General features: G+C 52.5%; 4 protein-coding genes across 4 annotated transcripts in view; all 4 read left to right on the plus strand.

Annotated features, from left to right (window-relative positions):
• LOC101390234 (keratin, type II cytoskeletal 73-like) overlaps nt 1-12,813 on the plus strand; it is a 13,928-nt gene extending 1,115 nt beyond the window's left edge. Inside the window, exons 2-9 of the mRNA XM_087442003.1 lie at nt 2,400-2,864; nt 4,337-4,551; nt 5,380-5,440; nt 6,125-6,193; nt 6,928-7,092; nt 9,719-9,844; nt 10,225-10,432; nt 12,554-12,813. Of these exons, the coding sequence (XP_087298129.1) occupies nt 2,400-2,864; nt 4,337-4,551; nt 5,380-5,440; nt 6,125-6,193; nt 6,928-7,092; nt 9,719-9,844; nt 10,225-10,432; nt 12,554-12,813 (1,569 nt within the window). The remainder of the gene's footprint in view (nt 1-2,399; nt 2,865-4,336; nt 4,552-5,379; nt 5,441-6,124; nt 6,194-6,927; nt 7,093-9,718; nt 9,845-10,224; nt 10,433-12,553) is intronic.
• Nucleotides 12,814-18,876: 6,063 nt separating this feature from the next.
• KRT72 (keratin 72) lies at nt 18,877-32,859 on the plus strand. Its single transcript, XM_087442354.1, has 9 exons — nt 18,877-19,338; nt 20,910-21,124; nt 26,135-26,195; nt 26,501-26,596; nt 27,327-27,491; nt 28,116-28,241; nt 30,628-30,848; nt 31,496-31,530; nt 32,286-32,859. The coding sequence occupies exons 1-9, from the start codon at nt 18,877-18,879 to the stop codon at nt 32,474-32,476; spliced, it is 1,572 nt and encodes a 523-aa protein (XP_087298480.1). The 3' UTR covers nt 32,477-32,859.
• Nucleotides 32,860-43,806: 10,947 nt separating this feature from the next.
• KRT74 (keratin 74) lies at nt 43,807-51,039 on the plus strand. Its single transcript, XM_004429074.2, is given in 10 exon segments — nt 43,807-44,277; nt 44,887-45,101; nt 45,537-45,597; nt 46,108-46,203; nt 46,700-46,864; nt 48,073-48,198; nt 49,651-49,692; nt 49,694-49,872; nt 50,336-50,370; nt 50,834-51,039. Coding segments are annotated over 10 exon segments (1,596 nt in total).
• Nucleotides 51,040-63,129: 12,090 nt separating this feature from the next.
• KRT71 (keratin 71) overlaps nt 63,130-69,181 on the plus strand; it is a 9,129-nt gene continuing 3,077 nt past the window's right edge. The window contains exons 1-6 of the mRNA XM_004429073.3: nt 63,130-63,576; nt 65,915-66,129; nt 66,835-66,895; nt 67,403-67,498; nt 67,866-68,030; nt 68,227-68,352. Coding sequence (XP_004429130.2) covers nt 63,130-63,576; nt 65,915-66,129; nt 66,835-66,895; nt 67,403-67,498; nt 67,866-68,030; nt 68,227-68,352 — 1,110 coding nt within the window. The remainder of the gene's footprint in view (nt 63,577-65,914; nt 66,130-66,834; nt 66,896-67,402; nt 67,499-67,865; nt 68,031-68,226; nt 68,353-69,181) is intronic.

The following is a 69,181-nucleotide window of genomic DNA, read 5'->3' on the forward strand; positions in this document are numbered from 1 at the left end:
AAATTTGCATCTCCTTAATGGCTAGTGACGTTGAAAATCTCTTCACATGCTTAGTTGCCATCTGTAGATCCTCTTCAAGAAAATCTCTCTTCATGCCTTTCACCCATTTTCCAATGCGATTTCTTGTTCTTTTATTGTTGAGTTTTGAGAGTTCATTATATATTCCAGATCCTAGTCCTTTGCTGGATATTTGCTTTGCAAATAATTTCTCCCAGTCTGTAAGCTTGTCTTTTTATCCTCTTAACAAGCTCTTTTGCTTCCTCTCTGACTTCCTGAGAATCTGTCACCCCCACGGTTCTGGCAGTGAGTAAAGAGGACTAGACGAATGATGGGATCTGGGTCTTGCCCTCAGGAAACTTTCTGGCTGTCGGAGAAGATTGGTACACATCTGGAACACAGGTGGAGATACTGAATTAGAGCAGAGAAGTGGTACAGTTTGGGGAGGTTGGCCAGATAGGAGCGGTTGGATTGAGACAAGTGACAAGAGAAGGTTTCCCAGGTGCTCCTGTGGCAGGCTCACGGGGTGGAAAGGCCGGGGTGGGAGAGGGGAAGTGGAGGCCATGTGGGGTGAGGGGCTGGCTGCTCATTTGCACTCACACACCACAGACAGAGATGGCGTTCACAGCATGAACACTTGCTTTCAGCCCTTAGGGAGTGATCTCCAGGCCTGTGATGGCAGTTGGCAGTTCTGCTGAGACACGGGTCTGAATCCCGTCTACCCTGACTCTGGTGCTGAAAGGAGTCAATTTGGGGGTCGTGCTGGCTGGAACACTCAGCATCCTTGTCACAGCACAGCTCTGGTCTTTACCCATCGTGCCTTATGAAGAAACTGCAAAGGGCTAAAACCTTTGTGCCTAGTGAAAAAGACGGAAAAGATGGCCAAATGCCATTGCTGGTGGTGAAACTGAGACCATCTAAGAAAATGGTTTTTCTCAACTAGAAAATAGCTGTTTCGTATAAAAAAAATGAGGGAGGTTGAATTTGGCAATTGCTTGATACAATAGTATTAGAGGCATAACACTGTGTGTTATAATACATAATACGGAATAGGGCCATAATCCCTCTGCGCACAAATAGAAAAAAAGGATTGGCAAGCCGTTCATTCAAGCACTCAGCTAGTGAAATGATTGCATTTTTATGGAGGAAGTTACACACTATGAGTGTATTTGGGATTTGGGAATTGTGAAACTCTTGGGTCACATTCTTTGGTAACACCAAGGGTCTAACAAAATTCAAGTGTCTGCCCTCCCCCCTAGAATAATGAACTAGGCTTCTGTCTTATTAATTTATGACCCCAGAGCCTAGCACAGTACCTGGGGCAGAGGCAGCCCTCGACAGAAGATTGTTACATGAATGGATAGATGAATGAACAAGTAGGTGAAGGGCTGGCTGGCTGGCTGGCTGCTGGATAAACAAATAAGGCCAGCATAACTCTGAGTGTGGGGTCTGAAGACCAGCCGAGGGGGTCCTCAAAGCTGGGTCCTGTGTTTTGTTGGGTGTTTGCATGCTCTGGGATTCATACAAAGAAAGGGCTCATGAAATGTTTGCTATCCTCGACTATCTGAGCTGTGGTGTTCGCATTTGTAAAACGTGGATCATCACAGCTCCTCCCCAGGTTAACTGGATTAAATGAGCCTCTGTGTGCAAGGAGCTCTTTCAATGCTGTAAAGCTGTACACCAGTGCCAGCCATCTTGAATGGTGGCAATGTCATTAAGTCAAGGTCAAGGGTGGGGGCGGTGGGAGGATACAGGAACAAAGTCAGTGTGTGCAGGGCAGCCTGGCTGGCACAGAGGAGCAAGAGATCTGCCTGGGAGGGCACAGCAGGGACTGGCAGCCAGAGGGCTGGGCCTGGATTCCGAGTGGGCTTGTCTCCTGTGGCCCTGGCCAGCCATGAGAACAGTCTCCGGAAACCCTGGGAAGCCGGGCTGGGGAGTCTCTTCCTAAGCACAGAAAAGCAGCTCAGCCAGCGTCCCTGAGGAAGCCTATCTGACGCGGGGACAGTTGTGACATCTCTCCCTTTTGACGCTGTCAATTAAACGTCTCCCCCCTGCACCCCCGCGATCCAGTCCCTCCATTCCCCGGGGAAGGGCAATTGAGGCTTTGACAAACCTTCCAGCCAAGATCTTTCTGGGGATCATTTGGCCAGGATAATGAGCCCATGTAATCAGATAAGACTCAGATTACATGAGCAAGGTTTGCCTTTGCCAGCTCAGCAATTTGGGGGTTTTCAAGTTATTTACCCCTCTCTGATTTTGCTGGGAGAAAATGATTTCTTGCCCCCAGGCAAACTAAAGCCACAAATTAGGGCAGCGGCTCCCTCCTGAGCCCTATAAAGGGGGAGCCTGAGATCGCAGGCTGGTGAATTGCATCTCAGCTAAGAGTTAGCATCTTATTCCAGCTCTCTGGCCTCCTCAGCGTGAGCCGCCAATACACCTACAAGTCGGGAGCTGCCGCCAAGGGGGGCTTCAGTGGCTGCTCAGCAGGGCTCTCAGGGGGCAGCTTGTCCTCCTACCGCAGAGGGAACAAAGGACTCAGTGGGGGCTTCAGCAGTCGAAGCCTCTACAGCGTGGGGGACGCCCGGAGCATCTCTTTCAACGTGGCCAGTGGTAGCGGGCGGGAAGGGGGTTACGGGTTTGGCTGCAGCCGGGCCAGTGGCTTTGCTGGCAGCATGTTTGGCAGTGTGGCCCTGGGTCCTGCGTGTCCATCCGTGTGCCCACATGAGGGCATCCACCAGGTCACCGTCAATAAGAGCATCCTGGCCCCCCTCAATGTGGAGCTGGACCCCGAGATCCAGAAAGTGTGCACCCAAGAGCGGGAGCAGATAAAGGCTCTGAACAACAAGTTTGCCTCCTTCATCGACAAGGTGGGACTTTCTGGAGAAAGCCTAGCCTAGAACCCCTCCTTCTTCCACCTTCACTGCCCTTGGGGGTCTCCCCATCTGGGGCAGAGGAAGGCAGGCCACCCCCCCACCCCCGCAGGATGCAGACACAGCTGAGGACAGAGCAGGGAGGAACTGGACCAACCCTGGACATCAGTGGTGAGGGTAGGGGGTAGGGGTGGTCAGAGTAGTGGCCACTTCAGAGGCTCAGGGAAGGTGGCCTCAGAGCTGAAAAGTAGGAGGGCGACAGCACGTGAAACAGAAGCCAGACCAAGGAGGGGCTACGGCAGCCTGGGGTTCAGACTCTGGTTGAAAGACAGACTCGTAGCCTGTAATACACCCAAACTATAAGGCGAGGCAGATGGGGACCAGCGGTGCGCTGGAGGCGAGGTTCTCAAAAGTGGTCCCTGCACCAGCAGCTGCAGCATCACCCAAGCCCTTGTTAGAAATGCACACTCTCAGGCCCCACCTCCTACCTACTGAATCACACACTCAGAGCAGGGCCCAGCGCCCGTGTTTGAACAAGCCCCCAGCTGATGCTGATCCCGATCCCCACTCGAGTTAGAACCACTGAGGAACCAAGGAGTAGGAGGGTCTTGGGAAGCAGAGACTTCCTGAGCCTAGGGGAGCAGGGGAAGCTCACCAGGGGTAAGATAGGGTGATGAAGCATGAGTAGGAGTTTGCCAGACAGAGGTGGGGAAAGGCAGCCTAAGGAGAGGGAGCAGTCACATGCTGCATGATGGGACTTGTCTGGAGAGTGCGGAGAGCCTGGGTTTGCGTGGGTGCTGGGTGAATGGTGGAAGGGGGCTGAGCACATTGTGAAGAGCACAAGAAGGAATTTAGACTTGATCCTGTAGGTGATGTGGAATCACTAGAGGGTTTTAAGCAGGGGAATGGCCTGGTATTTGCAGGCTGCAACTTTAGAATGCTGATTCTCCCCCTGGAGAGATGCTCTGAGACCACAGAGAGTCGGACATGAAAGCAGCATGGGAGGCCTGAGACCTCAGATTGGCCGAGCACCTGCCTCTGGCTGGGCTGGGAGAGCCAGGAGCGAGGAGACAGAGTAGGCAGAGCACAGGCCAGGCCACTAGGCCCTGAGCAGAGACGCCCAAGAGCGTGAAGGCCAGTGCAGGCCCATTTGCATGTCTAAGCACTTGCCTTAGAGAGGTGGCCCAGGCTGACCATCGACATTGGTCCGGGCAAGTTAGACAGGTGCAGAGGAGAGAGATCTTGACTAGAAAGAAATGAAGATATTGAGGCCCCTCCTGATCTTAGGGGGCTGTCCCCAGAAAGAGAACCTCAGTCAGACAAAGGGCCCTGGGTGGGGAAGGGCATGACTGACATTTTCTAAGGGCTGAAGCTTACCCTTGAAGCTAATGTAGCATTAGCTACTGCCCAGGAAAGGAGACTCCACAGCCTCCCTCCACTGGCTGAGTGTCTGTTGATTTGGGTTCCAGGTGCGGTTCCTGGAGCAGCAGAACCAGGTGCTGGAGACCAAGTGGGAGCTGCTGCAGCAGCTGGACCTGAACAACTGCGAGAACAATCTGGAGCCCACCCTTGAGGGCTACATCAGCAACCTGCGGAAGCAGCTGGAGACGCTGTCTGGGGACAGGGTGAGGCTGGACTCGGAGCTGAGGAGTGTGCGGGACGTGGTGGAGGACTACAAGAAGAGGTGAGCAGGGGCCCTGTGCCCAGGCTGACCCCCTCCTGACTGGGCTTTCCCAGCAGGCATTGGGACATTTGCCTCTGGCCTCAAGGGCACTGAGCTCAGGTGAGAGTCACCCATCCTGAGCTCCTCTGCCTGGGCAAGATGAAGGTCTTCTCTAGGCTGCTCGGTGGGCTGGACAGGGGATAGCCAGCCTCTCAGGCAGCGGCAGGGCTGTCCTGGTAGGCAGCTACCTCCTCGACATGCTCCCTCCTGCTCCCCACTCGAGAAAGCCTGAGTGTGTGTACCCCACAGCCTCTCGGTTCCAAGCTTGCTCAGTTTCCCCCAAGTTCCAAGGAAAGCCCCCCAGCATGGCAGGGAGTTGGGATTTGTGTTGGGCTTCCTCTCTCATTTCCCTCAGGTCCCAGACATTTGGGCCATACCCCTTCCTCCTGTCCCAGGGGACAGTTCTGGCTTCCTTGGGACTCATGCTTGGGGGTGGGGTGGAGTTATTGGTTGGGGTGTCAGGCAGCTGGGCGACACAAGAGTCGTGGCTGAAAGGGGCAGTGGCATGTGCCTGTGACTTGGACACTGAGTGGGAGGAGGAAGAATCTACTCACTCTCCAGGCGTCAAAGGAAATCCAGACCCCAAACCATCCAGTCGCCTGGCCTGGGAGGGGGTTGCTTCAAACCCTGCCCACAACGCTGGCCAAATAGTCCTAGTGAGTTGGACAGATCTGCAAAGATGTAGAACGATACCTATTAAAAGATACATAATATGGGCATCTCTTTTCTTTTTCACAATGAGAACACACACACACACACACACTGCTCACTGTGACGCTTTCCCTACAGGTACGAGGAGGAGATAAACAAGCGCACAACAGCCGAGAATGAATTTGTGGTGCTTAAGAAGGTGAGGAGGGGGCGCGTGTCCCTCCGTCACTCAGGGAGCAGAGTATGGAGGGCAGGAGGAGGCGACATCAGAGAGGAGACTGAGGTCTGTGCTCCCTGCAGAAGGGCCTGGGGCTGAAGAAGAAGATGGAGGAATCTGCTGCTTGGGACACCCTGGGACTCCTTGATGTTTCTCTAGCACATATCACTTTGTCAGTTTCTATATTTTGTGTAAATGGGCAGGAGCCCAGATGTGGATAATCAACCCCCAGGTCATGCCCACTTTGGCTCGGGGAACAGGACATGCTTTTAGAGGGGCTTCCACCTCTGCCTGACTCTGGCAAATCGCCGTGGCTGCCCTCGGCTCTGACTGCCGGATGACTGACCATGCGACCAGTGGTCTCTCACAGGGCTCTCTCCCATACCCTCTCTTTGACAAATAGAGGCAGTGAAAATATTCCGTTTTTGGATGGGGCATAAGAAGTTCCAGAGGCAGGAGGAACTTGCTCAAGTTCCAGCAGTGAGTCCTGGGAGGAAGTCAGGTTCCTGCCCCCTGGGTCTTGACTCCATTCCCTGGGGCAGCTAGCCACAGAGCTGGGCGCTGGGGCGCCAGTTCCCAGGAGAACTCCGTCTGGGCTTGAAGAAGGGTGATGTCAGGAGGGTCTCTGGATTCCCTTAAGACGTGGATGCGGCTTACATGAGCAAGGTGGAGCTGCAGGCCAAGGTGGACGCCCTGCACGGAGAAATCAACTTCCTCAAGTGTCTGTACGAGCGGGTAAGGCTCCCCCAGCCCCACCCCCAGATCCGTGTTCTGGAAGGACAAACATGTGAATGAGCGGTTACTTACTCATCAGTAACTTCAAGGCACAGGGATCTCCAGCATTTGGTTGCTGAGAGCTTTGTAGATCAAAGGCGAGAGTGACATCTACCCTGGTGTTCCCAAATGATGTGTGTCAGTCCCAGCCTGGCCTCCTGATGTCCTGCTCTCACATCCTTCAGGAAGCCAGGGGTCCTTAAAGGGTTCCCACTGACCTTCAGCAAAGCATATTCCCATTTCTGCCTATCTTCTCTCTGCCGCCAGGAGTATTTCCTTGGATCTTGGGCAGGAATCCCCAGGGATGGAGGTGGGGAGTCCTCGCACCCTTTCTACACTTCTGTGACCATCTGGCTTCCAGCTTCAACCTGTTAGCCAAGCACCCATGGGCTCCCGTGTCCTTAGTGTCTCTTGTGTGGTGGCCAGGCTGTTTCCCCTCCACCTTCTCCACTCCTGACCTGTCTCAGCTGACAGATATATGGGCTGTTTTCTTCTTGGGCTGCTTCAAACCCATTCAGCAGTTTTTAGATGTGGTGTTGAACCCTGGGGGCTGGTGAGTTCCATTCTTATAAGCTTTGGGGAATACAGCTTGCATCTGTTTGGGAGGGTTTAGGGGCTCCCCTGCCGGGACAGGGCCACCATCTTGGTACCTTGCTCTGCTCACAAAAGGCATTTCATGCTTGTGTCCTATGCAGGAGATCGCTCAGATCCAGTCCCACATCAGTCACATGTCTGTCATCCTGTCCATGGACAACAACCGGGACCTGGACCTGGACAGCATCATTGCTGAGGTCCGGGCCCAGTATGAGGAGATCGCCCTGAAGAGCAAGGCTGAGGCTGAGGCGCTGTACCAGTGCAAGGTGAGGCTGTGCACCTCCCGGAGTCACGTGTTCCTGGCCTCTGGTCCAGTCCCATGGCCCACAATGGCCCACACGCTTGCTGGGAGCACGGCTCTGTCCCGGGCACTGGGAGAAACCCGAAGGGAGGAGAAGACGGCTCTGTCCTTAGGATCCACCTGGACTGAGGCAGCCATCAGAAGACACACATAACTGAGTGCAGATGAATGCGGCCCCAACAGAGTCGTGAATGCTGGGGAGACAGAGGTTAGGTAACTAGGATAAGGAGGGGTAGGTCAGGAATGACTTTCTGGAGGCAGAAAGTTTTGAACTGGGTATGGGAAGGAGGGAAACATGGGTAGTTAGCACCTCAACTCTCTAGTTAATTACAATAAACCGGGGGAGTCTCTTCAGTGTTATCTGAGATCAGGTGACTCCTATCTTTTCATTCAAGTCCAATTCCAAGAATAAAGGGGGAGTCTGAGTCCCTTAGATCTTAACTTCTCTAATGCGTGGTGGGTGGGGAAATGATTCTATATAATTTGGTCTCTCAGATCAAGACGGCAACTTCCTAATGGTTCCTTGCTGCTTATCAGGCTCCTTCTCAAGGGGAATCCACACTCTTGAGACCTGATCTTGTCCATCCCCCTGCCTCCCTGCTCCCCTAGGGTCAGGAAGATTTGGCCCGCAGGGGTGGGAGGAAGGGAGGCTTTCAAGGCCTAGGAGACAACATAGGCTTCTTAATAAAGGTTCAAACTCAAGTCTTCAGCCGCCGGATCCCTCCACGTTACTGCTGCAAGCCAGGGGCAGGATGGCTGTGTGGCCTAATCACTCTGGATCACCAGTGGCCAGTGCTTAACCCCAAGCTCCTTCCAGAAGAATTAGGCAGGTCTGCACAGACATGATTTTTGGATCATCTGCTGTTTGGGGTTATCCACACTGGCACCTTTCCAGTAAGCACGCACTGAACAGAATTTCACTGGTGCGGTCCCAGCGACAGTGTTGTGAGGGCTCGTTAGTATCATCCCCCTTTTGAAGATGAAGAAGCCGGGGCTCAGGGCATTTGAGTAACTTGCCAAGGTCATTTAGCTGGTCAGTGATGGAGCTGGATCTGAATCTCCATAGCTGACTGCCAATTCCGTGGTGTTTAGACACGAAATCAGGGGATGACTCTGGTTAAGAAACATTTATGAGCGGGACTTGGTGGGGGCAGAGAGCTGAGTGGCAGGAGTTTGCTCTCGCATTTGCCTCAGAAGGAGACTGCTGTTGTGTCAGTCCGGGGGAGCCAGTGCCTCCGTCCCAGCCAGTGTGGGGAGGGCCCTTGTAGAGAAGCAGGAGAAGGCCACCTGTCCTGCCCTGGTCTTTATTGTCCTGAGGTTAGCACCAAAGATAAAACACAGGAGCAGAGAGAGAAGCCCCCATCCCTTCCAGGGCACTTGGCATCTTTAAGAGGAATCCTGAGCCTAGGGTCTTGCTGGGGCCAGATATGAGATGACTAGCAGGGCCAACCACCCAGGGAGAGAGACAGGCACTGACAGCCACCAGAGTTCTGAAGGTCACATGTGTTTTGTGTTCCCCTTAAGCCAAATTCTGGGGTAGAAACGGAGTACCCTCTGTTGACTATTCAATGGATGACATCAAAGGCGGGAATAATCCCACAGTAGCAGATGACCAAAAATTCGTGGTTTGTCGTGGGGTTGGGGTACAGCCGAATCTGCCCCCACCACGCACACATAAATGCTCCTCCATGCCCAGCAAGACTGCCCACAGCCTGGGGCCTAGCTGAGCTATGAGGGGAAGAAGTCACAGAAAACGCAGATGGGCAGCTCGTCAGCTCCCTCCTCGGTTCATTCATTCATTTGTTCATTCACTCTCTTTTGAGCATCAGCTAGGCACTGTGCTAGGTACTGGGAATTCAGAAATAAAAGAACAGGTCCCTGCCATCCAGTCATTCTAAGTCTGATGGGGAAGATGTAGAAACGTGTGATCACAGCACAGCGTGGTAAGACCTTTGGGCTGGTGTGCGGGAAGCTATGGGAACAGAAGTGCACCCAACCAGGGGATCAGGGAAGGCCTCCTGGAGGAAGTGAGTCTGCACCGGCTGAGTTGGAGCTAGCTAGGGAAAAACGGAGGATGGGTGGGGAAGGGTTTTCCAGCTGGAGGGAGAGGCTCAGGCAAAGACTGAGAGACTTGAGAGCACAGGGGACATAACATGAAACTGTTTGGCACAGGTAGAGAGCCAGGTAGGTGATGGGCAGTGGCAGTGAGAAATGGGGCTGGAGAGGCTGGTGGACGCCAGACCTCAAAGCACCTTGACGCCACGGTAGGAGTTTGGATTTGACCTTGACTTTGAAGGGCTATAGGCAGAGGAGTGTCATGATTGAAGTTGTGTTATAAAGTTGCAGTGTGGAGAGTATGGGGCTTTCAACAGTCCTTATGGCCAAACATAACCAACAGTGAGGTCAACTGTGTTTAAGGCAAACAAATAAGTCCAATGATCAGATGTTTGAGTGGGAGGCTGTTGGTAGGCTGGTGAAGTTGGGGACCCCGCCACACCTCCGCCGCACTCCCCAGGCGAAGGCACAGTCTGCCAGGGGGAGCTCAGCCAGGCCCCAAGTCAAGGTTCCCGCTTCGGCCCCTTTCCTCCTAGTTCCAGGAGCTGCAGCTGGCAGCCGGCCAGCACGGGGATGACCTCAAACACACCAAGAACGATATCTCGGAGCTGACCCAGCTCATCCAGAGGCTGTACTCGGAGATCAAGAGTGTGAAGAAACATGTGAAGGGGCTTTGGGAGTTCCTGGCTCCCTCCCAAGGGAGGGGCGAGCTGCCTATCACACACACCCTTCCGGGCCCCTCTCCTTCTCTTGGTCCTCCATCTCAGAACCCCCTTCCTCAAGTGGAGCCCCTGCTCTCCTCCCCTACACTTAGCTCCCCTCTGAAGTCTGGAACAATTGGAAGGATCTTTTCAGAAAGCCGAGGGGCTGAGAATACCAAGCCTTCCAGGCTCAGGTTGGCAGGACTCCATCACCGTGGGTCTTTGCTGTGGGAAGTAGGGCAGGACAGAGAAGGCTCCAGCCACAGGGAGCACATGGGGAGGGTTAAGTGAGGCTCAGGGTGCCTGAGAACTCAGGGGAAATCCTGCCTCCTGGCCCTCAGTGCTCCAACCTGGAGACAGCCATTGCCGATGCCGAGCAGCGTGGTGATTGTGCCCTGAAGGACACCCAAGCCAAGCTGGACGAACGGGAGGCTGCCCTGCACCAGGCCAAGGAGGAGCTGGCCCGCATGCTGCTCCAGTACCAGGAGCTGATGAGCACAAAGCTGGCCCTGGACCTGGAGATCGCCACCTACAGGAAGCTGCTGGAGGGTGAGGAGTGCAGGTCGGTGGTGGGAGGGGTATTAGAACATTAGAGCTGGAAGAACGTTTGGAATCCTCTGACTCAGTTTCCCAGAGTATGGGGGGGCAGCCTGCTGGAGGGGCTGAAGATGCTTTTCAGGTCACCCACAACATAGCCTTAAACAGCATCCAGTCAGATAACGACACAGCGATTTCCTTTACATTTCTCCTCCTTCGACTCTCCGGATTACGACGGGAGAGAAAGTCTCAGCTTGGTGCTGCTGTGTCTTTAACACCTCTCTGACACTTGCAAATATCCTTATTAATAAAGAGACAGTAGATCCCAGGATCAGAGTCTCTTGGCAGACAATATCTAGCCAAAAGTTTTTAAATTGATTTATTTTCATTACATTTATTTTTACTGCTGCCTTTTTGTTCTTTTGTTAGTCAGGCAGTACTGGTTTTCTATTTACCATGGTGACATCAAACTTCCTTTTAAAAGAAATACATTGTTGTTATAAAAGCCAGAGTTAGTGAAGGCTGGCCTGGTGGTGTACTGGTTGTGTTCGCATGCTCCACTTCTGCGTCCAAAGGTTCGCGGGTTTGGATCCCAGGCGCGGACCTACGCACTGCTCATCAAGCCATGCTGTGGTGGCATCTCACATACAAAACAGAGGAAGATGGGCATGGATGTTAGCTCAGGGCTAATCTTCCTCAGCAAAAAGAGGAGGATCGGCAACGGATGTTGGCTCAGAGCAATTCTTCCTCAACCCCCCCCCCAAAAAAAAGTCAGAGTTAATGAAAAATGCTAAATATATAACAGTATGAGTTGTGCATGGTCATAGCAACAATTAGAAGGGTGGTAAACAAAACACTGACATTTGAAAAACACTGTTCTAACCTAGCATCATTGCATTGCTGAGACCCGGAGAGAAGTTACTGGTCCTAAAATCATACAGTTGATTCCTTAGTGGCAACTCCTGATGATAATATTTCCACACATGTATTTATTCAGGCAGCAGCCTCACAGGAATGAAGGGATGGACTAAAGAGAAACCCTGTGGTGGGGGAGGACCCTGGGAGGTGGTGTTGCTGTTGGGGGCTCCAAGATTGCCAGTTCGCACATCTCTGCAGTGGGAAGAGTAGATGGAGGAGGGAGAGGGCGGTGTGTAGAGATAGGCAGGCGCAGTTAACAGCATCTGGCCAGCTGGAGCACTTGTGGAGGCTGAGCTAGTCCGGCTGATGATTTTTGATGACGTGGTGAGGGCAACTCGGATTCCATGTGATGGAGACGCGTCTGTGCTTTTCTCACCATGCAGGATGTCTGGAGAATACACCAACTCTGTGAGCATTTGTGAGTATTTCAGTCCTCTGAGGGGATATTTGTAGTCCATCAGCGAACACAAAGTAAGTGGGTGCCTACCACTGGGCCCCCTGTGGGACAGCCTGGGGTCCGCCCAGTAGAGCGCCATTGTTATAATCGCCTCCTTTGCTGAGACCTGCTGCCTCTTCCCCATGGAGTCAGCTCCCCACCACATTCTGACATTTCACATTGACCCTTCCCAAGAAATCTCACCCATGCTGGGAAGAAACTCTCAGCCCCACCCCTCTTCTGTCACCCCCAACCCGGCTTTCCTGCATGAAGGAAGACCCCAGCAGAAGAGTCGCACCTCCTCGCTGAGAGTGGAGGCCTGTGCACAGACATGCCATGCACAACCAGTTTTAGTGCTGGCCCCACAGGATTCAGCTCAGTCTCTTTCTAAGACAGGCTGGCAAAAACTCCTCTAAATCAAGAAATCAGGAAATTCTTTGAAAAATGTTAAGAACGTGTTCTGAAGTTAAATGCAAGACTTGTTGGCTTATGTGAGCTTGGGCATCATCTGTTCTTTAGAGGAGCCCTCACTACTCTTGTTTGTTCATAGAATGAGGAGGTGCCTGGTCTGGGGGTCCTGTGGGATCTGGGCTGTTTCACCCGGTGCTTGAGCTGCTCAGGGATTGAGCGCGTGTCCCTGAACTCAAGTCCACGGTGGATGGGAAGTGTTTGCTTAAGAGGGAGACATTTAAGCTAGTTGGGGCTAGGAGGCTGGAGGAGACTTAGGGTCATCCCTGTCCAGGATCCACACATATCATTCCTCCCTCCATCCTCCACAGCGGTCATCAGTAGCTCCACAGCTGGGACCCTGGGCGCAGGAACCGGCTTTGGGTTCAGTGGCGCCGGCACCTATGGCTACTGGCCCAGCTCTGTCGGCCGGGGCTACAGCATGCTGTCTGGGGGCTGCATCACTGGCAGTGGGAACTGCAGCCCCCGGGGAGGCCAAGACCAGGCTGGTGAGTGCAAGTCAATTCAAGGACCTCCCAGGGAAGACCGCAGCTCTGAGCTCGCCCACCAGGAAGACCACGAGATAAAGTGAAAGACAGCTGTCCACCTTGCCCTGGTTTCCTCTGGACATTCTTCTCTAAGAAATTCCTCTGTCACATTTGTCATCATCTCCTTCTTGCTTTTCTTTGCCACTGACTTCTCCTCCTCTCTTCCATGTCTCTGTCTTAGTCTTTCTTACTCTAGAATCAGGATTCTAGCCCATCCTGCTGCCTCCATACCAAGAGACCTCTGAACTCAGCCTCCCTTTCCTGAAGCATTGCCAAACTGACCCTTCTCTGGCCTGCAGGCCCCTCTGCCGAGGGAGGTCTTTCTCAAGCGTGACGGCCATCCTCCTGCTGCGCCTCCCATGCCCTGGTGCAGGCAGTTACTTTCCCTGTGCTCCATGGGTACATGAGATTACAGGGGCTCTATAGACCCACAAGAACTGTCTCCTGTTAGAGCAACACCAGCTCAGGTAAAACACCTGGCTGTATGTTGTATCTTTCATGGTCCCTGCAGACTCCACAGCTGGGAGCACCCCTGCAGGCTGGTCCTATCAACGAAGAGATCTGTGTCCTCCATACGTGAGCTCTTGTCCTCATTCAGCCCTCACCTCCCTGCTTCCCCCGTCTCAGCAACAAACTTATAAAACTCACCCAGGACCGGCCTGCTTCTCTCTCCTAAGGGAATCCTTATCTCAGGCCCCGTCTCTTCTATGTGTAGAGGTCAATGACCTGGAACCTGGGGCATTGGAGGTCCAGTATGCTCCACAGAGCCCCAAAGTACCTTTGGATGTGAGTGAAAGAGACCCTTGCACAGATTGCAGGGTCCCACCATCTCCTCCACTGATTTTGTGACACTCAGGATTCAGCTCTGTCCCCGCCCTCAGCAGATGCACCTTCTAGATCATTCTTTTCTCAGGCCAATGCTCCAGTGAATGGGCCATCTTTAAGAATATTCAGATTATCAGCAGGGAGAGGAGCCAACACTTGTCTTGTGGCAAGATTTAAACTGGTCAAGAGGCAGAAGAAGACCAGTTCCTAAAAGGCCGGGGTTTGAGTTATGACTGTTCCCTGTTCTCTGGGAAGAGAGCAAAAATGGATTTTAAAGTAATGACCCATGTTCTCTGGGGCCTTGGTGAAGTTTCACTGGGTGAGTATGGATGTGAATGTGCACATGTACGAGTTGTGTTTAAGCATGAGGCCATCTCTGTACTCACACCACTCAGCTTCCAAAACACTCTCATGCTCAGAGATTTCCCATAGGTCCCCAGGCCATGATGATGCTGACAGGATGCAACAGGATGCAAAGAGCAAGTGTGAGGCTGGCACACACGCAGGCTGGGGCTCACAGGTGCATCTGAACAGGGTCACTGTGGGTCCAGAGAGAGTCCTGGAGTTCAAGTCTATAGCTTTGAATTCAGACTCAGACTCTGCAACCAACTGCTGATCACGAGAAAAGCTCTCAACCCTTTAGAGCCTCATTTCTTTAGCCATAAAATAGGCAGAATAACACCCCTGCATTGTTGTTAGGCTAAAATGATACAACATGAGGATGTCCTGTGTAATTCCTAGTACAAAGTTCATGCTTAATAAATGTTAGTGGAAACAGAATCTCGTCCTGATTCTTTTTGCTTCAACAACTTGACTTAATTAGCTCACTAAAAGAGGTATTTAGCTGCTGGCAAAGCAATTCACAAAATCCAAACTTTAAAGAGACCATTGTATAAACTATATGCCAGTTTATTTATTGCCCAAGGAAGAGCTGGCTGGCAGAATAACTAGTCCCAGAGAATACACTTTTAGGGCCAGTAAAGAAATTGTGGTCAGTTCAACGAATATTTATTAAGTATCTATCATGCACCTAGCACGCGTTAGTGTTGGGGATGCGGGGATATATAAACCTGGTCCATGCCCTTGATGGAGACACAACTGTAAAAATTGTAGCTGCAACATGGTGAGATATTGGCAACAAAAGAAGATACAGAGGCCACACAGAGGAGAGTGAGGAACTTCAGGAAGGTCAGGGAAGGCTGACAGAGGAGGCAAGGTGTGCAGAGTTTTCAGAGAACAGAGTTTACTAGATAGACAAGGGGAAGGAGTGGGCACAGTAGCCAGAGGCCCCAGCATGGTGACAACAGGGCATGACTGCTGGAGTGTGAAGCGGAAGGCTGGAGGAGGCTCAGCAGGTGGAGTGGCAGGGTGCCATGGCAGCTGGAGCTAGGGAGGCAGGCAGCAGCCAGATCAGAGAGGCCCTTCCAAGTCTGCTAGCGAGCTGGGATTTCACGTTACAGAGCTCGTGGGATGAGCTCACACACTGGGTGGCAGATGGACCCAGGCTGGAGTTTTTCTCTGCCACTTACTGACTGTGTGACTTAGGCAAGATATTTCTGCTCCATGATCCTGTTTCCTCATCTGTAAAAAGGGGTTAATAATAGTAGTTCCCTCAGAAAGTTGCCATGAGAATTAAATTTAATGAAAGAATGTATGAGAATTACTTAATTCAGTGCCTGGCACACAGTTCGTGCTCAATAAATGGTTGCTATTAAACCATTTTTACTATTATCACTCTTAGTATTACTAGGATGGACTGTTCTTTCAAGAAGCTTAAGTGAGAAGGGAAGTAGAGAAGAAGGTCACCAGCGAGCAGAAGATTATGTGATGGATATTAAGGATAAAGAGCTTTGGCTGTTAAGAGCCAACTTCTATGCTTGGCTTCAGATCATTAACACTGACTGTCTCGATGGACAAACCCTGAAATCCCAATGGCTTGCCTCAACACAAAAGAGGTCTATTTCTCACTCACAGTCCAAGGCAGGTTAGGGCGGCTCTCCTACATGGTTCTCCCAGCGGGTGTCTCAGGGACCTGGGCTCTTCTGTCTTGTCGCCCTGCCGCATGGCACACATAGCCTCCCAGGTTACCAGGACAGGGGAAAAGAGAGATGGAGAAGGCACACGGGCTGTTAACTGCCTCGCCCTAGAAGCAACACACTTCAACGCCACTCACATTTAACTGACCAAGATGGCCCCAAGCTCCAACTGAAGCCCAAAGGAGGCTGAGAAATGAAGAGGAGAGCGAAGATGCTTGGTGAGAATGGCAGTCTCTGGCACAAGCTTCCCCAGTATAGACACCAGACATCGGGCACTAGCCTGAGAATTCTTTCTCCCTTGAGCAGGGCTGGAGGACGCTGGCATGTGCCCTCTGGTCCATGCAAACAACCTCCCTTTGGTTTTGACAGTGTAGCCCTGGGCATATTTATTATATTTGTTATATTTATTGTATTTAGATCTCCTTCCTGTTTTCTAGGAGATATTGTAAGTCTGTTCGGATTTGGGAAATTTAAGTCTACTTAACAGTGAAATGGAGATGGCTTATTCAGTGTTCCTTAAAATATATTCCTTGAAACTTGGTTCCTATAAGATATTAGGCCAAAGAAAGGGCTCTATGGTCAAAAAACTTTTTTTGGAAAGCACTGAGGATTTTTTTTTTTGACAAGAACCGTACTTTATTTCTGACACTAGAATCAGCCTTCCTCCCCTTCTTCTCTAGTTTTCAAGAAAATAACTCATTTATAAAAACATTATATGCTCATATTAGAAAATTCATAAATATTAGAAAGTATAAAAAAATAAATATTGTTCACAATCCCACTTTCCAGTCACCGTGTGTGAAAAACAGTAAGTTTTGTATTAAGCTTTGGTGCAGCCTAAAGCACGAAGCACATTAATGGATCTAAAAAATTCTGCAATAAAACATCTGCTTAACTTTTTGTTAAACCCAGCATGGAATCCATCCCCACGCTTTTTTTTTTGCCTACATGATACCTATGAATTTCCCAAGAACTAGTGTTCCAGGGCAAGAGAGCCAGTTTAGTCGGCAACACATGTGCAAATCCTCGCTTAGAGTGGTTTTGTCCATCTTATGTTGTTGACCTCTGGCTTCAGAGGGTGATGTTTCTGACCAATCTAGGGGCTGCTTTCACCCAGAACTAATGGCAGAGGTGTCACCAGGGCTGGAGGTGACAGAGTAAGCTGCTGTCAGAGGCAGGAGCCACGAGAAGCCCTCCTCCTGGCCTCAGCCGCCTTTTGATCTGCTCACACACCCACATCTGATGCCTTTGAAAGCTGGACGTGTCACCGTCTCTTCAAAATCTATAAGAAAGGTGAGCCCAGGGGTTGAGGAATTGCTGATTCATCCAGCCAGTCAACCCCTCGCGGGAAGATAAGAAAAGGTTGTCTTACCTGATCCCTGACCCTGGCAGAAGCGCATTGTTTCCAGAGGGATGGGTGTCCCAGCTTCTTCGAAAGTTTCCAGAAAACTCCTATGTAAGTTTCTCCTGTTTCAATTTAAATCCTTTTCTATTCAGTGACTAGAATTAATAAACTCTTGGTCTTGTGGGGAAAAAAAAAAACTGGATAAATTTACAAGGTGGAGGGAGAAATCTCAGGAAATAATGGAAAGCATAGCACTGAGCTTCTTGTAGGGCCAGCTGGTCACCCAGCCACACTGACATTGCCCCTCCTCCTCTCCAGAGGGAATGGGCGATAGCATCTCCTCTTAGGCAGCACAGAGAGCCCGCCCTCTTCCCCACCCAGGACACCCCAGGCTCCTCTATCTGTTCATCCGTGGCTGGCGCCATCTCCATCACTCACCCGTGGAGTAAACACCTTGGCTGTTATTATGCTCTGTGATTGGTTCAGTGGAGGCTGTGTCAACCAATCACCCCCAGGTACCATCTGGCCACCCTGTGAGGGCCCTAGGGGAGCACAGTCCCAGGGTAAAACTGAGGGCACATCAATGAGCCTCTCCTAAGCACCACTCTGTTTCACATTCATCCCGAATGTCCCTGGTGCCAAGGCCTGGGCTGAGCACCGAGGGAGCAGGGGAGGGAAGGGGAAATCCATAAGGACCTGTTAGTCTGACGGGGGAACGGGACCCATTTCCAGGACTCAGACAGACTGAGAGACAAGAGTGATGAATAAGAACCCCGCCTGGATGCCCGAGGGGCAATACAGGAAGGGGCTGTTGCTAAGAGAATAGAAGAACTGAAGGCAACTTAAGTTGGGGAAAACAAAATCGGGTTAGATTGCACACAGCTACTTCTGAGTTCACATGGAATGAAGTTCTAGAATCAAGTTCTTAATTTCAGATTGGGGGAGCCTTCCTCGGCCCTTCTTGACCTGTTCCAAATAGTCCATCACATTTTGATCCAGAATCAGAGATGTTGGGCAGCAAATGTCCTGATCAGAGGTTGCTGGGACTGGATGAATGATCCTCTTCTGCTATTAAAAAACAAAACAAAACAAAAACCACCCCCAAACCTCAGGAAAGGCCATCTTCCTAAAGCTTTCCTGTGCCGTCTCCCCAGTTCGCCTTCTTCCCTCCTTCCCAGCTGGTATTTCTCCCACTCTTATTCCAGAAGTGCTTTTATGGAGAAACCTTTTAGCTCTGTCCCAGCGCTTGTGACCAGAGCTCTCAGTGGCCTTATGTCCGTCACTGCACCCAGCCTCCCCCAACAGACTGAGAATTCCCTGCAGAAGGGCCAGAAGTCGCCACCCTCAGAACTTCCTTCCAGTGCTCAGGACAGAGCCGTTGTCAAGCCTGGGGAAGCAGCAGGGACAGGCTAAGGATGATTCTCTGGAATATTCTTGATCCTGTCCATGTCCTTCTGAAGCAGAACCAACCTAGACCTCTGCACCCCTGTATCACCCTCCCACACACACTCAGAGATGCCAGACCCACTGGAAGCTTCTACGGAGATCCTGGCAACGATAAACCCAGTAACTGGAGGGCAGCAAGTGGCGATAAGGCAGCCAAATGATTACAATGCAGGAGGTAAGCAAAGCAAATACAGGGTTCTGGGTCATTTTCTAGGGGATTCATGGGGAGGTCAGGGTGGAAGAGACAAAAATCTCAGAGAGAGGATGGTAATCTCCTAAACGAAGAACACAAGAGGCCCCATGTGGCCTAAAAGATGTTCCCGACCTACAAATTAGGCTGCCTCCAGCCGGCCCGGCCCCGCGCTCCGGCTATTTAAGGGGCGGGCGAGGGCGGCGAGTCCAGCGCCCCGCGCCCCTCCTGCCTCCCGCGCCGCCCGCAGCCGCTCCTCGCAGCCATGAGCCGCCAGCTGCACCGCCACCCCGGCCCCGAGCGCCTGGGCTTCAGCGGCTGCTCGGCCGTCATCGCGGGCCGGGTCAGCAGCAGCTCCGCCCCGTTCCGGGCCGGCGTCAAGGGCACGGCCGCCTTCCGCAGCAGGAGCGTCTTCAGCCCGGGGGGCGGCCGGCGCCCGGCCTTGAGCGCCGCGGCCAGGCGGGGCGGCGCCTGCGCGCTGGGCCACTGCGCGGGCACGGGCGGCGGCCGCCTGCGCGGCTTCGTGGGCACCGTCTTTGGCAGCGCCGGGCTGGGGCCCGCCTGCCCCTCCGTGTGCCCGCCCGGCGGCATCCCTCAGGTCACCGTCAACAGGAGCCTCCTGGCCCCGCTCAACGTGGAGCTGGACCCCGGGATCCAGAAGGTACACGCCCAGGAGCGGGAGCAGATCAAGGCTCTGAACAACAAGTTCGCCTCCTTCATCGACAAGGTGGGTCGCCTGTCCCTGCTTTGGTGAGCAGCGTTCACAGGGGTACTCGCTCTGCCACTGACAGCTGCGCGGGAACTTGGACCAGTTAGTTATCCTCTCTGAGCCTCCCTTTCCTCATCTGTAAAATGGGCACAAGAGCGGCTCTCACCGCGGAGGGTTGTAATGAGGATGATTTGGATGTTCACAAATTGCTTAGAACAGTGCCTGGCACACAATTCCGGTAAATAGGAGCTCCATTCCTTCTTTGCAGGGACAAGACCCTGGGAAGGGAGGGGGTGTGTCAGGGACAGGAGATGTGGGAAATGGGCCCTCTGAGCGCTCTCAATATCAGACAAGGAGATGGGGACACATCCAGGACAGGGGCATTAGAGGGACACAGGCCAGGGGGTGTCACAGGACACGATGCTTGGTGAATGGGGAAGGACTTAGAAGATGGGAAGTGGGATAAGGCTGTAAGCCAGGAAGGTTTCTAGAGGAGGAAGAGAAAGGGCTGGAAAATTGAAGGGTGGGGCTGAGGGGAGAAGATTCGGAAGGAGGGCATGTCAAGTTACATTTATGTGCTGTATGGTGTCGTGGGTGCCCAGAAATTGGGTAATGGGGAGGCTGTTTCTGGAGATTTGGAGGCAGTGACCCCAGTGAATGGGGACGAGACAAGGAATGGGCTTCTCCCGTCTCCACTTGGGGCAGAAGGTCTAGACCATGAGTGACAGGGGACACAACACTAACCATGGCTGACGTTGCTCAGTGCCGGGTGCTGTCCCAAGGGGCTCTCATGGATCAATGCACCATGATGCTGGTATCATTCTGCCTTCCAGAGGAGGACACTAAGACAGAGGGAGGCTGAAAAAGGTGGCCAAGGTGATAAAGAGGGGACGGTAGCCAGTGTCCCTCACCGCTGTGCTCGGGAAGAGGAAGTGAGGTGGCTGGAGGGGAGAGGGCAGGAGTGGAAGAAGCAGAGCTGCTGTCCCAGAGGACGGAGTCATTTCCTTCCTCTAAGTCTGCTCTTCCCCAGCGTATATCCTTCTCTCCCTCAAGCTAAAGACACAGGTGAGAGGAGAAATGGGTGAGTGGCAGAGGGCCTGAAGTTATTAGTCCAAAAATGTGAAACCTTTGGTCAAGCATGAAGGAAACTTGTAAAGATGTGATAATTCACTTTGAAAACCAAAGAAAGAAACCAACCAAGAGCAATTTAGGCTGCACATAAGAGAGAATATGCTGGCCACCAGAGTGACCCTCCAGTGCCAGCCCTGGTCACTGTGTCTCCCCTGCTTCCCATTTCCCGTCACTCTGAAAATACCAGCCTTTATAGCGAGACAAGCCACCTCAGTCACATGGTAACTCAGGGTGGCAGACGTGGCATTGTCTAAACCCACTTCCCGATTTCTTTTCTTATTTCTTGTCTTGGAGACCCAGAAGGGCATGTCGCCTGGCTGAATCCACTCTCGGATGTTGCTTTTTCCTGCCCCCACCCCCCACCCCAGGATGACTGCATCCGATTTCTGGGGCCCTCTCCCCACTCTTGAGAGGCAACAGCATGGGGATTCTGGGCTGTGACCACCTTTGGGTTCCAGGTGCGCTTCCTGGAGCAGCAGAACCAAGTGCTGGAGACCAAGTGGGAGCTGCTGCAGCAGCTGGACCTGAACAACTGCAGGAACAACCTGGAGCCCGTCCTCGAGGGCTACATCAGCAACCTGCGGAAGCAGCTGGACACGCTGTCCGGGGACAGGGTGAGGCTGGACTCGGAGCTGAGGAGCGTGCGGGACGTGGTGGAGGACTACAAGAAGAGGTGAGCGGAGGGGCAGAGCGTATCCACTGGGGGTCTTGATTACAGACGAGGTTTCCATGTGGAGCCAGCATTTTTGCCTTCTGAGAGCCTGTGCTGATTCCACTGCTGTTTCCTTTCCCATAGGGCAGGGAGAGAGATCCAGACAGGGTGAGACTTAGGAAGAGAAAAGGTCTTCCCAAAATGGTGCTCCGAATTGCCTAGGAAATGGCGTGCTCAATTTTTAACATTGGAAATGGAGGAATGGGGGGAAGAGAATTGTCTCAAAGCTGGATGGACAACCCAAATAACTTTGTAGCTCCTCCTGAGTGAGGCTTTCCATGGCAGTTCCTGGAACATGAGACACCCCACTAATCCCAGAACAAATCTTAAAGCTAGGCAAAAATGAGTTTTTAAACACTTTTTTCATGTTGCGGCATATCTGTGCTGCTGAATCCCACTATTAAAGAGAATAATTGAGAATGTTCGTGGAACCAGAGATGGTTTCTCCCTCCAAGTTGGGCCAATGAGGAGAGAGAGATAAATCTAGGCTCAGTGTGGTCTGAGGTTTTGGAAGTTTGCTTGCTGGTGCCAAGATTTCTAGGGATTGATGACTTCTTCCACTGTTCAAGGGGTGGAGATGGTCAGAGCTGAGTGATTTCTCCTGCTCCACATCCAATCTTCCCGTCCATCCCTATTCTGCAGTCCCCCTAGAGCAGAATTCTGGCCCGAGCCCTGCATGGAGATCCTGAAGGAGGTGACATGGTCCCTAGCCTCCGAATGTGCACAGATTGTGGGGACGGGCTTAGAGAACACTTCCAGAGAGCCCCCAATCTGCAGACATGAATACAGTGTGAATTGAGACTGAGTGGAATTAAGATGGGAATTGGAGCCCGAAGGAGGTTTGAGCAGGATTCTGGGAAGAAGAGGGAGCTGCCAGGCACAGCCCAGATGTCCAGGTCAGGGGCATCAGGGGCTGTGCTGTCTCTGGGCCTTTCAGACTGGAAAGGCCAGGTTCCAGAATTACCACTCACCAGTCGATTGACCATGGGTGAATCTCTTGATCGTTTGTGAACTTCAGTTTTAATATTTATAAGAATCTGATACTGATACCTGCCTTGCCACCTAGAGGAGCTGTTGAGAGGGTAATGCCAGACAGTGATGTGTTAACAGCTTTTAAAAGAACCTAAGTGGTGGACAAATGTAAGACATTGTGTCCCTGATGTCAGAAGTCTTGAATTTGAATCCTAGCTTCACCATTTTCTTTTCCTCTTGCTAAGCTGCATCAGCGGGAGCACCTTGATTCAATTTAACATGCTCAATGGAATTTCAGAATTCAGTGTAACTGGTATGGCAATTCCCACCAGCCCATGGCTCACCGTCATTCTTTAATTGGTGTCCAGAGTACCCAGGCTCAATGCTCCCACCTGCTCAAATCAGCAGGAAGCCCAGTCTATGTCAAAAATTCCCATGATCTTATATATAGAAAACCCTAAAGACTCTATCGAGAAACTGTTGGAACTAATACACGAATTCAGTAAAGTTGCAGGATACAAAATCAATACTCAAAAATCTGTTACGTTTCTATACACTAAGAATGAATCCAACTTCACTATTAACTAGCTTTATGACCTCGGGCATGTCTTCACCTCATTCATAAATTGGGAGATAATAATAGAACCTACTTCATAGGGCTTTTGTGGGAACTGGATGGAATAATGTATGTGAAGAGTTTAGCACAATGTTTAGCGTGTAGTAAGGGGTAGAAGAAATATTGGCTGCACTTATTATTTTTAAAAATTAATTTTATCACTAATCTCTCCCAATTGTGGATCCTCAGCCACTGTTTTTGTACCTCTCTTATGATATATTCTAAGAGACCCTAATCATAAAGTCATTTTTCTGTTAGAATTTTCAGTGCAGTTACCTTAAATGTAAAACTATGAGATTCTAGAGGACAGGCAGTGTATGTGTCTTAAGCACCATTCTATACTCCGTGGCAGTAGTCTTCTAGATTTTTCTCATAGAAACTCTAAAATAATTTTTAAAAACTCACAATTTAAAAAATCTCATAATTAAAAAAATTCTTATAAAATTTTTTATCATAAATTTAAGTAGTTGCAGAGGACATACTTTAAAGCATATTATATATATTGCCATTTAAAGTTATAATGGCTATTTTAACTCAAGTGTATCCAATCAGATACGTATCCATGGCGGTTGAATACCCACCATTGTTTTTCTAAAAAGTTAATGAACAAGCTCTGCTTTAAAAATGATAAATTTGGATCCTTTCCTCGTTTGAACTCCAATTTTTCTGCCACTTTCTCCATATAATTTTGTTCCAGTGTCATATATTTTCTGCCTCAACGTCTTTTATTGATCACCCTACCTGCCACAAATCTGCAGGTAACTTGCAAGTTCAGAAAGTTTACTTCTTCTGATCCTAAGCTTTTAGATCTTAAAGAGTTATTCTGGGTTGGGTTATCCAAACAACAAGATGTGTTACTAATTTTGTTAAATAATAAACATAAAAAGTAAATAATAATTTTGGAAACACATTTCTTAAATTGAATGGGGCACATTTTTTTTCCAACTGGCTTAGTTACCCGGGTCTGAATATCGATGCTTGTTGAATGAGACAGGATTCTAGGCCTGTACTTTTTCATTCTCATCTAAGTGCTGGGAAACTTTGTTCAGACAAATAGATTTTAAGGGAAGGAGTTTTGCAGGAGCGGTGTCACTCAGTTCTTTGAATGCCTTTCCAGTTTTTCTTTCTTCCATAGTGCCTACTTTCTACCCTACTACATAATTCACTTATTCACTCTGTTGATTTTATCTCTCTGCTCCATGAAGGCAGATATTTGTTTGTTTTGTTCACCGATTTAGCCCAAATGTCTAAAAAGTACCCCGCATTCAACATATATTTCTTAGATGAATGATTGAATGATTACGTGTCAAAATCACGTCTCATTATCAAGGATCATTTTTTTTTTTTTTTGTGAGGAAGACCGGCCCTGAGCTAACATCTATTGCCAGTCCTCCTCCTTGTTCTCCCCATAGCCCCAGTAGATAGTTGTGTGTCATAGTTGCACATCCTTCTAGTTGCTGTATGTGGGACGCGGCCTCAGCATGGCCGGAGAAGCGGTGCGTCGGTGCGCGCCCGGGATCCGAACCCGGGCCGCCAGTAGCGGAGCGCGTGCACTTAACCGCTAAGCCACGGGGCCGGCCCTATCAAGGATCATTTTTAACAAGCTGTCAGCTGACAGCTCAGCTCCTTCTTTCTTTTTGTGGAAGGCAAAAATTGAAAACCACCTGACTTGCAAAAAGGATTTGTTTCCTAGTCAATAAAATCATTTACCTTCCAAGTTTCTGGGAAGTTTTTCAAAACAGCTTTACCAAGAGCAATCAAGTGACCACTGCTTATACGACGTAGCCTGGCCCTTAGGGCATCGTGTTGAATCCAGTAAACCAGGAAGGACTGGGGACATACAAATATTGTTCGTATTCAATATACCTTTGTCAATTCTTAATTTTTAAAAAGTGATCTTTTATCCCACAGTTTTTTGTATGTACACACACATATTCAAAACGTTAGAGCTACAGATTCAGCTCATTCAATTTATAGACAATATTTGTCACCTAGCTTGATGGGAAAAGCCAGCTGTCATTGTCAAACCAGAGAAATAAGAGTTGCTTTTTGTCAGAAAAAAGTCTGGCTTCATTTCTAAATTCAAATAAAAATATAATATGCACTTTGGGGACTCGTAAAATCCACTCAGCAATCAACTAAGGACTACATCTCAATAGTAGATTATTGAAAGCATTCAAAATTAAAGTGATGTAGATTTTGTATAATTAATACATCTATTTATGCTATAAAACAAGAAATCAATATGCAGTTTCTCATGGTTTAAATTTTAATTATGCATTATAATGTATTTTTTAAATCATAAGTTATTTGTAAAGTCAATAGGACTATAAAATGCATTGGTTTTCTTTGTAAATGTGTGTATTGAACTCTGGTCTTTGGTTTCTAGAAGTAAATAATGAAAAATTATATATAACAAATTAATGTCATTAATTTTGATAGCCATCATGATCAAACTTTTTCTATGTATTTTATGAAATAGAAAGATAGAAACTGCTAAAAACTAGTCTGGCAACTAGCATGTGTTTTTATTTTTGTTAATAGGAGGTAGGCAATATTGAATATTTTATAAGGTAATATGAGATAAAGATTGGTTGTAACAGAAACAACTGTTTCATAATATAATTTGATATAAAGAAGTTTTCAATTGTCTTTTGCATAACACACATGGAATCTGAGATAAATTATACAAACTGTTTTCTGTGTGTTTCATCCAGTGTAGCTAAAAAAATCTGTCAATCTCAGAAAATGTTCCAGTCACATTTTAAATAACCCACTTCGCTAACCTGGCAGAGGGGTGGAGTAGTGAGGTCTTTAAATGGAGTGATCAATACTCTTACCTCCCCAATCTACGGTGTTTCTGTATTAAGAACATCCCAGCCCCATCCAAACACCCAACTTCCAAGATCCTGCCTCACCTGGAACAGAAATGGGTATAAGAAACAGGTATAACACACATCTTGATGGTGGGAATGGTGTTTTGTTTGGTGCCTGGGAGGTTTTTCCTCCTTGGGCTAATGCATTGTACTAAGGTGCCCCATGGCAGAGGGGGTGCGTCTTTCTGCTGTCACATGGGAGGGGGGAGTTGTGAAGGGAGATGGGACAGAAGAACCTGCATGACGTCTCCATCCCAGGTGCATCCTCAGGCAGACACATTTCAGGGCCGACTGCATATGAACTAAGGAGCTGGAAATTGATTCCTTCACACCTGTCCTTGTCACATCCCCTTTAGGAAGGCTATGCATGTCCCAGGGGTGCGTGAACCTCAGTTTGTGGGCACTGCCCTGCAGCTCTTGGCACAGAGGTGCTCACTAACTGCTCGGTGTTTGCAGAACTGAATTATCCCAGTGGCAACGCTTTCTCCTTTCTCTTGCCTCGTGCAGGTACGAGGTGGAGATTAACAGACGCACAGCTGCTGAGAATGAGTTTGTGGTGCTCAAGAAGGTACGAGGGGAGCAGGAAGGCTGGAGGAAGCCTAGAGGGCCCGCTGAGCAGCTGGCACAGTGATGTTTATAGGCTGAGGAAAGGGACCCTGTGGGTCACGCAGTCCCTTGGCCGGGGGCTTAAACTGCAGGCATTTTGCTGCTCTCTGGGGCGGCCATTGCACTGCGTATTAGCTGGTTTGCTCTCCTGGACTGGGCCTCCCTATGGAGCATGGGGTAAGGGGAGGGGAGAGAGGAGGGGCCCTGGGGCTGCTTGTGGCGGGGAGGGAGGGAGGGGAGGCAGCTGGCCCCCTCTGTGCTCCCCAGGATGTGGACGCCGCCTTCATGAACAAGGCTGAGCTGCAGGCCAAGGTGGACTCCTTGACGGACGAGATCAAGTTCTTCAGGTGCCTCTACGAAGGGGTAAGGACCTCGCGCACTGCTCTTGTGTGGTCTGCTCCTCTTCCACGTGGCTTCTGGCCCTTGGCCCAGATGGTTGTGTGGACCAAGGCTGGCAGAAAAGCCTTTTAATTCAGGGCAGCAGACATTCTCTGAGGCCTGAGTGCTGAGCAATGAGGGGGGGCATTGAGGAGACCATGACGGAGAAGAAATGATTCCTATCCTCCAGGAATTCACAGTCTGGTGGGAAAACCACATGTCGATGAGTTTTGGGAGCGCAGAGGAAGGAGTGGTGAATTCTGCCTGAGCTGTCAGGGAAGGTTCCTGGAAAAAGATGGAGAAGGTCTCCATGGGTGCTGGGAAGGGCATGATGTTCCAGCCTGAAGGAGCAGAACAAGCGGAGGGTGGAGGCCTCAGGTGTGCTAAAGCATGAGAGGCCTGCAGAAGGGAAGGTCACTGGTGACTCCCTGGAGGGCGCTGACTGCTGTGTAAGGAGTCCAGATGGTTCTACGGCTGAAGGTGGTCGTTGCTGCAGAAGGAGTGGAATGGAGACGGGAAAGGTCCCCAGTGCACGGGGAGGGGGCCGGCGATCCTGGGGCCGGAAGCGCAATGTGCTCATCTCACACGGGCAGGCACTGGTGCCGTGGGCTCTGCTGAAGACGGCGTTCAAACCCCGAAAAAGTGCAGAAAGGGCAGTGGGAGATTCGCCAGGGAGGATCAGGAGGCTGGCTCCTCTCCCCTAACTGTCCCCCAGGAGATCGCTCAGATCCAGTCCCACATCAGCGACACGTCTGTCATCCTGTCCATGGACAACAACCGGGACCTGGACCTGGACAGCATCATCGCCGAGGTGCGCGCCCAGTACGAGGAGATCGCCCTGAAGAGCAAGGCCGAGGCCGAGGCGCTGTACCAGACCAAGGTGAGCTGGGTGCCAGCTGTGCAGAGGCCCAGTGACTACAGCTGCTGCCCTCTCATCGTGTGCAGGTGTGCATGCGTGTGTGCATGTGTGTGTATTTGGGCTGGGCAGAGATCTCCTTTGTCTTGGAGTTGGGCCTTGTGGAAATGCCTCCCTCTGGTGCAGGGAGGTCAACCACAGTCTTGGCATGTTGGGGACATATGGGCTTAGCCATCCGCCTGCCATGGCCCTTGCTGTCAGTGGAGGCCACACCAGCCACAACCCTGATAGGACCCTGATACTGTTTCTGTGTGTAATCCACACATCTCGGCTTTTCATCGTTTTCAGCTTTGTCAAAATGAGAACAGACAATTCGAACTCCACCAAGGCTCTCATGTTTGAGAACCCAAGGATCCTGGTGAACTGGGGCAGGGCCTTCCTCTCCAGAAGGAAAGGGCTGTCTTTCTCCCCCACGTTTGCCTTCCCTCCCTCTTTCCCTTTCTCTCCCCTCCCTCCCTCCTTCCATGGTGCCTACACTGTTTGCATAATGAGAACAGCATGTGGTCACCCCCCTCGCCCTGCTGAACACCCTCAAGAGGTAAATTCCCAACTGTCCTCTGCTCCTCTTCTCTTGTGACTGAACCTCAGATCCAGGAGCTGCAGGTCACGGCGGGCCAGCATGGAGATGACCTCAAACTCAGCAAGGCTGAGATCTCGGAGCTCAACCGTCTGATCCAGAGGATCCGCTCCGAGATAGGGAGTGCGAAGAAGCAGGTGGGTTCTCTGAAATGAATCAGCTAACAGGGCTTACTGAGCACCAATTGGTATGAGACCAATTGTGGAAAAGAGTAAGACACAGTCCCTTCTCAGGGCGTTTATAATTCATGAGGAGAGAACAATCTGAACCGTGTGGAAGCGTGGAGCGTTCCCCCTCTGTGCGGCACGCTCTTAACAGCTATAGTAGTCCAGCGGGCTCGAGCTGAATGAGGACCCCAGTGAGGCTTTCTGCAGGAGGTGCACTGCCATGGGAGGGAGAAAGGAGAGGGGAAGGGGCGGTGACGGGACCAGCAGGAGCCGTGGATCCAGGATGGGCATGCGTGCAGGGAGGAGAGTCGCCTACCGGAGCAGAGGGTCCACGATGAGTGGGGTGGCAGGGGGCAGGACAGCACTGGGCAGGAAGGGGCGGATTATGGGCACTCTCAAAGCCGGGCAGTGGAGTTTAGACCCAATGCAGTAGGTAAAAGGGAGCTGGTTGGAAGTTTCACATGATGAATCCACGCTGGAGGAAGGAGGGTCCGGCAGTGGATTTTAAAGAAGAGTAGGGAAGGAAGAGCCCCCACCCTAGACTTGGCCAGGGCTCTGCTCTGTTTGCCCTTCCCTGTGGTGGTGCTGTGGGGGGTACTGCAATGGGCACCCCCTGGGGGCCCTTATTGGGGCCACGCTTGTGATTCTGGAGCAAACTCGTGGGTTTCCCAGAGTTTGTGGAGGCCAGTGCAAGGATGTGAGGTCTCAGCTTTGGGCAAGTCAAGTCGCCTCATCCTCCTGCCCTGCCCTTTACCCCGCCTCCCCTGCCCTGCACACACACACACCCACACACACACACACACATGGCTCCTCTGTGCAGTAAGGCTTATGGCCGTGGGAAGAAGAAAGACCAGATTAAATAGGAACTATGGTGTTATTATTTAATCAAGCTCTGCACAAATGAAAGAAAAACAAGGGGTTTGAAGCTACCCTCAGTATCCGATTACAATGTTTATCTGATAAAATGCTACGTGTTCATGGTTATTGCCATGAACCAGAAAGGGACTTTTTGCAATCAGACTGCCACCGTGCTTTGGAGTTCGGGGAAGATGCCCTCTGTGGAGATCACTCGTGATGCTTGGTCCCAGTGGCTCCTCTTGAGAGCCCTCAGCCAAGGGGCTTTCCTGCCCGTCTGGCCCCTCCACCTAAGAAGCCCACAGTGTTACATGCAGACTCTCCTGGCATTCAGTGGCCCCAGAATCCACATGGTCTTGTTTCAAAGGATGCCCAAATGTCGTGTCCTCTCAACTCACATCAATTCACAACACCCAAGCTTTTGGAGTCTCCCAGGTTCACCCTGCAGGATCTTGGTCAGTGAAAAAGAATAGAGGCAGTTTGATTGAATTCAGGTCACAGAGTTTATTGCCATCCCCTGAATAATTAGACCTCCACGGTCTCCAGGATGGGACATGACTTTCGATGGCCAGGCAGCTGGGTCCTAGGTGTCTCTGCTGAGGCTGTGAGCCACTCACCCAGAATGCTGTGGGTGCTTGCATGGCTGGGGGCCTGCCTGGCAGAGGAGACTGGCACCAGCTGGACAACAGTCTAGAATTCCATCTGGCTTCAGGATGAGCTTCTCTCCTCGGGGTGAAGCAAATTTGACTCCAGAGAAGGAGACACACCAGAAAGAGAAGCCAGATACTTAGATCCCACCCAAACCTTAGCCAAGTGACCAGAACACACACCCAAGACTACAAGGCTCAAGAAGCCCACCCAGGAGCTCCCACAGGGATACAAGCACAGAGCCCCATCTGCAGTTTCTTCCTGCAAGTTACATGTTTATATCCACCAGCCAGAAGTTTATGAACTTGTAAAACCTGTTAGTTATGCAAAAGTATCTTTTAAGACTGTTGCCATATAGCATGATTCTCTCTGAGACTTTGGAGGCCAGACTCTCAGTGTGGCAGGTTTATTGGACAGACATTTTATTAACAGGAACTTCATTAGTCCCTAATTTTTTTCACAATTTACAGGATCTCCTGAGACAACCTTTACACTGTGGGGCAGAATTAAGGCCAGCTATCTAGAGACTTTTCAGGGTTGGCATTAGGATCCTACAGCTGATGTTACAGACAAGAGGGAGAGGGCAGGGGCCATGTCGCAGGTAGCCCACCTTCTCTCCTTCCCCTCCTCTCTGCCATGGTAAGGACACTCCACCTTCACGTGCCAGGGCATGAGCTGGAGTGAACTGTGCCTGCAGTCAGAAGAAGGACAGATTCATCTCTAGTGATGTCCAAAGGGGAGAAACCAGGAGGACCTCAAAGCATTTACTGTCAGCCCAAAGGAGGGGAGGTCGTCTGAGCAGCATCTCAGAACTGTGCTCTGACTCAAAGCACTGAATTTCTTTGCCCCTCAGTGCTCCAACCTGGAGACGGCCATCGCCGATGCCGAGCAGAGGGGTGACTGTGCCCTGAAGGACGCCCGGGTCAAGCTAGATGAGCTGGAGGGCGCCCTGCACCAGGCCAAGGATGAGCTGGCCCGCATGCTGCGCGAGTACAAGGAGCTCATGAGCACAAAGCTGGCCCTGGACGTGGAGATCGCCACCTACCGCAAGCTGCTGGAGAGCGAGGAGTGCCGGTGAGGGCCGATATCTTTGGAGCAGTTACGTCTCCACGTTACTGGGAAGATTGAAGACAAACAGTGTAGCTCTATTCACGTCCTACTGAGGTAGAACCAGAGAGAATGGGCTTGACGTGGTGCAGTAGGAAAGACCAGAGTTAGACAGCAAGAAAGACTAAGGTGTAAAAATCTCAAAGAGGTGATAGGAGAGGAAGAACGAACGCCAGCAACATTTGAGAAGCAGGGCATCCCTGGCCGCTCATGATGCATTCTTAACGGAGGGTCGTGTGGGGGGCTGGCAGATGGCCTCCAAGAGTCATCTAAGTTCAAGGTCGCTCTGGCAAAGCTGGGGCCCAGTGAGGATGTGAGCTCATTTCTCTTAATTGTCTAAGACCAACGGCATAACCGGAGGGAAGCGGGGGCCCAGTTATCCCACTCAGATAATCAGATAATCCCACAGCCACTTTGATGGAGAGCTGACTCCTGGTAGCAGACTTGTCATCTCACTTCTCCATTTCTGGAGAGGTGTATGGGAAGAAAGGAGGCTGGGATGGGGTGGAAGGTGGCACATTCTGAGAGGAGAGGCTAATTCACAGAGGTGACTCCCTGGATAGACGAGATGATGGTTTACGGAGGGTTTATCTGCTCTTCTTCTCCCTCTCCAGGATGTCTGGTGAATATCCGAATTCCGTGAGCATCTGTAAGTACCCGCAGGATTCAGTTCTGCCTTTGGTCACCTACCAGAAGTCGAAGTCCCTCCAATTCCGTGACACCAAAGAGAAGTCAGAGTACCAGAGTGGGTTCACGGGGGGACTTAGGGGCCCAAAGAGGGAGCTGGCTTTAGTAACCACGGAGAAGCAGTGGATGGAGAAAAATAATAATATCATGAAATACAAAAGCATAACCTATAGAAAGATCGGATGATCCCCAACAGCGTATAATCCGAGAGTCTGTTGTAAGAATGATGCTTGATGGCTACATTCCCTTTTTATTGAGGCCGGACCAAAATAAAGGCCCTGAATTGCAGGAAGAGGGATTAAGGGGAGGCTGAAAGGTGGCACGATGGAACAAGACAGCTGAAATCCCCTCCTTCAGGTTTAAAAGCCTGCGAGCGGCAGGGGAGGTGCTGTTAGGAGAGCGGAGATGCCCGGCGGCCCTTCACCTGAAGGCCTCCGCCAAGTGCCTCTGTTCATTTGGCCCCACTCATGGGAAATTCACTGATAGAGCCTTAAAGTCTGATGTTGCTAGACTGACACAGACTAATAGGAAAAGGTCAAATACATGGGGCCAAGTACATGAAAAACCGTCAGTGCCGATGGAAGTCTCCTAGTAAGCTAAAAATACACAACAGAGAGCATTTGTCTCCGCATGAAGCCACTGCAGGGAGAGAACTAAGGGAGTGGCTGGGATGTCTCAGGAGGGCCGATGGGGCGGGGGTCTCCTCTGTCATTCCAGCCGTCATCAGCAACACCAGTGCCGGGGCAGGAGGGGCTGGCTTCAGCCTGGGCTTTGGCGCCTCCAGCAGATACAGCTACAAGCCCGCGGCCGCAGACGTCAAAACCAAAGGCAGCTGTGGCAGCGAGTTCAAGGATCCCCTCCTCAAAGCCTCGGGCAGCAGCTGTGCGACCAAGAAGGCCTCGCGATGAAGGGCAGGCGGCGGGTGGCTCCGTGAGCAGGGAGCTGCAGCCATCTCCTCCTTCTCCACCCCCGGGCCCCCTTTCCAAGTCGGGAAGTGCTTCCTCCGTCACCACAATCCCAGTCCCTCCTCTCTCCTGGTTGTCCCCAGCGGGCGATGCTCTGATGGGGGAAGTCCAGTTGTGGGCACTCTTGGTGACCTCCTCCTTGGCCACCTTTCACTGGGTCACTGCCCCCACATGCGGAGATAACACACGTACCCAGGATGCTTCCCTGCGGCCAGGCGCAGCCCCTCTGCCCCCTGCCTTTCTTAGGCCTTCACGGCCAAGGGGCTCTCTTTGTCCTCTGGTTGGGGTCATGTCCGGTTCTCTGCTTCTCCTGCAATAAAGGATCAATGCCCTTTGAGTCTCAGTGTCGAATCTGTCTGCTTTCGCATCTGATCCCCCCCGTCTAACTTTACTGGGTCTCACTCTTGCTTTCCCCCGGGTCCCTCGCCTGACTCGGATCTTGGCCGTCTGGTTCTGGCCAGGTGGGCACTGGGTGAGCACTGCTCCTGGTAAACAGCCGGGGTTTGTTACTGAGGTGCCTCTGGACGGGCTCAGTGCATCCCCTGCACTGGGGCGCCTGTGCCACACAGCAGCCCTGTGAGACGGGCATTGTCACCCGGTACAGAGAGGCTCTCACTGCTGTGAGCAAGGAGCCAAGTCACGCCAGGACCGTCAGGTGTTCGAGCTTCAGCGTGGCTTCTCAAAAGCACCCCCAGTGTCCCACACCAATGGTCTCTTGTTGCTAGAGCGGTCAGTCCTTCTTTTTCCTCGCCTCCTCACTCTCCAGCTCTCCCACCCCCCAATCCTGCTCCCCAACAATGGCCCTGCTTTCCTCTTCTTCCACCCAATTCTTTTCCACCCTAAGGTTTGAGGCCTGCACGTATATATGCTTTGTGGAGGCATCGGTGTCTATTGTGTGTCTGTAGCAGTGGCTCATTGAACCAGTCTTTAGTGAGCAGGGCATTGCTCAGGCACCGGGAACACTGGGTGAACCACCAGGCACAGACCAGTCCTCACAGGGCTTACGGTCTAGTGGGGAGAAATATGCAACTAACAGAGAAACAGATAATACACTGTCAAGTAGTGATGACCAACCACTACGAAGAAAAGTTAAGTGGAGTAGGAAGCATGGGGATGCTGGGGTGCTCTTCGAGGCGCATGTGTGTTTCTGCAGGGGTGTTGGTTTCCTCGGGGTCAGTTAGCAGAGTTGACTTGAGCGCGGTGCTAAGGAGCAGAGTCCTCAAGGTCGAGACCACCTTCCAAGGACGAGCCTCATTTGAGGGTGGCATTCAAGATGCCCATGACCCCTCTCCTCCTTGTCTTTCCCTAGCCTTACACTCCAGCCTTTCTTCCAGCAGGCCAGGATTTTCACAACAAGGACCTTTGCAAATATGATCGTCCAATCTCGGGTGCCCATGCCGCATTTATTGAAAGCTTGGCCATCCTTTGTGGCTGAAATGCCACCTCCCAAGTTCATGCGTTTTCTGGTCCCTCTGGGTGGATTCTGTTAAGTCATCAAGCGTTAAAGGAGCAGGAACATTAGAGCTGCCGGCCCAACAACTCTCCTGTCCCCCCACTTTACAGGTGGGCAAACCAAGGCCTGAGTGGCCAAGGGCCCTGCCCAAGTTCACAGCCCCGGACACCCACGGCACTGTCCCCAGTCCGTATTACAGTTGGTCCTTTATCTTCCTGGTGTCATGTTAGCTGCATGTCTGTCCCCTCACCCTACCGCCTCCCAGCCCCTTGTCCCTGGGTCCTCAAGTCTGGCTTACAGTTAGCACTCAGTGCACGTCTGCCGCAGGAACGCCCAGCTTAGCGTAGCCCACCCTCACGGAGAGCAAGAGCTCAGAGAGCACACATGTGAGTCCTGATGACCCGATGTGCAAATGAGGAGACATTTGTATTAATAAATTCGTGTTTTCTATGCATCTGCGTGTCTGCAGTTTATAGAATTTATCAAGCAAGCTGGGTCACATGCTAAACTGGATCCTCAGACAACAGGCGTGAGCCCGGATTGTCTCCGGCGACGGCCCCAGGTCTAGCACACCGGCTGGGTGTCAGATGCCCGGCTTCGAATCTGGCTCTTCTAATGGCTGGCAGTGGCCCTGGGCAAGACCCTGCCCTTGTAAAGTAGTGTTGGACCAGCTGGCCTCTGCTGAGTGCTCCCCATCTGCCAGGTTCTGTTCTCAGCACTAACTCTTCTAAGCGCTTTACGTCTGGCAACTCGATTAATTCCCCCAACAACCTGATAGGTATTATTGTTACAAGATGTGATTGTAATAATGCACATCTCAGTGATGAGGAGATTGAGGCTCAGAGGGTGTAAATAACCCACCCGAGGTCGCACGGTCAGTAAACAGCAGAGTTGGGAGTTGAATCACAGTCCAGCTCCAGAGTCCATGCTTCCAGCCACGACACCTCATTACCTGTCAAAGTTCTCCCCTTGGAGGAGAGTTGAGAATAGGAAAAGGGGTAATGGGGGTAATACAGTGCCTGGAATACAGTTTGCAGCCAATAGATGTTAGCTGTTATTCTAACAATTAGTGCGTGCCCATGGGGCCTTCTGTGTTTGCCAGCTGCGCAAGGGTTCATGACCAGTCGAGCACAGCAGGACTGTGCGCAGAGACCTGGCTGAGACGGCCTGAGTGAGGGGCAGAGGGCACTGGCTCTATTCACTGAAACATTCCCAGCCAGGCACCAACTGCTAGTTTCCAGGCAGGAAAAATAACTCCTCGGTGCCTGTATTTTGCGCATACACTGCCCTCTGCCCTCAGCCCCAGGTACTGCACCTTCCGTCTGTGTGGCTGCGGAGGACTCTTCCCAGCAACGGAGAGGCTGTGGGATGATCTGGGACAGGCTCCATGCCCACCGCAGAGCTGCCAGCTGGAGGAGATGCTGTTTTGCTCCCTGGCGTGCCCAGGCTGGCCCCAGCCTCCGTGTTGCCCAGGCCCTGGCTCCCGTCTCCCCTCCCTCTCCTCTCTGACCTCTCCTCCATGCCAGTGCTATGGCTGCCATCCCTCAGCAATACTGTCCCCTGGCCCCACCCGCACTGTGTGTAAAGCCCTATCCTGGCTGCAAGGGGGTTCCTCTGAGAACTCTCTCTCTCTCTCTCTCTCTCTCTCTCTCTCTCTCATGTAGTAGATGATCCAGGCATGGAGGCACCGGCAAGGCACAGCCAAGGGGCTACAGAGGAAGGAAGGGATCAGAGCTGAACACAGACAATCAGAGGAGACTTCCTGGAGGAGGTGAAAGGGACATGAATTGTTGGAGACAGAGTGTCTTGAAGACTTGGCTTTTTAGGTCACATTTGGCAGCTGCTCTGAGGTTTGAGCTGCCCTTTGCCAGCTGCCTCCAATCTCTCTTCCGGGGCCTCCACCACCGCTGCCATCTGCAGGGTGACAACCGCTTGTAGGACAATCATTTTGCTTATGGCACCGTCCCTCAGCCCTTACATTTACATTGGCAAATGCTTCCAAGACCACCAGAGATGCTGAGGGTCTCTCCTCCCCTGTAAACCACTCTCCATTGCCCTGTCCCATCCCTCCCGGCCAATTCACCGTCCACACCACTCCCCCCTGTAGAGGCCAGGGTCCAAATTAGAGGCTTGTCATCTGAATCCCTCCTTCTTGCTTCCAATCCATCCATCCCGAGGGGGGCTCTCAGGGTTCCAGATCCTTCTTGCTGGAACTCCAGATGTGGCACCAAGTTTCAGATGAAAGCTGCTCTCAGCTCACGACCCGAACCCCAGCCCAGCGGATCCAGGGCTGGAGGGGACCTTCGTGTGTAAGGACACACACCGAGCAGGTGGCCAGTCAGAGTCTGAATCCCACTGTTGTTTGGTTTCTTTTGCCACTTACAGTTGTGACTTGGGCAACTCAGCCTCCCTGCTCCTTTGCTTCCTCATCTGTAAAGTGGGAAAAATAAGAGTATTTTCCTCTCAGGATCGGTGTGAGGATGAAACGGGTTAAAATGTCCCTAGCAAGCCAGCAACAAGCGGCCATTCCAGGTCTACACTGAGGTGTGGCCACGAGGCTAGCTTCTCACTCAACTCTAACCCCAGGCCAGCAGGTCTTCCCCCATGGCATTGTCCTCGGCCCTCCCAGCCCACGTCCATTTCCAGAAGGTTCTCTCCCATGGCTGCTGGTCCCTCTCAGCCCTTTCCTTGGCTTTCTATTGTGACGTGCAGCCCCTACCCTTGCTCCATGCTGCCTGCTGTTCCTGCTCCCTGTTCCCCCGTGTTCACTGGCTCGCACTTCCAGACTGCTGGCTTCCTGGGGTGCGACACTCTCCGGATCCGCAGGCTCTTTCACAACCAGCCTCCTGAACCCACGGCTGTGTGTCACACCTGGTAGTGGGACATAAAGTCCCATTTGCCTCACTGGGGCCCATGACACTGGGGAGATGGGGACTTGGTCTCCAGGCCTCCTTCTCCACAGGGGAAGGTGGACAGAACTTTTCCAAGGGGCTGGGCTGTGGTCTCGGCTTTGGATGGAGGAGCTCACACCCTGACCCCGGCCTCAGGTACCAACGTTGAGCATCACCTAAGCCCCAGCTGCCTGGACCCACGTCCATGGCAGGCTTGCATCCTGGGGGGTGGTGCAGAGCAGGGAGGAGGGTCCCTGTAGCAGGGAACTCACCCCTTCCACTCCGGCTGGAACGTGCAGGGCTCAGTTCAGGCCCCTGCCTTCAGCTTCTCTGGGCTTCGGCCCCTCCCCTGAGGACCAACCCACCCCTCCCACTGACCCAGTCTTTTCTAGCTCCCTTTTCCTAAAATACTCACTTCTTATTTCTTATATTTCTTTCTGGATGTCCTACTTGTACATTTTTTCCTCCTACTTCCTATGTTGCCTGTGGTCATCCAGGCCCCTTAGCAACACTCCACCTGAGTGTTTCTCCCCTTCTCCTGTCCCCCTCAGAACTCCTGTCCCCAGGGCCCCGCATGCTCCCTTATAACATGGGCACAAGGAAGGAGGATGGCCATTCCCCCCGCATCTGAGGCAGATGTGGCCCAGGCCAAGCCCACCTCTCGGCCTTCTCCCTAGGGGACGAGGTGGGAATGGGGACGGGCTTCTCCCTCCTGTTTGGACAGGGCTGTGTGATGCTCTGATGGAGATAGAGAGTGTGTCATTAGTGAAGACTGGCTTAATTACAGCCTGCCGCGCAGCCCGGCCTGTTTGCTTTGGAAGCAGGCAGAGGAAGAGGCGGATCAAGCATCAGCCTTCGCAGTCACCATCTAAAGATTAAGGCATCTCTCCCAGCCCCTCTGTTCTCTTTCAAAAAAAGAATCATGCAATACAGGGGGCTAGGGGTCAGAAAATACGAACTTCTTCCAGAAGTGGCTGGGGGTAGAGGGGTCGAGGTAAGGAGATGGATGAAATAATACAGGAATGGGGGCCCGGTGGTATTTTGAAATGAGGAAATGGAAGAAAACGTGCCTCCCCAGAGCAAGACCCAGCTTGTCTCGACATTCTTCTGTGCTTTTGAGCTCAGAGGAGAGCTCCGCGTGATGACTAGGTAGGTGGTGGAGTGGAGTTAAGAGTGCAGAGAGCTTTTCTTTTTAAAAAGAGGAAAGAAAGAGAACTAAAGAGGCTTGATCTACACTAAAGGGCTAGGGGTCTGTCCAGTCATAACAGCATGAGGGGCCAGAGCAGGAGGAGAGAGAAAGAAGCAGGAATGGAGGAGCTTCGTGAGACACAGTCCAGGATGTGCTGAAGGCTGGGAAAATCGAAAGCTAGCCTGCGGAGCCCTAAGCCAGAGGGCAGCTGGACGGGGCAGCTCCCAGTGGACAGAGCCCTGGGGGCACTGGTGAGGTGGGAGTCGGGGACCATCACCTTCCCCCAGGGATCAGAGAGGAAAAGGTCCGGGGACTGGAAGTCAGAGCTCAGCCAACCCTGAGAGGCAAGGCAAGAGCTCAGTGGGGAGCCAGGCTGATGACCTTCCCCTTGGGTGGAGGGAAAGTTCAGGCCAGAGGCTCCAACTCTCCTGTATAACATGAGCTTATCCTGGAGACCCAAGGGAGCCACCCAGGGCTGCCCCAGGGGCCACCTGTGCTGTACCCAGCACTCGGGCCCTGTGAGGGGCGCGTGGGGGCTGAAATCCAGCTTTGCACCCAGGCGAAGGGCTGCATCTGCCCAGAGGAAGGCGTGCCTTTTTTCTAACGGGCATGAGGGTGCCGTGTGGGCCCTGCAACCACTTGGCTAAACTTCTCTGCCGTTTCTCTCTTGAGGTGGGAAGGGCGGGACACGCGCCCCCTGAGCTGGGCTGCAGCAGACAGAAGGAAGGAGATGCTAATGTCGAGGAGAGGTCCTGGGGCAGGCCTTGACTCAGAGGAGGGTGTTTGTGGAGAGATACCGATGAGTGCGGTAGAAAGGTCTAAGACTAGCTGTGGTAAGGGATCCACCACCAGGTTTCAAGTCATCAAGCATCCTCGGCTAAATTTTAATAAATAGATGCTTACTGCAAATGTCTTCTACAGCAGGGCAGCACCAAGAAATGGGAACCGTGACCAAGCTGACTGCCTGTCAGGATTTCACTCAGCTCAGCACCTTCTAACAGAGAAGGTGTTTAATAAATGAGAGTGGGATTGAGTTTAAATTGATGTCATCCAGCTACCTGTCTTCTCAATAATCTGGGGAGTTCATGTTAGCACACGTGTGTTGGGGGTGGAGGGAGAGGGGCTAGGAGGGACAGAGAGAGATCAGTGAATTGCTGGAGTGTTGGAGTTTTAGAGAGGTGGAGAGATGTCGCTTCAATGACCCCTACAAACCAGTGGAGAATCTGGTACTCTGTACTCTGCGATAGGGTGTGGGACATTGGGGGTGATCAATCGCCCAGGTTTTCCAGAACTGTCCAGATTGTAGCACTGAAATCTCATGTCTTGGAAGACCCCTCCGTCCTGGGCAAATTGGGACAGTTGGTCACCTGCAAAACAGTAAGTAAGTAGGTCCTTCTTACTAACACAGGACTTTCTGCTTCACTCTCTGCATCTCTCCCACCCTGCCCCAGCCCTGTGTCTAGAGCCCCAGATCACAGCGATGGGCTCGGCTCCACCTCTAGGGTGCACATCCCCTCTGCTGTCTGACTTGACACTCCAGGACCCAGAGAACATCATGTCAGGAAGAGGAAGTGAAAGGAGGGGCTGTGGAGAGAAGGGGAGAAAAGCAGAGGAACTATTGTCTGAGCGAGCTAACTTTGTACAAGGTTGGAAAAACAGGCTCCTTTCAAACCGGTTCAGACAGGCAGAGAGCATTAGGTTTCTGCTCTGAGCTCCTTTTCGAAGGGAAATTGGAGAAATCAGTTTCAAGTCCTTTCCAACTCTAAGGTGCTGTGGTTTGTCTCCAAGTCTTTTCTCCCGCAAATCAGCTCAAGAATCCTTCATCCTTCAAGCTTCTTCCTCTCTCCATTAATGACCTTGATTTACAGAATGCTGGTCCCTTTGGCTGTGCTCAGGAGTAGTCAAAAGGCCAGTGGACTAGAGAAAAATGACCTTCAGGATCCATTCGCAAACCAAGCAGACATGACTTTGGTTATGTCCATCTGGGATTATTCATGGCACTGCTTTCTATTTACCTCCAGTGTGGGATGCTCTGCAGAGCGCAACTCTTACCCTCCAGGAATACCCTTAACCAAGATGGCGGGAGATTATGGTGCATGTGGGCTCAGCTCTCTCAGGGCTCCCGGGGTACACGTTCTTTAACATAAAGCACCAGCTCTTTGAAATTTCTCCCCGCCAGGACCCTCACATGATTCCACACTGTCTGCAGAGAGAAGGGAACTGTCTTCACCTACTCCACCATCTTCCTCTCATTAATCTCTGCTCCCGAGTCAAACCTTCCCCTACAATCACCTGGACTGCTCACTGCCTCTCGGATGCACTGTGCACCTGTCCAGTCTGGCCCACCTTCCATTTCCCAACCCCCACCTCAGAAAGCCCAATGTATTTTAAAGCTAAAGTTTTTTTTTTTAATTTAATTAATTAATTTATTTATTTTTCCCCCCAAACCCCAGTAGACAGTTGTATGTCATAGCTGCACATCCTTCTAGTTGCTGTATGTGGGACGCGGCCTCAGCATGGCCGGAGAAGCGGTGCGTCGGTGTGCGCCTGGGATCCGAACCCGGGCCGCCAGCAGCGGAGCGCATGCACTTAACCGCTAAGCCACAGGGCCGGCCCAACCCCAATGTATTTTATTCTGATTTTTTTAAAGAAATCAGAACTAAAATAACAGCTTGTCTGAATCAGTCATTTAAGCACATAATCCAATACAGGCATGTGGAGTTAAACTACAGCAACAACAGCAAAGCAACTTTCACATGCTTATATTTTGTCTCCTCCAGTTCAATATCAATTTCTTCTAGGGGAAAGAGAGTGCCTTAGATGTCTCTCTCTCAGTGTCTAGTGTAGTGCAGAACACACAGGAGGCACTCAATTTTATAAGTCATGTGCCGTGTAATGATGTTTCGGTCAATGACAGACTGCATATGTGATGGTGGTCCCGTAAGATTTGTACCATATAGCCTAGGTGTATAGTAAGCTTACCATCTAGGTTTGTGTAAGTTCACTCTGTGATGTTCATACAATGACAAAATTGCCTAACGACATACTTTTCAGAACGTATCCCTGTCGTTAAGTGACTCATGACTGTACTTATTGAATGAATCCATTTCTTCAGGCCTTGGGACACTCATTAGGCCAATGCACTCAAAGACTGGGGTGTGGAGTATGAAGACTAATTAAAGGGTAGCCAACAGTGAAGATTGGAACTGTCAGAGGCCAAGGACAATTCCCTGCAATTAAATTCCCTAGGAACCACTTAGGAGGAGCATCTGTGTGTGCCACGGCTGTTGGGAAATTCCCCTCTGCCTCCTCCTCTTCCTTCTGCGTCGCCACCACCCACCACCACTGCGGCCATCATCACTATCTTCACCATCACTAGCCCCTTCCTGACCAGCCCCCAGCACAGGGCCTGGCACACAGAGGCACTCACTGGGTGTTTGTGGAATGAATACAAGGGATGCCCGGAGCCCTGGCCCAGCCCCGGGTCTCCCTGGCCGTCACTTCTGAGTGTGGATGAGCTCAGTTCATTCTGCAGCATTTTCCTGGACATCTGAAACCCTGCTTTTATTTTCCCTCAGTCTTCTCCGGTCTTGAAGCTCCAGCCTCGTGCCTTTCCTGCTCTGTAAATGCTCTTTTGTTGACGTCTCCGGTAAGAGGTCCAGCTCCCCTGGCAGTTTGGGGCTCACACTCACCAGGCAGCAGAGGTACGAGCTCGGCCCAGGAGAGTCAGGTCTCCAGAACCATGCTTCTTTCCCCTTGGAGCCCCTCAGTGAAGGCCTGGCTCCTGGAGATTCTAGAATAAAATAGCCCGGCATGAAAGGGAGGCTTTTCTTCCCTCTGCCCATCCCCATCTTGGCTGACTTTCTCTCGGAACCCCAGCGTGACGTATAATCTAGAGCAACCACTTTACATAAGCCCCCAGGTCAGGGGCAACCTCTCCTTCTCGTGTCATCAACTCATCTCCACGACATAAAAGAAACATGAGCAAGAGGGCCTCGGAGCCCGTGGCCGCCACGCCCGCCTCACGCATCGGAAAGTCCTGGCATCTTCGGCTCTAACTCTCATCTCTGTCGTGTAAGATGATGGTTAGGAACCTGGACTTTGAGACCAGACACACCTGGATTCCAGTCCTAGCTCTGACTTACTAGCTGAGTGACCTTGGGCAAGCATCTCTAAGCCTCAGTTTCTTCAACTACAAAGTGAAGTTAGTAACGTGAGGGTTAAATTAGAAATCCTTGTAGTGCTTGGCACACATGAAGTGAAGAATCAACGTTAACTCCTCTCGTTATTTACTGTCACCATTACTATTGCTGCCACCATTGCTACTCCTACTTCAGGTAATACTTGCAATCTGGCTTAGAAAACCACAAGAAACCTCTTCAGTGATTGTCCCCCCATGCCCTAGGGCTCGGCCCTGCCCAGAAGGTTGGGAGACAGGGTCCCGGAGAAGGAGCTTCCACTGCTGCCTCAGGAACTGCGAGGAGAACAGTGTGTAAGGGGAAGGCCCTCCGAGACAGCGTTGCAGGCCTGTGCTTCACCCTGCTGCCCAGCTCACAGTCTCCCCCTTTCTCCTCCCCATCAGCGAGGACATTTATCTACCACCCTCTGGCTGATCCAAACGGGTCAAGGCTCCCCAGTTTAGTTACAGAAAGTCACCAGAGTCCCACATTAGGGCAGCTACCAGAAGTCTGTTTTTGGAATAATTTTTAACATTTCACCCTGCCGGGACTACCTGAGCTATAAAGGGCTGGTCTCTCCTGCCCTAAAATTGAGTGGCTTCATGAAGTGATCAGGAAAGAGGCAGAACAGCCCACTCTGGACCCAGGAGTGAAACTCAGGGGCTTCTGCCTCTTGGACGCTGGGCATGGAGTGTCTCCCCAGGGAGCGCAGGGCAGACTTTCTCCCCAGGGAGAGCAGAGCCCATGTTCGAGCTCCTAAGGCTGCCTCACGGCCTGATCTCCTAGGATGGGGCAGGTAACCTTGTCCAGGAGGAAAAATTCAGCTGCAGGAACTGCCAGTTGCCTGCAAAGCTTCTCACTGTTGAAAAGGCAAGATCAAGGTCACCACCACCCAGCCCCTGCCCAGTGCGGAAAGCTCCAGACACTACCCCTGCTGGGGGTCCCCTGGGGTCCGTTCCACTGCTGGACAGCTTTGGTCCTTAGAGGGACCCAAAGAGTGACCCCTGGAACTTCTTTCTAGGACCCAGATCTTTGAAGACACCCCTCACGTCCTTTCAGAGTCTCCTCTTCTCCGGCATGAACACCCCAGCTCCTCCGCAAGAGCAGATATTGGGGAGATTGGTTCTCCTGGGAGGAAACCTGAGGTTTTCGGATGAGCCCCCAGAGCCAGGCATTGCCCCTGCTCCTTGCTGATAGATGAGCAAGAAGGAGGCACCCTGGAAAAATAAAGCGAGGAGATCGCTGAAGGGGATAGCTCTCCAGGTCCCTAATTAGCAGCCAGATAAACGCCCGATCAGACCACTACGGTCTGCAAGGGCAGCATATTCCATCACTATCAGAAACGCTTTGTTGCTGCAAAGGGCTTGGAGATCTCTGTTCTATGAATCGCCCATGGCCCCCGGCCCTTCAGCACGAGGAAAAAAGACAGCAGAGAGACGCCCTTTTCCGGTGTGCTGGGCTGGACAGGATAAAAGGAGGCAGCCCTCTGGGGCCCCATCAGAGTGTTCTCTACCCATTGGTGACTGCTTTTCTCCAGCTCTGTCAACTCCACCTTTCCCACCATGAGTCGGCAACTGAACATCAAGTCTGGTGGTGACAAGGGTGGCTTCAGTGGGCACTCGGCAGTGGTGCTGAGGAAGGCTGTGGGGAGTGCAGCTTCTTACCGTGCAGCTGGCAAAGGACCTGGGGCCGGCTTTGGCAGTTGGAGCCTCTATAGTCTGGGAGGGAATCGGGGTATTTCCTTCAACATGGCTGGTGGCGGTGTCTGGACTGGAGGTTACAGCTTCCGGCCTGGCTCTGGGTACAGAGGGGGCCGGGCCACTGGCTTTGCTGGCAGCGTCTTTGGCAGCGTGGCCTTGGGGCCCGTGTGTCCGTCCGTGTGCCCACCTGGGGGCATCCACCAGATCACTGTCAACAAGAGCCTCCTGGCCCCCCTCAATGTGGAGCTGGACACCGAGATCCAGAGAGTGCGCACCCAGGAGAGGGAGCAGATCAAGGCTCTGAATAACAAGTTCGCCTCCTTCATTGACAAGGTAGGTCTCACGGGAGGAGGATAAGACAGTCCAGTGAGACATGAACAATTCCCTGCTGTTTGGGAGTGGACAGGGCATTGTGGACGGAAAGGTTGCAGCTGGACCTCAGGGAAGGCTCCTGCTCCTAACAGAGAAGACCAGACCTGTGAGCTAGGGAGCACAAAAGGATAAGTGAATGTGTTGCTTGCTTTGGGGGTTTTACAGTGAAGGGTGGGAAACTGGGTAAAGGGTAGCCTACCCTGAGAAGGAAGGGTTTCTGGATGGATCTCGGCTCTTTAAAGAAGATGAAGGGCTGATAGAATCAGCACTGTTCAGAGGGAAGGGCTCCTAGTACAGAGGAAACACTCAGCTGAGACATAAGGAAGAGCATCTTCTGGGTGCTGGGCCAGGCCGCAGAAGAAAGCTGTGGAATCTCCTTCTTCAGTGAGTTTTCAGTGATCAGTTTTGTCCAGAAGGCTCTGTAGTGAGCATTTGCAAAGGGTCTAGTTTGCACGGAATTCCATGAGTGGAGGGTCAGACTTGAGCCAAATGACTTTAGAAAAATCTATATAACCCGGGGAATTAATGGTGTACATCCACAGGACGTGATAGCACCCATTGTGGTTCCAGGTGCGCTTCCTGGAGCAGCAGAACCAGGTGCTGGAGACCAAGTGGGAGCTGCTGCAGCAGCTGGACCTGAACAACTGCAGGAACAACCTGGAGCCCGTCCTCGAGGGCCACATCAGCAACCTGCGGAAGCAGCTGGAGACGCTGTCCGGGGACAGGGTGAGGCTGGACTCGGAGCTGAGGAGCGTGCGGGACGTGGTGGAGGACTACAAGAAGAGGTGAGCAGGCCCCACTGGAGGTCATGGGTCATGGTCTGGGCTCGCCCAATTTCTGTGCCACTTTTTAGGAGGGGAGGGAGTGAGCACCAGGGTCAGGGGCTCACACCCCTCCTCTGGTTGTGGAGGAAGGACCTACATTGTTGGATGAGAACTTCCTACCTGGTGGACAGGAAGGAATTCCTATGCTCACTGATCCACTGACTGGTTCAGTGGCTGGTTTGGGGAGCCTAATAGGCACCTGGATATTTTCCTAGGATCCAACGCATGGAACGCAAATGAGGTAACTCAGGGACGTAGTACTGCCACCACCTACAGAGCTCGCCCCTAGGAGTTCCTGCGGGGACTCTGCATCCCGAGAACTTGCCCGGCCAGCAGGAAGATGAGGTTACTTGGCTGAGGGGACTGAGGGCTCTGCTATCTTCTCCCCTTGCCCAGGTATGAGGTGGAGATTAATCGGCGCTCAGCAGCTGAGAACGAGTTTGTGGTGCTCAAGAAGGTAGGGGAGAGAAGAGCCTATTGCCTCCGGACTCTCTTACACCCCCATCCTAGCCACCTCTGCTCAGGACTCCAGCCCAGGCCTCCTGGGGAGGGGCTGGTGCCTGAATGGGGGTGGAGTCATAGTTCTGGCCTCTAATAGGTTGGAGAGGCAGGACATACACCCAGGAAATGGACAGAGACAGACAGGAGAGAATGCTGGTCTGGGAACTGGGAAACTCTGGTCTAGCTCGGCCTCCCTGTGTGACTTAAGAAAACTTACTCTACCTCTCTGGGCTTTGTTTTCTCCAGGTGTAACAGAGGAAGAGCAGGCCCTATTCTCCTTTCCCTACTCCCAAAGATTCAGTGAGTCTGAGAGAAACACAATACTGAATTTATTCATCAATATGAATATCAATATACTTCCCCTCGTGGGCAAAAAATAGGAAGTCAGATGGCTTTGGGGGCAGGGACAGGGCAGCTGATGGGTTGAGAGTGGTATTGACCGATGGCCCTGGGTGCCTCTCGGCAGGACACAGATGCAGCCTACATGGTCAAGGTGGAGCTCCAGGCCAAAGTGGACTCTCTGGACAAAGACATCAAGTTCCTCAAGTGCTTGTATGATGCGGTGAGGACACGCCCGCCCATCTCCCATCGCCCGCTTTCCAGCTGAGGGCCTCACCTGGCTCTGCCAGGGAGATGCCAATGGGAGGGATCTAGGATAAACAGAATGAAGGATGTTTTCATGGAAAGGTGCAAAACCCTGCACTAGGACACCATGGAAGTGTAGGATTGTGGTCCCCGGGGGCCACACACACAGGAGACAACCCCATCTGGGCCACCATAGTGACCTTGTCTGCAGAGAAAAAATGACCCCATCAGGTCCTACTAAAGCACAGGTTTTCGATTCTGTGAGTTGAGGAAATACCCCCCACTGCCCGCTCCCCGGGTGAGGCGCATCCTGCTGCAGTGAGCCTTCCTCCTCAGCTCCAACAGACAGAGCGCCAGCAGGCACTTTTTCCCTGTACTTTGGTCCATTCTGCTGGGGGCCACGGGCCCAGAAGTTTGACGGTCAGAGGAGGCAGGAGAAGGGATCTTGACTGTGTCCTCATCTCTCAACTCAGGAGATGGCTCAGATTCAGACTCACGCCAGCGAGACCTCCGTCATCCTGTCCATGGACAACAGCCGGGACCTGGACCTGGGCAGCATCATCGCCGAGGTGCACGCCCAGTACGAGGAGATCACGCTAAAGAGCAAGGCTGAGGCCGAGGCCCTGTACCAGACCAAGGTGGGCAACTCCTCCACCAGCCCCTCCTCTCCTGGGAAGGAACACCTCCACCTGTGGATGCGAGAGATACCTTTGCAGATGTCCTGCCTGAAAGAATGGCTGTAACCAATGTAATGACATTCTGCTCAAAAAGAATTCTCAGCAGAGACTGTTCTCAAAGATAAATCATAAAACTGATGTGGACGGGTGTCTCCAACAGAGAGGGGCAAGCAGTCCTTGGATGGAGGAAAGAAGCGAGGTGTTCCTGCTATAAAACAAACGTATTTCCAGGGATTGGGGCTGAAGGAGAGTAACAAATATGGAAGAGAGGAGCAATGGGGGCCCCGGGTGGGGCAGGGAGTGAAGAAGAGGAAGCCGTGAGCTCTTTTCTGACCAGTGTGGGAGGACTTCCAAGAGGAAGAGGTGGAAATCTAGGAGCCCTCTGGGTAATGGGAGTTATGCTTTGGAGTAGAGCCCTTCGGGACTGTCACTGAGAAAACCCTTTACCTGGGCGCTCTCCAGGGCTCACACCAGCCCTGCTCTGGCTCTCCTTTTCATGTTTGTTAAATCTTACCAATGACAGGGATCACAGGTTCCTTGTTCCCTGTCCATGGCCCTGTCATCCCCTCTTCTCTGGAGGACTGGGTGAGGGGAGAGGGGAAGATCTGAGCTACAAGTCCTGAGCCAACGATCCCACCACCCCCCAGGGTACATGTGGCCCTTGGCTTCCCTGGTGCCCCGCCCGTCACCGAGGAAGGATTGCCCGAGACCGTATGTTCCATGGGGGCAGGGACCTCAGCCATCCTGGTTCACTGCTGTGTTCCCAGTACTTGGAGCAGGGCCTGGCTTTTAAAAGCTGCCTCTATAAAGAGGTGCTAAGTGAGCAGAGAGGGTCAGAGCTCATCCTACATTTCGGAAGTGCTCAATAAACGTGACGGGTATCTTTCCTTCATCCAGCCCAGGAAAGACTGCAGGCAGGGCGCCGAGAAAGGAGGATAGGCCAGCAAATAGGTTCTGCTTAGAGAAGCGGGTGGACTTCTGGGTCAGAACCACCACCAAGCAGCAGGAAGGATGCCCAGGTCCTGGCTCCATCACCTCTTGCTCTGGAGCCACCTCCCCTGGCTCACTCCAGTGGTGGAAGAGGTTGCTCAGGACACTTCCCTACCTCGGATGGGGGTTGGGGTGGGCAGTCCTGCCTCATGACTAACTTCCTGTCTCTGGGAAACCAGATCCAGGAGCTGCAGCTGGCAGCCGGCCAGCACGGTGACGACCTCAAACACACCAAGAACGAGATGTCAGAGCTGAACCGGCTCGTCCAGAGGCTCCGGTGTGAGACTGTGAACGTGAAGACGCAGGTGGGGAGCAACCCCGCAAAGAACACCGGGTTCAATTTCACCCTCTGTGACGGAGAAACTGGAACCCCTTTAGTAAAAAGCAAATCTCCCCTCCCCCAGCCTGGGAGCCCCTTGGCCATCCACAGTCCCCCTTTTCCACCCTGCCTCGAGACCCCTGCAGTCAGAGCTGGCACCTGCTCAGAACTGGGGGGCACCGTGAGCTTATTTCATCCAACTCCCACAGTTTAGATAAGGAATCTGCTGGAGAGGGGAAGCGACTTGCCCAGGGTCCCCAGCTGGTTATTAACAGAGCCAGGATTAGAACCCAGGGTTCCTTTTTTTTTTCCCCCTCTTTCTCAGACTTTTTCTGTGTGCAAGAAAACTGCCCCACATCCCCTTCAGGTGTGCCCCTCTGAGGGCAGGTCCCATACCTCCTCCTCCCACTGGACACACAGCACACACGGGGTGCATGGGGCTTGCATCTGGGCCCCTTTGTGGCCACGTTAGGTTCCTGCCCTCAGGGTGGGGCATGGGCCTGGTGACCGAGTGAGGATGATAGCAGATGAAGCCCTCCTGTGTCCCCTGCCCTGCGCCACTGTGCCATTTCCATTTCACCTGGGGATCCTGTCTTATCTGAAAGCAGCAAAACTTAAACGCCATGTCAGTGGGGAGATGATTTAAGGGGGTGGGGAATCCTTCCCATGTCCTCCCCCAAGAACCAGGTCAACTCTGCTGTGATAGAATTGCCAAACTGAAGGATCAGAGACTGCTCTCCTCCCTGTGCCCCACAACCTTCCAAGCCAGGCAAAGTGGGGAACACAGGGACAGCTTTCTGACTCAGTGTATGGCTGATTCGCAGACTCCACGAGGACCATTTCTCCACCTCTTAGTATGTGGCATCAGAGTGCTGCTGGATGTTCATCAGAGCCCAGTTTCTGAGGTTGTGGGTATAATTTCAGGCCCTTAACCTCCTGCTCTAAGAGAAGTCACCCTTACCCGTTCAGGGCAGACCCTCCCCGCAGAGTGCTGGAATAGTCCAGAAACACTCATTCTTGGAAGGGTAGCCACGGGAGACATCCTGCAGGCGGGAATCCTCTCACGGTGGTGCCTTTGGCACCTCTGTGATCCTTAAGGCATCCTGGCTGGGGCCTCAGCGTGATCCTCCTGGACCTGGCATCTTTGGAGCCTGTAGCCATTTGTGGCTTCCAAGCCTAAGCACTAGACAACTTTGCAAACATCAGAGTTTCTCCCTGTATTCCTGAAATGCAACTCTTCCAACAGCTTTTCACAAGTCCTTTAAATACCCGCCTGCAATAGAAAGTAGAGAAGACACGGGTTTAGGTGCTGGCTCTTCAGCTGTTACCTGCTGTCACCTTGGGCCTCATCTGTCAAGTGAGGGGCTTGTGCTACCTACCCTGTAAGATCTAGAAATTATTTTGCATTCTGCTGATCTCCCTGTTCTTCGTCTTTCAGTGTGCCAACCTGGAGACGGCCATCGCCGATGCCGAGCAGCGGGGGGGACAATGCCCTGAAGGACACCCAGACCAAGCTGGATGAGCTGGAGGCCGCCCTGCACCAGGCCAAGGAGGAGCTGGCCCGCATGCTGCGCGAGTACCAGGAGCTCATGAGCCTGAAGCTGGCCCTGGACGTGGAGATCGCCACCTACCGCAAGCTGCTGGAGGGCGAGGAGTGCCGGTGAGGGGGTGGAGGGGAACGCCGGGGTGCCAAGGGAGAAGGGGCTGTGGGTGGCTCCCCACCGGGCTGGGGGCCATTTGGGAGGTGGAAGATGAAAGCAGCGCTGGTGACATGAGCGTGGAAGACGGTAGTCTGATGAGCTCACCTGTAGCTTCCTGCGAGGGGAGGTCAGATGTGAACCGTGAAGCACAGGTGGTTGGGTGGTGCCGTGACAAGAGCCAGTGGGAGCAGACAGACCTGGGTTTAATTACCGGCTTTACCACACACTAGCTGGATGGTCCTTGTAAACCATTTAACGTCTCTATTTTCTCGTCTATAAAATGGGGATTATGATCTCCACGTTATGGGTTGTTATAAGGATGAATTAAAATGATATACTTATAAAAGCAGGAGCCCATTAAGGCTTAGCAGAATCTAGACGCTTTCTTGAGGTTTTACCCTTCTCCAACCCTCTGTCTTACAGGATGTCTGGTGAGAATGCAACCTCTGTGAGCATCTGTGAGTATCCCTGAGAGATGGGTTGGTTGGGGATTCTGGCTGGATGGGAAAGCCGGGGACCCCAGGACAAGGTGGGGACTTCTATTCATTGCCTCTCCCCATCCTGGAGCCTCTGGTACTGTCTTGTGAAGGTTCTCTGGCTTCAAAGGAAACCTATTCCCCTTTTGTCCTATGGAAACTGAAGTCATGCCCACACTATTTCCCTCCTGTCTCTCCCGTGGGGCACTGTCGTCTAGAGAAAAGGTTGAGAATATGGACTTGGGTCCTAAAATCTCCAGGAGGGCAGGGACCAGGTCTGTTCTGTGTGGTCCTCACCTCACACAAAGCCTGGCATGTAATACGGTCTCAGTCCATCTTTGCGCTGCTTCCTGACTGCGAGGGTGCGGTGGGACTCAGAGGGACGGCTCGCGGGCTGACTGACACCGCCGCCCTCCCTCCCCTGCTCTCGGCCCCGCCTCCCCAGCCGTCATCAGCAGCGGCGCAAGCAGCTACGGCTGCCACCCCGGCTCCTCCGCGAGCGCCGACCTCGGGGCCAGCAGCGCGGCGGGCAGCTCCGGCAGCGCCCGAAGCAGACAGACCAGGGCCAAAGGGGCCCGAGTGCGGGACCCTAAGGGCTCCCAAGGCAAGAGCGCCCCAGCTAGCACCCCAGCCAGGAAAGCCACCCGGTAAGCCCCCCACCCCCACTCACCTCTGCACCTGGGAGATGAGATGTCTTTGCCGCCGCCCACCGAAAGATGTCCACCACACCCAACCCTCCACCCATGAGTCCTGGGACTGTCTGTAGCGCACTCGGCCATCGTGGCTTATCTTACTGTCAGGTTTCCTCAGGTCCCATGTGGACTTTGTGATTCTCCTTTTCCCTGCTGTCTTCAGCTTGCAGGAGCCTTTGGGGCACAAGCTGTAATTACCTTCTTGGCCCTGGGAAGCTGTGATCTTCCCTAGAGAGAGAGGAGAGGAGGGAGGGGGAGGGGGAGTAGTTTTGTTCTGTGCTCAGGTCAGGGTAGCAGTTGTCTGGGAGCACCCCCCCCCCCAACCTGCCCCCTCAGAAAGGTCTTTGCAGAACGACTCCATTATCCAGGAGAAAATGTGTGTACTCTCAGGTGCCCAGCTCTACCCATATGCACAAAGCCAAGCGAAGGAGAATTGGAGATCCTCTGCCACCCTGTGTTGCCCACCCACCTCCTTTATTATCAGTAACAGCAATGACCATATGTTAAGCACCTACTACGTGCTCCCCACGTGCATTGCCTCTAATTCTTAGCCATCCTGCAAGGTAGATGCAACCAGCATCTTTGGGACAGAGGAGAAGCCCCATCCTCTGAGAGGCTGCAGAACTTGCCCCCCATCCATCACGCACTAAGTACCAGGGTTGGGATTTGAACCCAGGCCTGGCTGACTCCAGGATCTATGTTCTTTCCATGGCACGTCACTGCCTCTTTAACAATGGGAATATCAAATTCACGGTTGTTTGGATGAGGGCAGCATCACTACGTTGCCTTTTTGTCAAGGACTGTGGGTATGTGGCTTATCTTTGGTCCTCTGTCTGGGTCTGTGTCCTGCAGTAGCTTCTGAGTCTCAGTTCCTGTTGCCATGAGCTGTGTTCAGTGAGGGGAACTTGCTCTGTCTCTGGTAGTACCGCCCAGCCTGAAAGTCGTGGCTCTTGCTGTAAATATTCCTAAGACGCCCAGTCCCTCCTTTGCTTGAGTTAAGGACTCTGAATTTCTGCTGTATATTCAATAAACTGCCCCTAAGTAATGTCAGACGTGCACTCCTGTCAATGTGTTCATATCTCCAACTTGCCCACCCCCCAGTGCTGATTTGCTCCACCCCGCACACGTGCACAAGCCTTTCAGGAGGCTGGAGGCGGCCCAGAGCAGGCTGCTCTGGAGGAAATTTCAGGCTGATGAGAGAGACAGACATACATACAAAGCCATGCACTCGTACAGATCAGGGGAGGACAGCCCAATGCAGCAATGCTGAGACATGACCATAGTGGAGAAGCTAAGCAGGGAAGGCTTCCTGGAGGAGGAGGAGAGATTAATCAAATAACCAGAAAGATGGGCACATAGATTCCTGGAGAGAGAACTTAGACACACCATCTCAGGAGTTTGGGTGCAGGTTTTGTGCTTATTTTGTTGGGGGGTGGGAGGTCTCAGATTTTCTGAAGTTGGTAGTGGGGTTGGATGGGTTTCCAAGTCCCTCAGCTTTGGCCTGTAGAACTTAACCCTCCAGTCGGCTTTCTGATCCGTCTTGTGTTATGATTGTGCTGCAGATGATTCCCCCTACAGCCCTCAAGGCAATGGGGTTGGTGGGGGAGAGGGCTTGCAGGGGTAGGGCCTCCGTTGACCTCCCTGTGCCTCTTGTGTGTTAAGGAGGTCCTCTTCTGTGAGTGCCAAGAGGCAATAAACCTTGGGAAGCACAAGAGCCCAAGAGTCTGGTGGGCTTTCTGCCCAAATGCCTCCCTCTGTCGTCACTGCTGTCGTCTCTGTGGGTACTGGGGAAGGTGCCCTGGGAGTTTTGGGGGGTTCTGTTCCAGCTCGACCACTAACCCGTCACCTGTTATACTCAGACCAGTGCTTCTTGACCTTGTGAGTCATGGACCCCTTTGAAATCCGATGAAAGCTATGGACTTTTCCCCCTGAAAAGTGTACAGAATCACGTCTGCATGTTCAGAGGTTTTCGACCCCTGCAGCCCATCTGTGGACTCCCTGGGTCAGGAACTCGAGGACCAGACACGCCTAGGCCCTTCCCAGCACTGATGCTCTGCCTTTGCCAAAACACCAAATTCCCAGTGACCCAGTAAGAAGGGCTGGGGTGAGGGGGTGGGTGGGACCCACAACCTGAAATAGCCTGGAGAGGAATCCATGAGCCATCCGTGGAATTGCCTCCTCCAGGGCCACACTGCAGGCGTGCTTCTGACCGCTCAGCTGTGAGGCCTGAGTGCTGTGCCCGGCCCTGGGTGCAGGGTGAAGGACCCAGGGGCTAGGAGGATGGGATCTTGGGGGGTGGAGGCAATGTGTCCTGTACTGGCGTGTTGGGGAGAGCAGAGGGGCAGCCCCCTTGCCTGCAGCTTATCCACCTGAGAAATGGAGAGATTCTTTGTCATCTGGAGCTTAATTAAGATCCTGAGACGTGCACAGGGGTGACTTTAGGACTCGGTTTGGAGATTCCTCTGAAGCCAAAGAGGGGAAATCTTGAAGACAGGACCAGTAGCGACCAGCTTCAACTCTGTAGGTCACTTCAGTGCACAGGGCAGAGACCAGAAGGATGGGGGCGTGTGGGAGTTTTGGTCAGAGAGCAGCCCAGGGGACTGTCTAGGGGGGTAAGTATCTGGTTCACTTGCTCTGTGTAGACCTCCAGTGAAGGTCCATTTAGGGGCTGAGTCATCTGGCTGGGTGATGCTCATGCTCATGTGGCCTCTGTGCCCGGATTGTCATTCACACCTTTCATTACCTGGACAACTCTTACTGCTTCTTTGAGATTCTGTTCAGGTTTCCACTCCTGCTGGAAGCCTTCCTGAACCCCCGGGCTGGGCTGAGTGCCTACTTTCTAGGATCTTGCAGTGCCCAGTGCTCACCTCCACCATGGTATTTCCACACGTGATTGAGATGATCTCTGTGTATGACTGATTCCATCACCACCAGAGTTGGGGAGCCCAAGGGCAGGGACCAGTCTTATTCTTTGCTGGGCTTTGCAATTAGTGGACACTTAAGGGAGCTTCACCTAATAGAGACACCTGAGGATAGTGTAGGATCTTTCTATCTAGCACAAGCATGTTTAAGAGATTTTGGGGGGTAAAACCCACATGTCTATGCCCATTTTGACAAGGGTGTCAAGACCATTCATGGAGGAAAAGAACACTCTCTTCAAGAAACGGTGCTGGGACAATTGGATGTCCATATGCAATAGAATGAAGCGGGACGCCTACTTCTCACTAGATACAAAAATTAACTCAAAGCGGATCAACAACCTAAATGTAAGAGCTAAAACCATGAAACTCTTAGATGAAATATAGGGGCAAATCTTCATGACCTTGGGTTTGGCAAAGGGTTCTTAGATATGACACGAAAAGCACAAGCAACAAAAGAGAAAATAGATAAATTGGACTTCATCAAAATTAAAAACTCTGTTCGTCAAAGGACATTATCAGGAAAGTAAAAAGACAACCTGCAGAGTAAGAGAAAATATTTGCAAGTCATATATCTAATAAGGGTCTAGTGTCTGGAACATATAAAGAACTCTTACCACTCAACAATAAAAAGACAAACAGCCCAATTAAAAAATGAGCAAAGGATTTTAATGGCCGTTTATTCAAAGATGACATACAAATGGCTGACAAGCACATGAAAAGATGCTCTACAGAATTAGTCATCAGGGAAATGCAAATCCAAACCACAATGAGGTACCATTTCATACCCACTAGGATGGCTGTAATAAAAAAATAATGGAAAATAAAAAGTGTTGGCAGGGATGTGGAGAAATTAGAACCTTTGTGCATTGCTAGTGGGAATGTAAAATGGTTCAGCCATTGTGGAAAACAGTCAGGCAGTTTCTCATAACGTTAAACATAGGATTGTCATATGACTGAGCAATTCAACTCCTAGGTATAAATATGCAAAAGAATTGAAAACAGGTGCTTAAACAAATACATGTCCGTGCACATTCATAGCAGCACTGTTCACAACAGCCAGAGGTGGACACAGGCTACTGTGGTCTGAAGGTTTGTGTCTCTCCAGTATTTATATGTGAAATCCTAACCCCCAAAGATGATGTGTTAGGAGGTGGGGCCTTTGGGAGGTGCTTAGGTTGTGAGGGTGGGGCCCTCATGGATGGGATTAGTGTTCTAATAAAAGAGACCCTACCGAGCTCCCTAGCCCTTTCCACCATGTGAGGACACAGGGAGAAGGTGCCGGCTGTGAGTCAGGAAGAAGGCCCTCTCCAGATTGTGACCTTGACCTTGGATTCCCAGCTTCCAGAACTGTGAGGAATAAACTTCTGTTGTTTATAAGCTACTAATCTGTGGTATTTGTTACAGCAGCCTGAAAGGACTACGATACAGTGCAAATGTCCTTCAATAAATGAGTGGATAAAAAAAGTTGTGGTATATGCTTTACAAGGGAATATTATTCAGCCATAAAAAGCAATGAAGTATTGATACATGCTACAGTGTGGATGAACCTTGAAAACATTGCACTAAGTGAAAGAAGCCAGTCAAAAGTCACATATTGTATGAGTCCATCCATATGAAATGCCCAGAATAGGTAAATCCATAAAGATTTGGATTTGGTGGGTGCAGAGATTGGGGTGGGGGAGTGGGGCGTGCCGGCTAATGGGTACTGATGACAAGGTTTGGAAGTAGATAGAGGTGGTGTTTGCACAACATTGTGAATGTACTAAATGCCACTGAGTTGTTCACTTAAAAATTTTTTTTTTTTAATTTATTTATTTTTCCCCCAAAGCCCCAAGCGATAGTTGTAAGTCATAGTTGCACATTCTTCCAGTTGTTGTATGTGGGATGCGGCCTCAGCATGGCCGGAGAAGCAGTGCGTCTGTGTGCGCCCGGGATCCGAACCCGGGCAGCCTGCATCGCAGCGCACGCACTTAACCGCTAAGCCACGGGGCCGGCCCGAGTTGTTCACTTTAAGACGGTTAATTTTGAGTTATGTGAATCTCACCCAAATAAAAAATAAAATTTTGGGAAGGTAGCAGACAAGAGGCCAGAGAAACTGTGTCCCTGAATTTTGCTCCCAGTCTTTCCCACTTTATGGCAAATAGCTACCTGGGATAAAGACAGGGAGAGCAGTCGGGACAGGCAGGAGGTAATGCACCCTCAATTTGACTGGCCAAGGGCAAGCCTGGGGGATTTGGGGTGTGTGGCGAATGCCTGGCACAGAGCAGTTGCTCGGTAATTGGCTGATGAATCACCGAATGCAATAGAAGATGGCAGTCACAATGTCTGTACTCTGTCTCCTGGAACCTCATCCACTCTTCCCTGATGGTCCTCGTTCTGCCTCTGACCTTCCCATTTTCTGGTCTTTACAAACATCCTCCCTAGGTTCCAAACTTGGTGCAGTACGAGGCTTTAACTGATTCCTCCACGTTCATTGGTACAGAAAGTCTCATCAAAATGGGTGCTCTGTGACCTTGAGAAGTCACCTTGTCTGTCCTCCTGCCCCTGGGAAGGCATGTTCTCTCAGGCCCAACTAGTCAGAACCTCTCCTGCTTTCATGGGCTCAGGGATGTTGAAAGAATGAATGAATGAATTTGATCCCCTCAATTGGTCACCAACTGGGAGTCACCACGTCCTCCATGGCTATTGTTGAAAAAGATATAATGAAAATAGGACAATCCGCTCCCACTTGTGTGCCACTAACGGAGAGGCACGGAGGCCTGGAGGTCTGAAAGTGACAGCTAGCCCATGATGGGCCCATTGTCAGGTGGGCTGTCATCGGAAACCCGTGTACACACGTGTAGACACGTGCTCATCAGCTCACAGGCTCAGGTCTATGGAAGGTACTCAAAATATTTAACAGCTGGTACAATCAGGCACTAACCCATCACAGATGTCAGCCACGGACAACCAGGACAGCCGTGCCCGCCCCTACTGGCTGGACACCCATGCTGCTCGTGTCCGCGTTCACGACCCCTGGCACGCAGATGTGCACCCACCCACGTCCTCTGACAAGTGGTGGAGCACGTCTGTCAGCTGGCAAGCAGCACTCACCGTTCCTGCCACAAGCCCCGGCGCCCAGGCCACAGGAGTGGAGAGTGTTGCCCAGCCTTGGAGGGACTGTTAGATAATTTTAGGCTGGGGGGGATGCACGCAGCACTGGGGCAATAGGGTTGTGTGAGAAAGGTACAGCTGACCCTGACCAGGAGGCTGGGGAAATCAGGAAGGCTTCTCAGAGGAGGTGTGTCTTGATTTATCTTAAAGGATAGGGCAAGCCTGACCTGGTGGGCAGGAGGCTGGGAGAACAGCCCAGAGTGTGACTCCAGGGAAAAGCATGATGCATGTGAGAGAAACATGGAATTGTCTCATGAGCACCCCCTGCCCCATCTTCACCCCGGTCCAGAAATTACATTAATTTTCTTCAAAAGAGCAAAGAAGGCTGAGAAGGGGAGCAAGGGGTCAGCTCTGGTTGGCTGGGGGGTCTGGGACAGGAAGGAAAGAGTGTGAGTGAGGTTGGTCCTGGGGAGCTCGGATTTTCACACTGCGGTTCAGATGTCAGGGAGACAGCAGGGAACAGGAACTGGAGTTTGTGGGAGGCTGGAGCTTGACATATGCCCCCAGAATGGGGCAGGCACCTTCCCAGGACACTTATACTCGAAAAAGCCAGGGCAGTGTAGAGGCCATGAGCGCAGATGGCAGCCAGGCTGCTGGGTTGAACCCTGGCTCAAATCCTGGCTCAGCTCCTCACCAGCTGTGTGACCTCAAGTAAGTTACTTAACTCCCTGTGCCTCAGTATCTCCATCTGTAAAATGGGCATAATCATGGTACCTGCCTCTTAGGGACTGTGAGAATTAAATGAGTTAATAATGTGAAGTGTTAGAGCAGTGCCTGTCAGAGCTCACGCTGTGCAGCTATTATTATTATCACCATCATTATTATTACTTACAAGGTGCCTCCCATCCCCCTTGGGGAGCAGGTGGGGCAGGTATTAGTACCCTCTTCTTAGAGATGTGGAAACAGAGGGTTAGGAAGTTGGGAGACCTGCCCACGGTCACACGGCAGGACCAGGGCCTGAGTCCTCAGAGTCCCAAGTCCACACACTTCACCAGAGGTTTGAAGTGGGGCTGGAGGAAGGAGATGGCCAGCAAAGCTCAAAGGAGATGCTCCCGGCCACAGAGCTGAGCGAGGAGGAAGTGAGGCAGACGGGGCTGCCTTGGAGGGCACCTCTCTGGCAGCTATACAGCAGGATGGGAGCAGAGCTGATTGCCTGGCAGGACAGCCCTCCTCCATCCTTTATAGCCCAGCTCCTCTGGGGTGAGCTCACCTTCAGCCTTGCCAGCTGCAGACCTGCTGAACAGCTGTCCTGCCCCCAGATGAGTGGCTCTGATTGTGACCAAGACCCCCAGGGACTTTGTTCTGTCCAGCTGGCTTGGGACCCACAGGAGGATGTAGGGGTAGGAGGAGGGGGGTTTGTGGGGAGTCACAGACCCTGTGCTCATTTCCTGGGTCCATCTGCTGAGGAGGGCTGGCAGGACCTGAGCTGATGTCATCCAAATAGCCCAGCTCATTCTCTCTAATTTTGGAGACAATTATTTGCTCGGAGAACCACCTGCCCCTGTCTCAGTGCCTCCAGCTCTCCTCACCCCCACTCCTACTCACACAGCGGCTGGATTCTGCTTCCTCGAACACGTATAGCTCAGGCTTGGCTCGCCTCAAGAGCCCTCAATGGCTCCCTGTCACTTGCCTTATCACATGCACAGCCTGGGATCTGGGGTCCCTCCACCCATAGTCGCCCTTCACTCCAGCCTGGAGGGACCTGTCCTCACAAATGCCCTTCGTCCTGCCGGCATGGGGTGCTTTCACCATTCGTCTCTGCCTGCCAGTCCACCCAAGCCTTTTTTCCCTGAAAAGTCTAGAATATCCAAACCCCCTCCTCCAGGCAGCCCTTGTGGATTTCGTGTCCCCAGATCTCACCTCTCCTCTGTACATTCCCCTTTCCTCTCACCCAGCAATTACTCTCTCAGATTGTACTAGATTTTCTTGCCCTTCTCTTTCTGAGGCCTTCTCTGGAGGCTTCTCAGACCCCAGAATGCTAAGAGTGGGGAGCAAGGGATCTCGATTGGGGCCACAGGATCACAACCACCATATCAGACTGATCATCGTCACAGAGGAAGAAACAAAAATACAAAGAAAGCTATTAATGATTTGTGTAAACCAAGTAAAACATTTCGGCCATGAAACCTAGAGCCATATAAATGTAATTTATTTAACAAGCAACTTAAATTTTCCTTGAATGGCCAAGCTAGATGTTCCTGGCACGTTGGGGGTTTGATTCTCTCACCTGACACACTTCCCCCCATGTTTCACAGAAGAGTAAAGCTGTGGCTCAGAGGCATCTGTGCCTGCCAAGCCTCGCTCAGGATTTAATTCCCAGCGAGAACACTGGACAGTCCCAGTACTGCAAAGGGCATGAGGGGAGGATGAAGCTGGGATGTGGGATGTGATAGATGACATCCTGTCTCTCCCGCCAGCCTGAGAGGCCTCCCAAAGCAGGGGGCTCTGTCTCCTTCTGCCCCCGGGTCTCCCCAGACCTCAGCTAAGGCCAAGGCAGGGCCTTTGTAACCTTGGTGAACTGCGCCCTGTCCAGCATTATTCAGTCCCTCCCTCTCTCCCTCCAGCAAAGACGCAAGCACCCCAGGAGCCCCACCTGGGCCCACCCTTCCTGTGGGTGGCCCAGAACTCTCCTCCTTCCTCTTCTATCTGCGTCCTCATCAACAAGATTGGGTGTTTCATTCCCTAAGGCCACCACCTGATTAACGAATTCACACTAAGGTGTTAATGACTTGTTAATAGCTTGTTGAGGTGCTTTCCCAGGGACGCCTGCGTTTGGAGGGATCCAGAAACTAAGTCCTTTGAGGGCAAGATAATTTGTGTTGCCCTCCTCAGTGCTTGGTAGGTGCTCAATAAATATTTGACAAATGGATCAATACCAATAGACTTAAGGTTTAAAAAGTGCTTGCTACTGAGTTTTGTGCTTGACAAGCACTTCGTAGACAGTGGCTCTTATTATTATTATTTCTAATGGCAAATTCTCCATTATCAGAGATGGTCTGAGTGGAGAGATCCCTCGAGCCTGGGACCACTGGGAAGACCAGCCCTCCTTGTCCTCCAACAGCAGATGACACTGTGGGAAGGGGCTGATCCAGACAGCCTCTCCCAGAGGAGAGGAAGGAGAGAGAGGAGGAGAAGAGAGGACAGGCCGATTCCTGAATTCTACTTTACTTTCTACTTTTGGTAATTGATGGCATTTATCGAAGACTGACTATGTACCAGGCACTTACCGAGCGCTTTACATGGGTTGACACATGTGATCATCACGACTACCCCATGAGGAGTTTGTGATCCTGTTTACAGTGGCAGAAGCTGAGGCTTAGGGAGGGTAAGCTCTGCAGGGTGGTGGAGTGGAATTCTGACCCCTGGAGCCTGGTCTCCCACCTGCTGCCGTTCTAGGGGGATGTAGGCCCAGAAGCTCCATGAAGAGGCACCGTCCCTGAGTGGTTGCTGCTCCAAAAACAGCCAGCCCTGCTCACCCGGGAAGGGATGTCCGGAGGCTGGTCCTGGGCCCTGAGGGTAGATAAAGAGGGAGGAGTTGGCTGCGGGACATGGAACGCTCACCCAGGCCCCAGCTTGAGGGAACTCAGCAGCCTACACACAGATGTCAGTGGGCTGAGGCATCCACGGCACAGGGGAGGAGATGGAGCCACATCCAGGGCTTTAAGCAGGATTTTGAGAGAACAGAAGGATTTGGATCAGAAGAGATGGGGAGGGAAGGTGTTCCAGGCTGGGTAGGAATAGTTTGGCAAAATTTTGGAGGTATTTGAGGAGGAGGCCTGTGGGTGAGATGTCCATGGCCAGAGCAAGGAGCCGTGAGGCAGCAGGGTGCAGGATGGGCCAGGGGCAGGGCAGCAGCTGCAGGGACGTTGAAGTCGGGGCTGGGGAGCTGCCAGGCTCATCAGAGAAACACACAGCCAGCAAAGCCATCGAGGGGACCCCCATGTGAGGACTGGGTTCCAGGAGCTGTGAAAGGCCTTTATCATTGTGATGCAAGCTCTTATGTCCCCAGCACTGGGCACAATGCCTGGCACACAGTGAGCGCTCAACAGAGGTTTACCGAAGGCAGAAAGGGAGGGAGGGAGGGAGGGTTATACTAGGTGGTCTCTGATCTGGAGCACCTTCTACTCTCCTTACAAAGGAAAACTGAGATGACAAGTGACACAGCCTTCAGAGCAACCTCGAGGGAGCTGCCCACAGAGTCACTGTGTTTCCAGCACATGCCAAGAACATGCTAGGGGCTGAGGGAGATGAGGGGAGCTCAGACCCCGGCTATGCTGACCCAGGAAGACCTCCGGGAAGAGGGCAGGATGGGGGAGCAATAGAGCAGGAGGTGGCAAAAGGGGGAAAGGGAAGGATGCATGGAAGATAGAGAGGAAGGATGAGGACGGGTGGAGAGAGAAGGGGTGAAGAAGGGAAGGGAGGGAAAGAGAAATTCTGGTGAACGCTAGAGACAAAACAGCAGGCGGAGGGCTGGGGAGGAGTGCAGGAGAGGAGGAGGAATGGATTCCGGGTCAACCCCTAACAAAGTGAGAGAGAGCCCCATACCAGCCTGGCTCCAGATTCTCCTCCCTCCTGCGCCCACTCCCAGCCAAGAGTCGCAGCCCTCCCAGGGGGCCCCAGCAGGGATCTTTGGGCAAGGGCAATCTCCAGGGACAGAGCTGGCCATGGGTGGAACAGGAGCCACAGCAGCAACGGCAATCCTGGGGGAGGACTGGGGCCCTCATAGGAGCCAGGGACCCGGGATGGAGGGGACAGCAGGCAGAGTCTGGGGCAGGGATGGCAGGACTGTTTGGAGCAGGATGGCACCGTGCTCACTGGGGCACCCCCTCGGGGAGGCCTGCGCTCCTGGGAGGGCCCCAGCCAGGCTGCGTTCTCGGCTGGCGTGGGTCTGGAGGGATGCAACAGGAACTCAGTCGCACTTCGGCAGCAGCTTCTTTATTTGAACTCTAAACAGATGGTTCCTGTCCTCAAGCTGCTCTTAGTCTTATTAGCAGATACACATTGCGGGAAAGACAGAAATGATGAAATGCACCACCCAGGAGTCTCTCCTTGAGACCTCCAGCCCCCGGCGAGCCTCTCCCTGTCGTCTCGATACCTCCTCCCAATTGACGCCCTGAATTTCGCAGCCACCTGCCCCAACTCCATCCTCCTTTCTCTTCATTCTGTCCAGAGCTGGAAGAGCTGGACGTCCATTGTCCCTTGCACAGCCTCTGGCCTGCCTTATTATGGGACTTTGAGAGAGGCGAAGGGTGGAGGTCCCATTTCCTGGAGAACTTGGAGAAGCACACGGCACCCCTGTGTCCATGACTGGCTCTGGCCTAGGCTGCTCATGTCCCATGCTGGGGAGAGGGTCTCTCCAACCCTAATACCCCAGCAGAGAGAGCTGCCATCCTCTGTGGGTTAGGAGAAGAGGCCATCAGTGGGGTGTGTCTGCAGGAGGCCCGGGGGAGAGGTGAATGCCTGGATGAACGACCCTTTCTCGGAAAGAGCAGGACACAGCTATGGTAGGAGCCTCAGTAACACCTGCCCTGTCCAGGGAAGTACATCCCCTCCTGGCCCCCTGAGCCGCCAAGAGGAAGCCCACAGCCCAGAGAAGATTAATCAGGATAAGGATGGTGAAGTGTCAGTGACATCCCCCTGGAGAGGCTGGGCCTGGGGCAAATTACCCTATAACAGCAGGTTAATTAGATAAGACCCAAATTACATGAGCAAGGCTTGCAAGCCCAGCAATTTGAAGGTTTCATGTTGTTTCAGAGGTGGGGAGGGCTTGATCTCGAGCTCAGCATAGAGAAAATGACTTCTTGCTCCCAGGCAAGTCAAACCCATGAATTAAGCTCTTGACGGCCCATCCACGAGCCCCAGCGCCAAGCGCATATAAGGAAGGGCCCCTGTCGGTCCTCACTGCAACCTGCAGAGCCCGTGTGGGATTTTGCCTTCGTCCTTCCTGCCTCTCAGTTCCAATCTCCACCAGCAGCATGAGCCGCCAATTCACCTGCAAGCCAGGCGCTGCCACCAAGGGTGGCTTCAGCGGCTGCTCAGCGGTGCTCTCGGGGGGCAGCTCCTCCTCCTACAGGGCAGGGGGCAAAGGGCTTGTCGGGGGCTTTGGAAGCAGGAGCCTCTACAACCTGGGCAACGTCCGGAGCATCTCCCTCAACGCGGCCAGTGGCAGTGGGAGGAGTGGAGGTTATGGATTTGGCCGCGGCCGTGCTAGTGGCTTTGCTGGCAGCATGTTTGGCAGTGTGGCCCTGGGGCCCGTGTGCCTGACTGCGTGCCCGCCTGGCGGCATCCATCAGGTCACCGTCAACGAGAGCCTCCTGGCCCCCCTCAACGTGGAGCTGGACCCCGAGATCCAGAAAGTGCGAGCCCAAGAGAGGGAGCAGATCAAGGCTCTGAACAACAAGTTCGCCTCCTTCATTGACAAGGTGGGTCTGCTAGGACCTGGGGAACCTGTGAACAGCCCTTGTCTTCTCTTCTTGGAACATGAGCTTTGTTACAGCAGGAGGGATTGAGGTTAGAGATGAGGAGGCACTTCCTATGGACAAGGCAGGTATTTTCTGTCATCAGGGTGACTTATGTAAGATTCCCTGGGAAGTCTTTCCTGAGAGAAGACAGAGGTAGGTCAATCTCTACTGGCAGAGGCTTGTCAGCGTTACTGGCAGGAGCTCCAAAGGGAGACCCCTGCTTCTTACTCTTGAGGGCCAGCGTGGTGCTATTGCTAAACTTGGGGCCCATGCAGGCTGTGTACAGAAAAAGCCAGCGAGAGGAATCTGCCCCAGAGTAACCGGGGAGGCTCGTCCCCCTCCCATTCATTGCAAGCTGATCTCGTCCACTGGTCATCTGACCGACGACGGATCAGGAGCATCAGTGGCTGGTCATTCCCGGGGGCTCGTCCACAGGCCTGTGTTTCAGTGGGCTAAGGACTCTTTCAAGAGGCAGAACAGTGCAGTGGGGAAGAGGCTCCACACAGCTCTGAAGTCAGATGTGGTTTGACACTGGCTCCATCCCTTACCAGCTGTGTGGCTGTGTAGAGAGTTATTTATCCCATCTGTGCCTGTTTCCTCATCTCTACAGTGGAGATAATAACCTTCCTCTTGAGGTCGTTGTCAGGTTTATTAAAGAAAATGCATGTGAAGATCTTGGCAGGTTGCCTGACATATAGAAAGTACTCCCCAAACAGTGGTTATTATTACTATCATCTCTGGAGAGCTATGGGAGAAGTGTTGAGAAGGAGAGGAATCAAAGCTCTGGAAGAGGCCTCAAGGGATCCGCCAGTCAAGATAGGCCTCTGACTTTTGGTAGATAAGAAATTATTGCTCCCCTTTTATGAGTCAGCAAAAGCGGGGAGGTAAATGCAATGTCCAAGCTCATCTGGGGTAGGGAAGGTGAGCTTGGACACTCAGCCTCCTGCCTCTAGACCCAGTACTGGGGACTGGAGGGCTGTGTTGGCTGCATATGGACAGGTCAGCCCAGGACAAAGCCTACGGCTGAGCCGATCAGCGGCCATCAGAGCCCACCTCTGTGGCTTCTCACTCCTTTAAGCCATTTCGCATCCGAAAGATCAAAGTGTTCTGAGGTTTGGAGTCTAGGAAGGTGGCAGTAGACTGACCTGTGGCTGGGCTGTCAAACCCCACTTTACCTCTGGTAAAGTCCAGAGACATGGAAAGAAAGACGCACGTGAAGACAGTTGCCTCTGTGAACAAAGAAGATCTGCCCGGGGTGAGGGGAACAGGCTCAAAGGCCTGGATGGTTCCCAAATAACTTTAGTTCCTAGAGGAGGACAATCCCATAATCCCAGGCAGCCAGAGAAGATGGTACTTCCTATCAGTGATCCAGAGCTGTCCGTGTGTTGTCCAGATGTGTATGGTGGTGTCCTGGGTGTAGGGTTTCCTCAGTGGTTAATGCACAGTCTGTGGATAAACATGAAAAAGTCAGGACTGGTTAAACCAAACCAAATGCTGGACCATCTGCTGGAGGTGAGCTGTTTGGCGGCAAATCCCACCTCAACACTGAACCCTGGACAGTTTTCCAATATCCTATGTTTCTGACTTTAGGGAACACAGCCGTATTTAAACAGTAGCTGAGCTCACGTAGATTAAGAGAAATCACATTATAAAAACTGTGTCCCCCCAAACCAAACAAGAGATGTATATGCAGATCCACTCCTCTGGTCAATTTCCTGGCCCAGTGAGGCCACAATGGGGTGGGGAGCTCCATCTGTCCATCTCGCCCCACATGCCAGGCTTGCTCCAGGAAGATGGTTCTGAGGAGCAGGACTGGGGGGAAGGGAGAGGCCATGAGCAAAGAAGGAGCAGGGGCCTGGTGCAGGAATTTGGAATACCTGGAAGCTCTTGGACCATTGATACGTTGTAAAATGAAGAGCAGACTCCCTTCCTCACAATGGTCAACCTTTCCAAAGACCGACCCAGCCTGACTCTGTCCTGGTATTTTTGGGCACACCCTTGCCCTGAGCTGGTTTGGCCCTGGTGGGTTCTGAGTGACTGGTTGCCTGGGTTGTGGGGACACATGTCTGGGTTCAGTTCTGGGCTCCACCACTTATTAAACCGTTGGACCTCGGAGGCTAACCTTCTCTATGCCTCAGTTTCCTTTCCACTGAACAGGATTAACGATTTGCCCACCTCATGCAGCTGTTGTCAGGGGTGATAGAGAAAACACAGGGACAGCGTGTGGCACAGTGCGCTGTGAGTGACAGGTGTGACTGCTTCTGTGGGGGCTCAACAGTTTCCGGGCTTTGGGTTCCAGGTGCGGTTCCTGGAGCAGCAGAACCAGGTCCTGGAGACCAAGTGGGAGCTGCTGCAGCAGCTGGACCTGAACAACTGCAGGAACAACCTGGAGCCTATCCTCGAGGGCTACATCAGCAACCTGCGGAAGCAGCTGGACACGCTGTCTGGGGACAGGGTGAGGCTGGACTCGGAGCTGAGGAGCGTGCGGGACGTGGTGGAGGACTACAAGAAGAGGTGAGAGGAGGGGACCCCCTGTAGCTAGACAATGCCCCTGTCCCTCTGAGCTCCCCCTGCAGGAGTGGGTCCCTCAGGGCCCCATCAGCCACCCCAGCTTAAAGCTATTGGAGGTAGGAGATGGTATTCCTCATCATACCAAGCAGAATCACCCCAACAAAACTCTGGGACTTGCTCCCTGCTGCTCCAGCCTCTGGCCTGGCACTTCGGACAAATGTCCAGTTAGCAGGGCAATGGTCAGAGGATTCTCTCTGGCTCGAGGAGAGGGAAATCTTGGGTAAACCACTCATGTTCTCCCTGAGCTTCTGTGTCTTCATCAGTGAAAAGGGGCTTAAATCCATCCACCTCCCAGAACTGCTGTGAGGAGTAGCTAAGAAAATGCTCCCCTCCATTTGTGGGCTTCATTCACATTTTGAGGAACGAGATTATTTCTTGCCTCCTGAGATTTCCCACAGGACGTTCACTCCACATGCTCCTTCCCTGTTTTCTAAGCTGGATCTTCAACAATCTCCTTCCAAACTTGGTTACCATGTCCCCTCCTCCAGGAAGCCTTTCTCTCCTGGCTGGCCCCACTGGCCCAGTCCCCTGCAGCCCCTCAGCACCTGTGTCCTCTGACAGGCACACTGCTCTTCAATCAGGTCTTCCCTGGGCAAATGAGGGTTCTCAGAGAGACATACTAGCTGACTGAGCCCTGGCATTCCGCAGGTATGAGGAAGAAATCAACAGGCGGACGGCTGCGGAGAACGAGTTTGTGCTGCTCAAGAAGGTGAGGGGGAAGGCCGGCCCTGAGTCCCGGCTGGCCTGGGAACAGGAGCAGCCAAGCCTGCCCGTGTGCTCTGCTCTTAGAGAAAGTGAACTGACTCAGAAATAGTGAGGAAAGGGCAGGGGAGACCACGATGAGAGACTATCTAGAGAAGGGAATAAAAAGGGGCGAAGAATGAGTTCAATGTGGATGGGGTTGTCCATGGTGAAGAGCAGCAGAGAACGACGCACAGGGGCTCCCCCTGAGGCTGCGGGGCCTGGGTCAGACAGCACAGGGGTGACCGACAGCGGCTGGCTGGGGCTGCCTTGCTTGGAGGGGCACCCCATCCTGCTGAGGGAGCAGGTTCTCAGGATGGGGCGTGGCTGGGCCTCTTGCTCCTCCCTCTCCTTTCCCATGAGCCTCCCGAAGAGAAGAGGGCAGCTCCTCCCCATGCCGGGCACCCAGGCAGGGGCGGGTATTGCCTCCTCGGCTGCACCAGCAGCGATGGGGGATGGCTGCGGCATCTTTCAGGACGTGGACGCAGCTTATGCCAATAAGGTGGAGCTGCAGGCCAAGGTGGACTCCATGGACCAGGAGATCAAGTTCTTCAGGTGTCTCTTTGAAGCTGTAAGTCCGTCTCTCACTCGACCCCTCTGAGGGCAGCCAGTGGGTAAACCTCTATTCTGGGGGCTAGGTGACTCAGCGAGGCCCCGAGGCCTGCTCCCAGGGAGGCCCCCTGGTTAGCCACTCAGCTCCCATTTCAGCCCTGAGAGGCTCCAGTCTCCACCCTCTGGGTGGGAAGGAAATGGGCCACGCCCCGGCTCCATGGCGGCAGGCATCTGTCTGGGGCCCGGGGGAAACTTGCTTTGCTCAGGGAGCAGCAGCCTTGGTTTGAGCCTCTAAGTTGGCATCACAGAGGTTTGCTCACCTCACTTGGGGGAGATTGTCAGCCTTCTACAGTCAAGTCCCTAGACCATCCCTGTTTCCCCTGCAGGAGATCGCTCAGATCCAGTCCCACATCAGCGACACGTCTGTCATCCTGTCCATGGACAACAACCGGGACCTGAATCTGGACAGCATCATCGATGAGGTCCGCGCCCAGTACGAGGAGATCGCCCAGAGGAGCAAGGCTGAGGCTGAGGCGCTGTACCAGACCAAGGTGAGCCGGGCTGAGGCCAGGTCGGGGAGGGCCACCCCAGCTGGCATGAGCGCTGGGCCTGACCAGCTGTTGCCATACCAGAGGCAACGTCCAGTCAGGCGTCCAACATGCCCTGCCCCCCGACCTCCCCGACACATCATGCGCTCCCCGACTTGCTCCTAGTGCTCGTTTATGGCTCTGTTCTTCGGGCCCCCAGTTCCAGGAGCTGCAGCTGGCAGCCGGCCGGCACGGGGACGACCTCAACAACACCAAGAACGAGATCTCGGAGCTGACCCGGCTCATCCAGAGGATCCGCTCAGAGATCGAGAATGTGAAGAAGCAGGTAACGGACCGGTGGCCTGGGGCCTGGGGCGGCCGAGCGCAATGGAGGGGGGAGGAATTGGCCAAGGACGTCGGCCTCCCGAATCTCTGCCTACGAGAGGAAAGGGGCCAGGGGGTCACTGCCGCGGACACTTAGAGCGGACATCCCTGGGGCATCTCATCTCCTATTCACCCTGAGGACCTCTGCTTTGAAGCCCCTCCTCCAGGAAGCCTTCTCTCATCCCCCGGGCTGGGCTAGGACCACATCCCCCTGTCCCCGCCCCCCCAATCAATGTGCTCTCCTGGCACATGTGCTTCCCTGTACTTGTCACACTTCTGTCACTGCCCGACACCTGCCTGTCCCTTCTTCCATGGACGGGAAGGAGGCAGGGAGCTGGCTGCTTTGTTCCCCATTGTTTTCCCAGCATCTGGTACAGTGCCTGGCACACGGTAGCAGCTTGGTAAATATTTGTTGATTAAATGATTAAGGAGAAGTGGGCTCAGAGAGCACTCCTTAAAGATCCTTCTGCGGATATTTATTGAGGCCTTTCTCGGAGCCGTTCCCAGGAATGCGGGCTGCAGTCTCAGCTTTCATGGGTGGGGAGACAAGATGCACATGTGTGATAACAATAGCAGCAGCTCCTCTCGTTTTATCACATTGAATCCTCACAAAGACTGTGAGGCAAGCACTCCCCGTGGCTACAGAGGAGGGAACTGAGGCTCGGAGAGGTTCTGTGGGTTGCACAGCTGGTAAGTGGCAGAGCTGTGGCCTGAGCCACGTCTCCTGACTCCTCGTCCAGTGCTCTTTCCACTCTACCATGGGCTTTAGCACTTACAGCTTCGTGACGTTG

Source organism: Ceratotherium simum, chromosome 17 (genome assembly GCF_057802395.1).
Source record: "Ceratotherium simum simum isolate JZ-2026a chromosome 17, ASM5780239v1, whole genome shotgun sequence".
Classification (NCBI taxonomy): domain Eukaryota; kingdom Metazoa; phylum Chordata; class Mammalia; order Perissodactyla; family Rhinocerotidae; genus Ceratotherium; species Ceratotherium simum.

What these genes read in the sequence shown, in the direction of transcription:
- KRT72 (XM_087442354.1), top strand. Translation starts at nt 18,877, where the DNA reads ATGAGCCGCCAGCTGCACCGCCACCCCGGCCCCGAGCGCCTGGGCTTC. An exon ending in GTGGAGGACTACAAGAAGAG is followed by an intron (nt 21,125 to 26,134) that starts GTGAGCGGAGGG and finishes TGCCTCGTGCAG; the next exon opens with GTACGAGGTGGAGATTAACA. An exon ending in TAGGGAGTGCGAAGAAGCAG is followed by an intron (nt 28,242 to 30,627) that starts GTGGGTTCTCTG and finishes TTTGCCCCTCAG; the next exon opens with TGCTCCAACCTGGAGACGGC.